A 72,089-nucleotide genomic window follows, 5' to 3' on the forward strand; every position below is an offset into this window, starting at 1 on the left:
ACAAGATTTGTGTATATACATACTATTAATTATTGTTATAATCAGGCATGTTATGTCTAATAATTACAAAAATTATTATTTTACATGTTTCTACAACAAAAGAAATTTTCTTTGGGTATCATCTAAAAAATAAAAGAAAGCTCCAACTTTGTTTCTTAATATAACTTACTAAATTTTCTTTAGCTCTTAAACAGATTAACCCCGTATCTTTACAATCCATTGCCTGATGCACTATCAGTGTCGTGCGTTGTAAAACGTAACGTATAGGGGAGTTTCAGAAGGGTGATTGGCTCCCCTGAGAACAGTAGCATTTGCGTTATGTCATGAACCGGCCTCCGACCAAATTGATTGCAGCGCTCTAAATCATAGAGGCAGTTAGCCAACGTCGCAGCTATTCCAGACCAAGCCCTATGAGAGCGCAAGAGAATTCTCGTCCTAGTCACTTTTTACCTTGCATTACGAGTGTTTCCAAAAGCGTTAAGCAGTGTCAGAAACAAATATTCAGAATATTATTGGTCTAGTTTCTACAGCGACAGACAAAAGTGGCGGAATTTAAAATGAGAATTACTTTAGAAGCTAAAAAAAAATATCTTTAACTCAAGGAAAATACTAAGGCCTTTTAATAAATAAAATTGTTTAACTGATCATTAAAAAAAGAATAATATAATATAAAAACTCTTAAAATATTCGATTTAGGTGTACATAAAAGATGATTAAATTCACCATGAAATTAGAGTCTTCCCAATCAATCAATTTTCTCGATCTCACTTTTACCAGATTAAATGGCCACTTCGACTTCAGTATCTATAGAAAACTCACAAAGACCGACCATGTCATTCCGTCATCTTCTAACCCACCCTATGTCACAAAAACTTACATACACCGTCTTGAAACCATCCTCTTCTCACAATCCAACTACAAGAAAGAATTAAATATACTTCGTCAAATAGCTTTCAATGACGGTTACGATTCACACATCATGAGCAAGCTCATTTTTTCATATAATATATAACGTTTTCTATTGATAAATATAAATACAAACTGCTATTTTTCACAATCATAAACTTGTCAGGATGACACGTTTCACAATTAAAATCACGTTCCACAATTAAACCTTCCGCTGTTCTAGTGTTCCCATACATCAAATTTGTCCGACTAGACACCATTAACAAATTGTCTGCTTGCTATCAATAAACTTTTTTTTTGATGCGCGGGATCCAAGCCTAATATACGTATTGATTGATTTTTTCTTACATTTTAATCTTTTGATTTTAAACCACAACCTTACATTTTTCTATATTAGTTGGCATTTCATAAAGTATTTTAAAATTTAATTAACAGGAATAAACAACTTAAATAATAATGTTTCATCTTCTCATCAGTACTTGCAAATTATGCTACTTTCACGTTTATTCAGATTTTAATTTTAAACCATAATGTTATATGCACAGAAGCTTAAACTATTGACACACATTATTAAAATTGCATATTCAGTGTTTGTTTTACTATATTTTATTTGCATGTATATTACAAAGTCAACAACTAATATCGACAAATAAACTGAATAACATGAAACCGTTTTTTGCTTCAAATTTGTGTTTATTGGTTAATGCTGGTTGTTTATAATGCTTATTACGGTTTAAAACTGAATTAAATTACATATTAAAATATAGGTATCGTATTAAGAGAATTTACACCGGAATAATTTTACCCGTTTAACTAGAATATTTATCACCTTTTTATCAGAACTTGACTCACAAATGAGTATAATTTCGATATTTCCAACTTTTGCCAAATACCCATTCAATAACCATAGGCTATTGATTATGTTCAAAATAAGAGAGCTAAAAGGGACTACAACGTTAATGGGATTTTATTTTCTCATATGGTCAATGGACCTCTAAATTAGAAAAAACCGTGGAGTGCTACCATTTAAATAGGTGCGTTTTTGAGAAAGAGGTGAGTTGGTCCCTAGGCTCAGGGTGAATTAGGGTGAGTTCTATGCAATTTTGGTACAAATACGTCTACAGAGAAATTGTTCCAAGTTAAATTTACTATCGAAATATCACATTCTAGAGTAAAAAATATTTTTTTTTACAAAAATATATTCAAAAGAAAAGCAAGAAAAAAACACCAAAGAAAGCAATTTTGTTTTTTGCCCTATAACCTTTTTCTTCATGGATATAAGTATAGGTATTGCTTCACAGAAAAATAACTCCAGTCCTTTCTCTTTAAAATGACGTTCAGTAGAAGTAACCAGGATTTATATTTTCCGAAATAGGATTTTTCAAATGTTCGTCGCTCACAGCATTTTTAGGGCTATTTTCCCCATTATTTCGCAAACATTGCTCTGTAACTTTTTTCTACGCATTTATAGGTATATGAAATGATACATTTAGTAAAAATATAAGTCAATTACCTTTCAAATGGTCTATTGTATAAGGTTGTGCGACTATTTTTAAGCAAGTTAGGCTTTTTCAAGGTTTTATACTTTTAATGATTTTGATATTTTTTATGATTATTGTTTAAATTTCTTATTATGACTTTCTTTCTTGTACATTTAGATATACACATTATGCAATAAAAAAAGCTTATTTTCTTTACTTTAAAATGGTGTATTGCAAAAAATTCTAGGACTATTTTTAAACAAAATTCATGTAGGATATCTAAGGGTATCCGTAATTGGAGAAAAATTTTAAAATCTTTTATTTTTTTCAATTAGAAGAATATAGTTGCATATTATAACATAATTTTTAATTTCAAATAACTTTTCTTAACAACACTTTTCGATACTGTGAAATATAAAGGTACTTCACTCTTGAGCGAAATTCATATTTTTTAATATACCTCATACACTATTGATAAAATTTTATATCTGATGATTGCATCTCAGGTTTTAGATTATGCAGAGCATTTTATAAAGAATATTTTTTTTTCATAAAGTTAATAATAAAAAAGTTTCCATATTTATGGTTCCAGCTTAAAGGGACCTGTGGCATGTGTATATGTCACATTTTGAGAACGAATATCTCGTTTAAAAATAGTCCTGGATTTTTGTACAATACACCATTTTAAAGTAAAGAAAACAGTCTTTCTTTTCTATTGCACCAAGTATATACCTAAATATACAATAAAAAAAGTTATAATGAGAAATTTAAAAATAATAGAAAAATATATCAAAAACCAATAAATGTCTACCATTTTCAAAAACCATATCTTGCTTAAAAATAGTCATACAGCCTTCTAGAATGGACCATTTTAAAGGTAATTGACCTTTCTTCCTACTGAGTTTACCATTGCATATACCTAAAGCTGCGTAGAAAAAAAGTTACAGAACAATGTTTGCGAAGTAACAAGGAAAATGGGTCAAAATCGCTGTGAGTAGCGAAGATTGAAAAATCATATTTTGGAAACTATAAATTAAATATACTTCCACTTAACACCATTCTAAAGAGGAAAGATGGAAGTTTTTTTTCAATGCAGCAATGTCTATACCTATAACCCCATAGGAAAAAGTTGTGGGGAAAAAACAAAATTGCTATCTTTCGTGTTGATTTCTTGCTTTACTTTTGAATATATTTTTGCAAAACAAAATATTTTTCGCTTTGAAATGTGATATTTCAATAGTAAATTTAACCTGGAACAATTTTCATGTAGACGTGTCTGTACCAAAAGTGCATAGAACTCACCCTAATTCGCCCTGTGCCTAACGACTAATTATTCACCCCTTTCTCAAAAACGCACCCCTATAAATGCTAGCACTCCGCGGTTTTTTCATATTTAGAGGACAATTGACTATATTAAACAATAAAACCCCATTAACGTTGTAGTTCCTTTCTATAATACATAATCAATAGCCTACCATAGTGAAAATAACTTCTTTAATTTAGTTTTAAAATTATCTTTAAATTACATTAAGAACAAGCAGAATTTTTCTGAAAATATCAATTATGGGACCTCAAACAATCCCGAAGGGGGTGGGGCGGAACGAATTGATTTACCAAAAACCTGTACGCCGTAGAAGAATTGTATCAAACAAGAAATATAGCTGACATTCTTCTTCTACTTGTTTCTATGGACCATGTTTTTAAAAATTCACCCAGATATGTAAATATGAGTTGTAGCTGAAATCATTTAAACAAGATCCATAAGGAGAAATTTCCTGTAGCTGGCTGTATACCATTAATTACAAAAATTGAAGAAAAAAAATCTTCTGTGTAAAAGGTATATTTATTTAAACCCCAATAAAGGGCTACAATAAAACAGAACGTTTTCGCTCTAAAGAGAGCATCATCAGTATTTCAAGCAAGCTCTACATGCTAAGCCACCAAAAATACATGGGTTAAAACCCTTAAAATATCGACCAAAAGTCTTATATTGGCGTGTTATACAGGGTGTCCCGAAAAGATGTCATAAATTCTACCACACATTCTGGGGCCAAAAATAGTTCGATTGAACCTAACTTACCTTAGTACAAATGTGCTCATAAAAAAAGTTACAGCCCTTTGAAGTTACAAAATGAAAATCGATTTTTTTCAATATATCGAAAACTATTAGAGATATTTTATTGAAAATAGACGTGTATCATTCTTATGGCAGGAGCATCTTAAAACCAAATTATATTGAAATTTCTCCACCCCATAAAAATTTTATGGGGGTTTTGTTCCCTTAGACCCCCCCAAACTTTTGTGTACGTTCCAATTGATTCATTATTGTGATACCATTAGTTAAACACAACGTTTTTAAAACTTTTTTGCCTCTTAGTATTTTTTCGATTAGCTAGTTTTTATCGAGATGCACCTTCTCTTTTAATATGTTTACATAAAAATTTTATGGGGGTTTTGTTTCTTTAAACCCCCCAAATATTTGTGTACGCTCCAATTAAACTAATATTACGGTACGATTAGTTAAACACAGTGTTTTTAAAACTTTTTTGCCTCTTAGTCTTTTTTGATAAGTCACCTTTTATCGAGATGTGGCGTCTTTTTCAAAATACACCTTAAAATATAAATTATAAATAAATTTTCAGATTATTAACATGTTTCTATAATCGTACTTAACCATATACAAATATATGGTGGATTCGAAAAATATTCAGAATATTTCGATAAACACTAGCTTATCGAAAAATTACTAAGAGGCAAAAAAGTTTTAAAAACATTGTGTTTAACTAATGGTGCCACAATAATAACTTAATTGGAACGTACACAAAAGTTTGGGGGGGTTTAAGGGAACAAAACACCCATAAAATTTTTATGGGGTGGAAAAATTTCACTATAATTTCGTTTTAAGATGTTCCTACCATAAGAATGATACATGTCCAGTTTCAATAAAATATCTCTAATAGTTTTCGATATATTGAAAAAAATCGATTTTCATTTTGTAACTTCAAAGGGCTGTAACTTTTTTTGTGTGCACTATTGTATATAGGTAAGTTAGGTTCAATCAACCTATTTTTGACCACAGAATCTGTGGTATAATTTATGACCATTCTTTTCGGGACACCCTGTATATTAAACCCTGGCGATGGGTGAAATTTAAACAAGATATACCTCAAAGCATCATACGACTATACCACGAGTATGTGGGTTGTTGAGTTGATTTCTCTGTCTTTACAAAGAGAAAGGTGAAAGCCAACAGTTGGCTGACAGTACACCAAGATGATGAAAATCAAAAAAGAAGCAGGAATTAACAACCAAGATCTAAAAATAATTAGAAACCTTTTCTGGAATCAGACTGCAAACCTCAGAGTTAAAGGTGATGACACCGAATACGTGAAAATCATGCGTGGTGTGAGGCAAGGCTGTATTTTTCCCCTCTTATTTTCAATCTCTACTCTGAAAGGATATATATCGAAGCTTTACAAGAAACTGCAAAAGGTAGTGGACCACTCTACGTCAACCAAACCTTTTCAGAAACACTTGCATGTTCATCTTGTACCTACTTCATTTTTGAATATCTGCGCACCTCGGCCCCTTACAGCTTTTCCCTTTTTTGGGACAGTGTAATTCATAAAGAATACACAAAAAGAATATTTTAAGAGGTGTCTCTGTAAAGATAATGTAACGATATAAGTAAATAGCGATTTATATCTAGGGCAAAGATTAGGTACTTGAAAGGAAACCTTGCAAAACAAGACCATGATGCAAGTTTATAGCAAACGAATAATCAAAGACATACATTGTATCAGGATTTTATTACCTTGTTAATAATACACATGTGAAAGATGATTTAGTTCATTCGAGCTTATTTTGTACTAACTCTGGTGCGTTTGTTGTATGAAAAATTATCTCCATATCCTCTTATCTTGGGCTTGGTTTTAGTAGGTGCTTCGCTAGTGAAAAATTTCCAATTATTCTTTTTACAAAAATTAATACCTTCTTTTTTATTTGAAAATTGTAGCACTAAATTTGAAATTGGATCACCAGACGAGCAATACCCTATACAAGGATTTTCCCATCGTTCTTTATTATCAAACATTAGACGCCATTGATTCAAATTGAATTTACCACTCTGCATACAATTTTTGCTTCGTTTAGATATTCTGGCTATGCGTTCCCTTAGATCGTCAAATTCGGGTCTTAGCAACTGTATATCAAGTTCTTCAGGGACTGCAAAAAGTATATAATTTATTAAATATTAAATTTATTCTACTACTACTAATACTGTAACCAGAATCTTTAGCAGATTATATGGAAAAAATTTGAAAATTCTAATAGACAATTAGTGTTGCCCAAAATCAGTCTTGGTCTTGCAGTCTTGGTCTTGTTCTTGCGTTTTCGCAAGACCAAGACCAAGACCAAGACCACCTAATTTGAGCAAGACCAAGACCAAGACTTACCGTGCAAGATTTGAGCAAGAACAAGACTAAGCCTGCAAGACTCTTGCGTCTTGCAATTAGAACTGAGGGTCTTTTATGAAGTATATTAGTTCGGGTATATTCTTAGGTAGGTACTCTATGAAAAGCAAAAAAATTTGTAAAATTGGACTTATGCGCCTTACGAACAATACCATAAAGCATAAACAAACATACATTTTTCGCTCTGAAATTAATTGTCCAGGTTTTGAGAATAGCCGCCCTCCATTCATAAATTAATAGGTCTGGATCTCGTGTATGAAAAAAAGTTGATTAATAGCAAGCTGAAAATTTGTTAATAGCTTAAGGGTGTCTAGTCGGATAAACTTTGATATATGGGAACACTGGAACAGGGGAAGTTTTAATTGTGGAACAGGTTAAAAATTTTTAACGGTCAGAACACGAAAACGGCACATGCATTTTGTCCGACAGAACAGACTTAAACTCTCCGAACAGAGATTAAACTCTCATGCAAAAATCAGACGGCTATTTATCACCAAATGGGCGTTTTAATGAGTGGAACATGTAGAATATGTCAAATGACAGGAATTATGATAGGTGATAAATAGCAGTCTGATTTTTGCATGAGAGTTTAATCTCTGTTCGGAGAGTTTAAGTCTATTCTGTCGGACAAAATAAATGTGCCGTTTTCGTGGTCTGACCGTTCCAAATTTTTAACCTGTTCCACAATTAAAACTGCCCCTGTTCCAGTGTTCCCATATATCAAAGTTTATCCGACTAGACACCGTTAAGCTATTAACAAATTTTCAGCTTGCTATTAATCATTTTTTTCCATACGCGGGATCCAGACCTATAAAATATCGAAACTTTTTAAAAATATGTCATATGCTGATAAAAAATATACCTACAATAAGTAGTTAATTTTTTTCCTTAATTAGTTTTGTAGGAATTTAAACACATAAAAATCATATCGATATATTATATAAAGACTATTATGTATATTTTTTCTGCTGTGTGTGATTACGATAGGAGACAGACTATAACAGATAATGCCGTGCCGTCTATACCGTGTAACCAAATACATACCCAAATATTTAGTCTACGAGGCATTCAACAAAGAAATATTTACAGTGAAATACATGGAAAACAAAAGGACATTTATAGCAGTTTTTTCTGTAGGTAGTTAAATTAAACTGGTCATTTGTTTTATCAATCGACTCACTGTTCTTTTGTTATGCTCTTTGGTTGCTATATACTATTCCAAGAAACGGGTCATTTTTGGTCTCTCGAATTTCCTAAACTTGTTCGATTTATGTGGTTGATAATTTGATTTTTTATTTATTTGATTTTAATGTTTGATAATAATATAGCCTTGTTCTGTATAAATATCGCTGTAATAATATTGTTTCTAGACAGGTAAATTTGTCATTGCACACCGGGTGTACCAATAAAACTGTATTTTTTTTCTCAAAGTTCGCATCACCCTGTGAAATATTCTAGCATTTTTAAAATATTGAAATTAAAACCCAACTATAGCCTCATATTTTCTTAACATTTTGTTTTTTTGATTCATTCGCTTATGTTGGATAATAAAAAGTTAGGTACTTTTTTAACTAGCGATGTTTTTCATCAATACAGGGTGTTTTTAAATAAGTATGGCAAACTTTAAGGGGTAATTCTGCCCGAAAAATAATTTGACAGTTTGCTTTATAAGTGTATGTTCGCAAATGCTTCGTTTCCGAAATAGGGGGTGTTAAAATTTTTCTTACAAACTGACGATTTATTGCTCTAAAACCGGTTGAGATATGCAAATGAAATTTGGTGGGTTTTAAGAGGTAGTTATTACGTATTTTTGACATACAATTAAGAATTTCATATTCACCATTGGCGCGCATACGGGTAACATGACCCGTTTGTTTAGAATTACCCCTTAAAATTTACCATACTTATTTAAAAACACCCTGTGTTGATAAAAAAACATGGCTAGTTGTTAAAATACCTAACTTTATTGTTATCCAACATACCAACATAAGCGAATGAAAAAACAAAATGTTAAAAAAATATCAGACTGTAATTGGGTCTTAATTTCAGTATTTTATAAATGCTAGAATATTCCACAGGATGATGCTTACTTTGAGAAAAAAACACAGTTTGATTGGTACACTCATTAGTACCGATAATTTATCGGGTACCTATACAACGACAATTTAACTTCTAGCAACAATATTATTACAGCGATTTGTTAACGAATAAGGCTATATAATATTAAAAAATCACTTAAATCAGACAACAGGTTTAGGAAATTCGAGACATCAAAAATGACCCATTCCATTTTTAAGGAGGTGCCTTAATTTCTTGGAGAAGTGTATTATTCTCGGTTTGATATTCGGTACCAAAATGAGAACTGGCGTTAACATATGAAGGGCCAGGGGAAAGAACGATGAATGTCTATCTGCAAGCATTTTCGGTAAAATGAGAAATAAAGTTACATATTCATTGTTTTTACCCCTTGCGTCCAATCTTGTGACGTGATTTTAAGACGATTATCATATCTATGTCCCCTTGTCCATTCACAGGTTGATAGTACTCTTTCTAAGCTAACAGATTGCACAACAATCTCAAAATGACCAAAAATTTACATTCATCCTTTTTCCCTCTGACCCTTCATATTGTGCACATCTGTCACTGAATTGAATTCTTTTCAAATCACACACTGTCAATGGCAAATACTCGAAAAAATACGTAAGTTCCTAATAAACTTTGGTTAGTTGGAATATAGACACGGATCGCTTAGATCGTAGGTTCAAACCCCACCCGGTGTCAGTTGTTTAGATATTTATTAATTTGGTTGGTCTTTACTACGGCTGTGATATTAAAGCTTAAAATTGACCTACTCTGTTACGTTGTTCTATTTTTAAGATATGTAATAGGCTAATGGGCAACTGCGAGACTTGCAAGACTCTTGCTGCAAGACCAAGACCAAAACCAAGACCTGGAGCGCAATACCAAGACCAAGACCAAGACCAGGTGTACTGTCGCAAGACCAAGACCAAGACTCTCTAAGTCTCGTCTTGGTCTTGCACTTGGGCAACACTATAGACAATGAATATGCACCTTTAGAGCTCAAACAACAAGCAGGATTTCGAGCAAGAAGATCCTGCATCGACCATATCTTCACGATGAACCAACTCAACGAAAAAAAATGGCCAGATATAGAGAAATACATCTACTATTCGTCGATCTAACTAAGGCATATGATACCGTACCACTTTGTAAGTTATGGCAAGTCCTGGAAAATCCCCTATTAATACAACTTTAATAAAAGCAGTGCAAGAATTCTATAACAACATACAAGTAAACATAAAAATCAACAACAGATTATCCGATAGCTTCATGGTGAATAAGGGACTGCAGCTTATCGCTAACACTCTTTAAAATCTACATAAATGAGGTCTTGAATAAATGACGAAAATTCATGTTCTGGCATGGGTATACAGCTAAACGACGACTCAACAATATACACACTACATTTTTCTGACGATCAGGTGGTGACTACCCAAGATAAAGATGATCTATATTCTTTATGGCAAACCAGATGTTTCGATAATGCAAAAAATGGGACCTATACGTCAATATAGAGAAAACCAAATATATAGGCGTAACCAGGATGATCCTAAGGGGGAGCGTTACAACTACCCGAATGAGGGGAGGTTACAACTACTGGAAGCTCTCTGAGGGCTATGGTGTTAAGCGTGTAGAGCTAAAAGTACACCCCAATGGGGGAGGTTACAACCCCCAAAACCCCCTGGTTACGCCTATGACCAAATATATGTGTATAGGAGAAGGCAAAAATGATTTATAGTTAGAGGATGATATATGGTCATCGAACACAGCTCTGATTATGTATACCTTGGAACGAGAATCCAACAAAGTTGAAGGACATAATTCGAAATAGAGGAAAGAATTATGAAAGGAAAGAAAGTAATAGGAGCTTTGAACTCACTACTTTGGTCAAATATCATGTCAAAAGAAAAGAAAACAGAGCTATATAATAGCATCTTTAAAATCGTGGTACTGTATGAATGTGAAACCTGGCCGCTGAAAAGCGAACAGAACAGAAATTGCTCTCACTGGAAATAGACTTCTGGCGAAGATCGGTCTGCATCTCTAGAATCTCACACATAACGAATTAACGAGTACTACTGGTCCAAGAGCTGTGTGACATTTTTGAGTAGGTATTTTAGGCAACCTGAAAATTTTTCAGGTGACTCTTCCATGATATCCTAATACAAAAATGCCGGTCTGGCTGGAGGGTAGCGGTAATTTTCCTCAAAAATCCCCCCCAGAATTAAACAAAAGGGTAACAATTCTTATTACAAAAAATATCATTGACGTGACTTTAAAGTAAATTAAAATATTCAAATATAAAGAAAATAAACAGGCCAGGCGATTTGAGGGCGATTTTAACTCTGCAAGTTACTTGCATGGGCGCTCCAGGATTATTTTTAGGGGGTGCTTCTGAACTTCAGAAGATTTCATCTGAATCTGTACATACTATTAACGAGTGTAAAATATATAACTATACATGCATAGCTATGTACATTCCTTCCGGACAGGGAGGTGCAATTGTTGTTTTGACAGGGTATTTTTTAATATTAAAAATAAATATTCTAAAAAAGACAGGTTTATTTTTGTGAAATTTTCCAACTGTCAGGTGATCAAACAAATTTTGCGTGCATATAAATGAAAAGCGCTATAGGTAAGCAGCAGTGTGAGAAAGAAATACCGATAGCTATTTGAGTGCTCTGTTGTAACTGAGCGAGTCCGTCCGCTGGAGAAAAATCACGTGAACTGGCTATATCCATGTTGTTGTTCCTCGAAACGTTAGAGTAATTATTATATATTATAGTTTTTTAACTAACTTTTCCTTAATTAGAGAAAAAGAATACGTACTATACAATAGATTTTGCAAATATGATAGAAAAAGACAAATTTATTACTATAAATATATAGGTAGAAAAGTATAATACTATAAACTAAGTTAATTCTGTGTCCGAATCTTGTACTTCTTCAAACTCCTCATCTGAGCTTAAATATTCATTCTCGTCTTCTTCGTCAGATTCCCCTCGAGACTCAGATTCCTCTTCTACATGATCTGTAAATAGTTGTAATATGTATTTAGAATTAATTAAAAATTAATTAGTGATTAATTAGTTAAGTTACTACGTATTCTCCGTCCTTTTATACGGAGTCGAATCCTGGACAATCACGGGCGCATCTGAAGAAAGACTTGCCGTTATTGAGATGTGGTGTTATCGAATAATGTTAAATATATCATACACACAACACGCAATCACCATCAAATAATGAAAAACGCAAAAGAAAGACTCAACACTATGAAGGGAAGAAACACGAGCTACTTTGGTCATATACTAAGAAATAAAAAACGTGATGTGATTGGTTATATAAGGAAAAGTATTAAGCATTGGTTATATAAGTAAGAATACGTAGCAACTCAATAAATTAATCACTAAAATTATTCTTTCATTAATTCTAAATACATACTACAACTATTTACAGATCAGGGATAAGAATCTGAGTCTCGAGGGGAGTCTGACGAAGAAAAGGAGAATGAATATTTATTTTAGCTCATATTTCTTTCCTTCTTAGTGTTGAGTATTTCTTTTTCCTTTTTCATCTTTCTTAATGTTTCCTTGTTTGTTACGTGTTGTGTCCATGATATTTTTTACATTATTCGATAACACCGCATCTCAACAATGGCAAGTCTTTCTTCAGATACACCCGTGATTGACCAGGCTTCGACTCCGTATAAAAGGACAGAGAATACGTAGCAACTCAATTAATTAATTACTGATTAATTTTTAATTAATTCTAAATATATATTACAACTATTTACAGATCATGTAGAAGAGGAATCTGAGTTTCGAGGGGAGTCTGACGAAGAAGAAGATAATGAACATTTAAGCTCAGATGAGGAGTTTGAAGAAGAAGTACAAGATTCGGACACAGAATTAATTTATTTTATAGTTTTATACTTTTCTACCTATATAATTATAATAATAAATTTGTCTTTTTCTATCATATTTGCAAAGTCTATTGTACAGTAAGTACATATTATTTTCCTTTAATTAAGAAAAATTACTTAAAAAACTACTATGTATATAATGGTAGGGGAGCCAAAGCGGGGATTTTTGCAGTTACTCGAGCGCGTCAGATTATCACATGGGAAGAAACCTGGTACCCTGTAGATGCACCTCTACCATATATTGGCTCTTAACACAGGGGAGTTCGTTAGGGGAGGCCCGAAAAAAAAAATCTATCCTTAAAAAAACTCGAAATTGTCAGATTAAGATAAGGTAATTTAAGTACATGCAAAAGAGTGTATATTTTAAAAATCTGACGATTTGAGACGGGCGTAAGGAAATGGGCGAGTCCCAAAGTTTCACAAGGAAAAAGCGAATATTTCGCTAAGTGAATGACAGATCGAAAAACTAAAAAATGTGTGCTTAATATTTTTTAAAAATTTATCGAATGATACCAAACACGAATTCCCACGGAGAGGGGGGGGGGGTAAATTTAATATTTTAAATACGAATCCCACGATATTTCGCGAAATGAACATCAGATCGAAAAACTGTAAAACACACTTATTCGATATTTTTAAAAAATCTATCGAATGGCACCAAACACGACCCCCACGGAGGTGGGGTGGGGGGTTACTTTAAAATCTTAAATGGGAACCCTCATTTTTTATTGCAGATTTGGATTCCTTACGTAAAAATAAGTAACTTTTATTCGAAATATTTTTTCGAATTATGGACAGATGGCGTTATAATCTGAAAAAACGATTGTTGGAAATGGAAAATTAAATTAAAAAATGGCAAGCGCCCACTAAAATGTAAAAGACTAAGTTTTCACTCTAATGGCATATAACATATCCCACCAGAATGAAAACAATGGGAACCTTCTCTGGTTACACCTCCGAGGCTTCTACAATTTGCAAGCCATACGGATGCTGAGACTAAGAAAGATGAGGGAATTCTACAATTTACAATTCACGTCACATCTGCTCAGCGCGGTAAAGTTCCAACGAGACTGGTTCCCTTCATACTCCACACAGAGTAAATGTAAATGAAAAATGAATAACCATTTTCAATTTCGTTGCAAAACGAAAATACAGCCGAACCATATTCCAGTCCAATCAGAGAGTGCTGCAAGCACCTCTACCGGTTTCGAAACTTATTAGTCTCTCATCAGGAGGCACATATGCTGCTCTCCCTGATCCAACCAAAACAAACCCCAGCGTGCAGTCCCGAATTGCAACGAACGAAATGGCATAGATGCCCTAGCGGCAACTGCTAGCAAAAGACTAAGTTTTCACTCTAATGGCATATAACATATCCCACCAGAATGAAAACAATGGGAACCTTCTCTGGTTACACCTCCGAGGCTTCTACAATTTGCAAGCCATACGGATGCTGAGACTAAGGAAGATGAGGGAATTCTACAATTTACAATTCACGTCACATCTGCTCAGCGCGGTAAAGTTCCAACGAGACTGGTTCCCTTCATACTCCACACAGAGTAAATGTAAATGAAAAATGAATAACCATTTTCAATTTCGTTGCAAAACGAAAATACAGCCGAACCATATTCCAGTCCAATCAGAGAGTGCTGCAAGCACCTCTACCGGTTTCGAAACTTATTAGTCTCTCATCAGGAGGCACATATGCTGCTCTCCCTGATCCAACCAAAACAAACCCCAGCGTGCAGTCCCGAATTGCAACGAACGAAATGGCATAGATGCCCTAGCGGCAACTGCTAGCAAAAGACTAAGTTTTCACTCTAATGGCATATAACATATCCCACCAGAATGAAAACAATGGGAACCTTCTCTGGTTACACCTCCGAGGCTTCTACAATTTGCAAGCCATACGGATGCTGAGACTAAGGAAGATGAGGGAATTCTACAATTTACAATTCACGTCACATCTGCTCAGCGCGGTAAAGTTCCAACGAGACTGGTTCCCTTCATACTCCACACAGAGTAAATGTAAATGAAAAATGAATAACCATTTTCAATTTCAATTTTTTTAAAATGTAAAACTTTACTTAACTGTTTTTGGTTTTAGGACCTACTCTTCACAACCCAATTGGTCCCCAAAACGCTCGAGTGACTGCCCGTTTAGCATACTTTGCTCACCTACCATAATAATTACTCTAACGTTTCGAGGCACAACAACATGGATATCGCCAGGTCACGCGATTTTCTAGAGGACGCAAACAGCTATCGGTATACCGTAAAATGGGGGTGACTTTGACCGATTTTGTACTTTAATCCTATAAAAATCAGATTTTAAATTTTGCTACATTCTTCTATATTCAAATATGTTATGGGTTTAGGCGTCTACTTTCAGTAGCTTAGATTAAAATTATAAGAAAATAATCATGACTTAGAAAAAAAAATAAAAAATGCCTTTGGGTTCACCCCATCTGGGGGGAAGTTTACCGTCTATGCATTTTGCCTGTAAAATTATTTTTCTTGTAAGTGTGGTTAATTTGACCGTTTTTAAACCATTTTTTCTTAATTCGTTATATTGGTGGATTTAACAACCCTTGGAATATTAATTCTTTTTTTTTAATTAAAAATGAATTCTTAGATATTTATTAATTTGAATCGTTAAAAATAATTTTAAAAGTATATCACAATAGATATTTTCCTATGTTTTCGGTCAAATTCACCCCAGCGGTCAAAGTAACCCAATTTTACGGTACTCTACTTTCTCTCACTGCTGCTTACCTATAGCGGTTTTCATTTATATGCACGCGTAATTTGTTTGATCACATGGCAGTTGGAAAATTATACCAAAAAAAACCTCTCTTTAGAATATTTATTTTTAAATTTAAAAAATACCCTGTCAAAATAACAATTGCACCTCCCTGTCCGGAAGGAATATATATAGTTATGCATGTATATTATTTTATACTCGTTAATAGCGTTAATAGTATGTACACTGTACAGATTCAGACGAAATCTTCTGAAGTTCAGATGCACCCCCTAAAAATAATCCTAGGGCGGCCATGCAAGTACCTTGCAGAGTTAAATTCGCCCTCAGATCGCCTGGTCTGTTTATTTTCTTTATATTTGAATATTTAAATTTACTTTAAAGTCATATCAATGATATTTTTAGTAATAACAATTTTTACTCTTTTTTTAAATTTGGGGAGAATTTTTGGGGAAAATAACCGCTACCCTCCAGCCTGACCGGCATTTTTGTATTAGGCTATCATGGAAGAGTCACCTGAAAAATTTTCAGGTTGCCTAAAATACCTACTCAAAAATGTCTCACAGCTCTTATGCTATACATTATGAATAGGAAAACAAACGTAGTAGAAGAAATCCAAGAAGAACAACTTTGTTTGTATGACCGTATGGAAAGAATGAATGTACATCGACTCCCAAAGCTGATAATGGAATGGAAACCCCGGAAAGAAGGAAAAGAGGCAGACCGAAAACTATCTGGATAATTCAAATCCAGAACCAATGTCTGAGAGATATGTATTACCAAGAGATTGCACAGATCGACGCGGATGGAAAATAGGAACAGAAAGGCACAGGACGCTAATAAATCGGTGTTATACAGGGTGTCCCGAAAAGACTGGTCATAAATTATACCACAGATTTTGGGGTCAAAAATAGGTTGATTGAACCTCACTTAGCTATATACAATAGTGCACACAAAAAAAGTTACAGCCCTTTGAAGTTACAAAATGAAAATCGATTTTTTTTCATATATCGAAAACTCTTAAAGATTTTTTATTGAAAATGGACATGTGGCATTTTTATGGCAGCAACATCTTAAAAAAAAATTAAAGTGAAATTTGTGCACCCCATAAAAATTTTATGGGGGTTTTGTTCCCTTAAACCCGCCCAAACTTTTGTGTACGTTCGAATTAAATTAATATTGCATTGCCATTAGTTACAAACAATGTTTTTAAAACTTTTTTGTCTCTTAGTACTTTTTCGATAAGCTAGTATTTATCGAGATATTTTGAATATTTGTCGAATCCACCACATATTTGTATATGGTTAAGTAAGATTATAGAGACCTGTTAATAATCTGAAAATTTATTTATAATTTACATTTTTATGTATATTTTGAAAAAGAAGCCACATCTCGATAAAAGGTGACTTATCAAAAAAAAACTAAGAGACAAAAAAGTTTTAAAAACACTGTGTTTACCTAATGGTACCACAATAATAGTTTAATTGGAACGTACACAAACATTTGGGGGGTTTAAAGGAGCAAAACCCACAGAAAATGTTTATGTAAATATATTAAAAAAGAAGCCGCATCTCGATAAAAACTGGCTTATCGAAAAAATATTAAGAGACAAAAAAGTTTTAAAAACGTTGTGTTTAACTAATGGTACCACAATAATGAATTAATTGGCACGTACACAAAAGTTTGGGGCGGTTTAAAGGAACAAAACCCCCATAAAATTTTTATGGGGTGGACAAATTTCACTATAATTTTGTTTTAAGATGTTTCTGACATAAGAATCATACATATCCGTTTTAAATAAAAAATCTCTAATAGTTTTCGATATATTGAAAAAAATCGATTTTCATTTTGTAACTTCAAAGGGCTGTAACTTTTTTTATGAACACATTTGTACTAAGGTAAGTTAGGTTAAATCGAACTATTTTTGACCCCAGAATGTGCGGTATAATTTATGACCAATCTTTTCGGGACACCCTGTATACAGCGGCGGCTCGTGGGTCAATCTTCAGGGGGGTCATTTTGGTTTGAAAACTTCAAACTGTTGATTTTTTAAAGTATTTAAAAGATCTTTTAGCATTTATATTTTAGATAAAAAATACAGACTTAGATAAAACTCAATACTATTTACCCTAGTTTTCCGAAAATTAAATTTGTCTTTTTTTAGAGTAAATCTTTTAAAAAATATAGGAAAAATGGTATGAACAGGTTATTGACTGATATATAGATAGGAATATTTATAGTATAATAAATTGTAAATTTATTAAAACGAAACTTACTTTAAATATTTTTATATTTTAAGTCAATTCTTCTATCCTTTAGTTCTGCAAAATAGTCTATGACCTTCTCATTGAACAAGCAGACGGTAACTAACTAAACGTGAGGCCGTCGACTCTACTACAGGTATACGACGGAAAGGTCACTCCCACTCTCGCCCACGAAATTGCTATCTGCCGTCTCTTTTCTATTTTACATGCATTTGTCCATAAGCCATAAGAACTGTATGTAGACAATTTAAAATACGGCCCAGCCACGGGCTTGTGTATAGCGCGAGGCGCGACGTTATTATATCTATTATATTTGTTTTGCCAATGCAGACTGCTGAGAGTATTTCAGAGTGAAGTTTTAGATAAAAGATATTTTTAATAAAATTGGTATTTTTATGAGATTATTTTAGGGGGGTCATTGACCAATTGACCCTAAGGAGGAGCCGCGCTTGCCTGTATATACTACTGTTTACTTCCGGTTTTATAAAGCTTTAACGCTTCCACGTTGAAGGACACATCAACAGCTTTTTGGAAAGCAATAAGAATACCAATGTCAATACCCTCAATAACACTATAATATTTATAATTTAATCTATAAAAAAAATCTGGAAGATTTACTTCCAAAGGACATTATTAGAGAGCGGAATATATGCAACACAACATTACCAAAATATGCGCATATACAGCGTGTCTACTTGAGTTGGAAACATATGGGAAACTTTTCAACGAAAACTTTTCGTTTATAAATTTGCAAAAGTCTGTGTGTTATTGCGTCGCCGCTCCTGCAATACTTAAAGCAGGTATATCGATGGATTGTTATGTAGTTTTGTCTTCTGAATCCAAATCTGAAAACGGCATTTCGATATCTCTAACCGTTTTCGAGATAATCGACCTCAAAGTCAAAAATGTGACGTCACAATCCGGTTATCTCCTACAGACGCACTAAACGTCAGTTCAAATGGTTGATTAGGAAGTAGGCTACTTTTCAAAAAGCTAAACATCAAACTCAATAAGTTACGAGTAGACTAGTAATAATTATCTAGTAGTTTTACAAATGTTTGACATTTCTCTTCCAGAATTGAACAAGCGCTGTCGTATTTTTGTGTGACTATAAAAAAATCAATCTACCTTCTTACATCTTATATCTTATAATACATCAAATATCGAATCTTGTGTAAGTAAACCGTTTATTCCTTTAATTTAATTGTAAATTCAGGTTATATAAATATATTGTACGTATATAAATTATTTTTGAAATTAAAAACCATTGAACGTAATGCACAACAAGGTACCTATATTATGTGACGTTTTCTAATTAATGAATTTGAATAATTTTAACAATATTTGGTTATTTTGAATTATTATTTAATCTCGATTTGTTAAGCAAAGCATAATATTAGATTATTTACATTTGAGTTTAACACTTCGTGTCGTGAATGTCAAACTAAATTTTAAATTATTTAGCTATTAATAAAATATAATTATTATATAAATTTAATTATTATATAAAATAATATGTGAAATAAATATATAAAAACACAATTTGAGTATATGTATTTTGAAAGCAATAATACATATTATACTATATTAATAATGAATCAGTAGAAACCTTGTAGAAACGATTATTTAAATTTGGTACGACCACACAACTCAAAACACAAGTACGCAAATACGGTTGCGTGAAGCGTGGCGCAGACCCGTGGAATTTACGAGACTCGTTCGGTCTGTTGATCCAAGTCAAGTTCATCCGTAAAAAGTATCTTTATCATGTACCTATGTATTATTTATTTTACAATATTGGAAAATTGTTATTTAAAATATGGTTTGGAATAAAAAAGTATGTTCTGATATATGAAATTACATCCTTCTAATGGAAAAAAATATTTGACGAATTTTCTCAAATTATGGATACCAACATCATTTTCATTTATAACTCTTGTATTTTTAATTTGACGAAGAAAAGTTATTCTTCATAAAAATCTCTTCTTGGTCTAAGATTTATGATGCAACCATCATGAATCAAACTTTATTAATTTTATACGAGGTATGTAAAAAATACGAATTTCGAGTAAAGTATCTTTATAGTTCACAATATTTAAATTAGAATGATATACTTGCAGATTAAAACATAATTTTTAATTCTAAACAGCTTTTCGTAATAGCAATTTTCTATATTATGAATTTAAATACGTATATAAACAAAGTTTTCGTTATGATAATGCTCGCATTTTCAACTTGTTTATTATTAATTTTACGAAAAAAAGTTATTCTTTATAAAAAGTTCTGCATGCCCCAAAACCTAAGATTCAATTATCAGTTATCAAATTTTCTCAATATTATACGAGGTATGTCAAAAAATATGAATTTCGGCTAAGGGTAAAGTACCTTTATTTCTCTCAATATCGAAAATTCTTATGATAAAAAGTTGTTTGGAATTAAAAACTAAGATGAAATATGCAATTACATGCTTCTTATTGAAAAAAAAATATTTTTCTCAAATTTATGGATACCCAACATCGTTTTAAATTATTACAAATATCATAACTCGTTTATTATTCATTTTACGAAAAAAAGTTATTCTTCATAAAAAACTTTGCATGGTCTAAAATCTAAGACACAACCATGATATATCAACTTTTATTAATTTTATATGAGGTGTGTCAAAAAATATGAAATTCGCTCAATATTATAGCACCTTTATATTTCACAGTATTTCAATTAGAAGGATGTAATTGCATATTGACACATAGTTTTTAATTCTAAACAACTTTTTTAATAACCGTTTTCAATATTGTGAAAAATAAAGGTACTTTACTCTTGAGTGAAATTCATATTTTTTGACATAACTCGTATAAAATTAATAAAATGTCATATCTGTTGGTTGAATCTTCGGTCTTAGGATATACAGAGATTTTTATAAAGAATACCTTTTTTTCGTAAAAGTAATAATAAAAGAGTTATCGTATGTGTAATGAATAAAAACGAAGTTAGTATCAATAAATTTGAGAAAAATTTGGAAAATATTTTTTTCCAATTAGAAGCATGTAATTACATATTTGAGCTTGGTTTTTATCTCCAAACAACTTTTCATAATAAGAATTTTCGATATTGAGAGAAATAAAGGTACTTTACCCTTAGCCGAAATTCATATTTTTTGACATACCTCGTATAATATTGAGAAAATTTGATATCTGATAATTGAATCTTAGGTTTTGGGGCATGCAGAACTTTTTATAAAGAATAACTTTTTTTCGTAAAATTAATAATAAAAAAGTTTCCCATATGTTTCCAACTCAAGTAGACACGCTGTATATGCATTACTTTTACTACAAATATGCAGGTATTTTTTCTAAATTTGTCTAGATATGCAAATGCATATTAAAAATACTCAAAAATAAAACAATATATTAAATATAAACATTTATGTTTAAAAAATTCAACCTACATTTATGTTTTATACATATTTATTTTTCACATAAAAACAAATTAAATGACACACAAAAACTGATATTATAATTAAATTAAGAATCTAAATTATAGTATGAATTTATAATCAAATATTTTTCAAAATTTTCAACTAGCAACTTTTGCCTTGTATCACTAAAAACGTGTTTGGACACAGAAAAAGTTCGTTCTACATCTACTGATGTTATAGGACAATATTTTAATTTAGGCAGTAAACTAATTTGCCAAGTCGTAAGATCTTCAGAAAAGTTGCCTTCAAAAATACGTACAACTTTCCTCAAACAATCGAAGCCCTCATTTTTTTCTAAAACATTTTTTAATTTATTTCTAATTGTAATCCCTGTATTTCCGGTATTTTTTTGACAATGAGCAGGAAAAGTGTTAACAAGATTAACCGAATCACTTAATTGTAAATTCCTTTGTTCTAATGACTTTATTAGATCTGGTAAAAAACTAAAATTAACTTTTATGAACATAAGTTCTTTAGCAATTTGTACGATTGTACGTTACTTAAAAGTTCTTGACTTTCAGTTACATACTGCGAGTCATTTTGAATATCTAACACAACGTCTTTTGTTTGTCAGTTCCTCATTTAAAAAATGAAATGTGAAAATGAATGTAACTTACGATTTTGGAACAGGCCTTGCAAAATACTTTGTCTCCACTTAGCTTTAACTCGGGAAAACACTTTATCCAAGCACTTTTTTGAATGGTAGACATATTTAAATTTAATATATACCAATCACTTCAAAAACACTAAATACGATACAACGTTTACTTTAAACAAATGTTGGCCGGAAACTTACAAAATAAATATTAGACCCTTAAAAGCAGGTAGGTACCTACGACTTGCTACGCTAATAAAATAATATTTTTCTGGGAACACCCATAATTGTTAAATTCAGGTAGTAATGGAAAAGTCCAGATAGATAATAATGAGCGATAGATAGATAAATAACGAGCTCCTTCATATCGAAGTTATAAAATTCCAACTAAGAGAGGAAAATTTTAAACTTTTTTATAATTTATTTTTAAAATAAACAAAATAAATCGTGTTTAGCTTAAATATGCAATGTTGCGTTTGTTGTCTGAAAATATGCAATATATGCATCTACATGGACTTTGCATATATATTCCGCTCTCTAGACACCATATAAATAAAGAATAAGTCCCTGAAAACAAGGATTAATGAAAAATTAGAGAAAATGCAAAGGAATAGAAGTAAAGAACACTTTAGAGAAATAAGCAACAGGATACAAAAATCTATTATGAAGAACAACCGAAAGCATAAAAGTTAAAAAAATTAAATCAAATCTAACAAACTATTAAAGACAACAAGAGCCTCAAAGTTCTAAGAAGAAAATTAACAAATGGCAAAAACGAAATAACGAAACTAAAGGACAAAGATGGAAATGTCATCACCAACAGAGATGAATGATTAAAGGTAGTAGAATATTTTTGTACATAATTATACAGAAGTCAACAAAACCATAATAAGCAACTACAGAAAAAGAGTGTGGGTACTTTAGGGTGTTCCGAAAACACCAAAATTGGACCCCGTTATACAACAAGGAGCCAATTGACATTAAATTAGTTTGGAGATATTCAAGAAAAACGTTTTATTTGTTTAAATAAATTATTTGGATATAAAAATAATAATAAACGACATAAAAATAAACACTTTCACTATAATTTATGGGTTTTCATGCAATAATAAAATAAATAACTGAAAAATTAACTCCCATGCTAGAAAAAATCACTTGGTTCTTTGTTGTTAAATATAACATTAACAATCCACGTCTGGGTCGAAATCTATATTTCTGTTTATTCCATCTACAGTGCGTCCATAAAATAACGCATAAATTTATTATTAGCTAAATAAACAACGTTATTAGAAATTCTTGAAACAGGTCGATTTTTATTTTTAAATTACAATTTTTTGGCATATACCTATATCATATTAGTGACGTTATCGATCTGGGCGTGATGACCTAATCAATGATTTTTTAATGAGAATAGTGGTCATGTGATAGCTCATTTGAAGGGGTATTTAATTCTCTATTCACTGATATAAACATTAATATAATTATTTATACAAAGTGAAAAAAAAAATGCTTTTTAACTTAACTTAATTGACACAAAAAGAAAAAGAAGAATGTATGTAATTTATTCAATTCGAAATCCATTTTACTGGTGTCAGAAAACACAAAAAAATTGTGTTTTAAAAATAAATATTGATTTTCGCTTAAATAAAATGTTCAAACTGCAAAGAGGCAGATGGGTGGCAGCTGTAACATTGAAACTAAGCGAAAAACAATAGTTAATATTTGTTAAATAAAACCATTTTTCTCTGACAACACTTAAATAAATTTTGCATTAAATAAATTATATACATTCTTCTTTTTGTCTCAATTAATTTATTTTAAGTTTTTTTTTTGAACACTCGGTATAAATAATTATGTAAATATTTATATTACTGAATAGAGAAATGAAAACCCTTTCAAAGGAGCTATCACAATGATCCCTATTCTCATTTAAGAAAATCATCGATTTCATCCTCACCGCCCAGATGGATGGCCAATGGATATACGAGTATACCGATGCCAAAAAATCGCAATTTAAAAATAAAGATCAACCTGTTTCAGGAATTTCTAATAATGTTGTTTATTTAGCTAAGAATGAATTTGTGCATTCTTTTATGGACGCACTGTATGTTCTCGATTATAGTATTATCTGGTATAAAATGTGTATAAAAATCGTGGTGTCATCAACATTTTTTTCTTCCTAATTCATCTTACTCCAAATGAATTTCCTGTTTTTTAACAATTTCCTCCTATTTTTCACTGTCTTTAATATTCTCTATTTTTGTTTTAAAGGTATAAAGACATTTATTGCGGGTGTCTTTTTTTGTCTTTGTTCTGCAACAAAGAACCAAAGTTACTTGGTTCGAATTGAAAAACTGTATAACCGAACTTATAAATCTGCAATATGGTTCTATCGTCCAGTAGATAGTTATGATGTACCGGAACATTTGGTTCGTTATTGCAGAACGTGAATAGTATTATTTTTACAGTCTGTACGAACCAATAACTCCATATTCGAAAAAATGTTAGTTGGTTCCTTGTTGCATAACGGGGTCCAATTTAAAAATGTTGATCTCTATGGCTGTTTTCTGGGGACAGGTAGCCTATAAACCCTCAGTTTCAAATTTCAGCCCAAAATGTTAACCCCAACCCTTGTCCCAAGCACCGAAAAAAATTTTTTTTGGGTTTTTCAAAGATTTTTAATTATTTTTAATCTATCACTTTTTGAAAGAAAACAATTCGGCCGTTGCCGATTACAAATGAAACAAAATTGGTTTTAAGAAATTGGAGAAAATAATAGCCTTATTGATGCCTCAAAAAAATTGGAGAAAACCGACTTTTAGAGAATATAAAGGAACTGTTCAACGTATATCTGCACCAGAGTAATAGATCTGGATGCCGCGCACCAAAAAAAAGTTGATTAATTACAAGCTGAACTTTTCTGCTAGCGTAACCGTATGGTCACACTAAATGGCCCCTTTTAAATAGACAATATTTAACACATACAGCGATATATGCAACTAGTAATACGACCACGCGGACTAGAGATATTTATGTAACGAATGACATACCCAGTACCTGATCTGTTCGCTGGCAAAGTCGTGTTATAGTTAATGTTTGTTGGTGTTACAACGAAAAAGCATCAAAATGGACGTTACCTTTAAGTAAGCAATATTTTTTAATCTTATTTTTAAAGAAACCAAAAATATTTTTGAACAAATAGGATTTAGAGACATGTGTTTAAGATATGTTTATATAATTTATTACAAAAGTATTGTATCAAATGCGGTAGAGCTTCTAATATTTGTTTGTGACCATAACGTCACACAGGGATAATATGTGATAATTATTAGGTTTTTTTTAGACGTGGTTTTATATTACAAGAAGCATTGACCATGTTATATGATGACGAAAATATAGAAAATGATGAAACATCGGTGTTTATTTGTCCTCCAGATGTTCATGAGGATACGGATGAAGATTCCGGTGACGAAGACGATGGTGGTTTAGTTGATAATTTGTCTCATAGACAGTTATTAGCGCTAGCTGAAATTCGAATAAATCGTAACGAAAATATGAAACAAGGAGAGGAAGACTCTGTGGATGAAATAAAGACAACAAAATCTGATGAACAGGTGAGTCAAATAAACAAGGGAAAAAATAAAAAACGTAGAATTTCTAAAAAAACTGAGATCAAGCAATGGATAGAGGGAGATTTCATACATAATAAAAAATTTAAAAACGAGAATAAATCTGAAAGTTATGAATTTTATGACATGAGTTATGAGTTTGAACATATTTTACAAGAAACAAAAAAATATGCTGCGTTCAAGAATTTTCCAGATCCAAATCTCTCCATTGATGAATTAAAATGTTTTTCGGAATTTTAATTTTATCCGGCTACCATCCCTTACCGGGCAGAACAATTTATGGGGTCAACAGGACGACATGGCAGTACACATGGTGAAAAATTCTATGCGCAGGAATAGATTTGATCAAATCATGAAATGTATACATTTTGCCGATAACAGCAGAATTGGAAGAACTGATAAAATGTGCGTAGTTTCTGGGTTAATGGGTTACGCCCCATTATAGAAAAGGTGTAAATGAAATGTCTTAAGTACTTCAACCAACTCAGCACATGAATTATGATGAATCAATGATCAAGTATTTTGGGAAACATAGCTGTAAACAGTTTATCAAAGGTAAACCAATAGGCTTTGGCTATAAAGCTTGGTGTTTGAATTCTGAAGACAGTTATTTGATTCATTTTCAGTTATATCAAGGTTAACATATTTCAACTGATAACAGTTATGTAGAAAAATTTGGAAGTGCAACAGCTCCTTTATTCAAATGCTTAACGATCTACCAAATAAGATGCCAAATTACCGTATTTATACCGATAATCTATTTACGAGTTTCAATTTGCTTGCAGAATTAAAACTAGGGAGATATGACTGTACTGGAACAATAAGACAAAATAGAGTTCCTAAGTGTTGCCCTTTGCCGAACAACATAGTAATGGCTACTAAAACTTGAGGTTCTGTTGATTATGTTATATCTAAAAATGACGGATTTATATTGGTCAAGTGGATGGATAATGCTGTAGTTACGGATGCATCAACTTGCTACGGCATCAGTCCTCAAAGTTACGTCAAGAGATACTCTAAGCAACAGAAGAAAATTATTAAAGTACAAAGGCCTTTGATTATTGCAAAATATAATATATTCATGGGTGGCACGGATAGAATAGATGAAGATTTGGCACGATATAGAATTTGCATCAGAAGTAAAAAGTGGTATTGGCCTCTTTTGATTTGGCTTGTTGACGTATGCCTACATAACGCGTGGGTGCTTTATAAGAAGTCCTCAAAGGAAAGAAAAAAAAAACACCTAATATAGTTTTCCGGCGAGAAATTGCACAGATGTATATGCGGAAATATGGAGTACCGCCTAGACGTCCTGGTAAGCCTTCAGTCAGCAAGAATAGTCTGTTCATGAATATAGTGTCCGACAATCTACATTATGACAAAATTGACCATATTGTTGTTCCAGTTTCTAACGGCAAAAGACGTAGGTGTGCAGGAGAAGGATGTTCTTCTGTGATACGTACACAATGTAAAAAATGTAATTTAGGACTTTGCATTGAGTGTTTTGAAATTTTTCATACACAGTAGTAAACACATAATGTATATGTATATAGGATAGGTAACCTCCCTGTATGACCATATGGTCACAGCGTTTTTTTCTTAGGTTTATAAAAAAAAATTAATAAAAACATATTTTTACTTTTATTTAGTTTCATTCCATTGTCATCTGCAGTTATATTTATGAAAAAATATATTTATTGATATTATGGTAGAAAATGGGTTAGCAGTGTTTAGTCTGACAAACTTTGATGTATGGGAACACTGGAACAGGGAAGTTTTAATTGTGGAACGTGATTTTAATTGTGGAACGTGTTTGCCTGACAAGTTTATGATTGTAAAAACTAGCAGGTTTATTTTAAGTTTATTCAATAGCAAATTTTTTATAATATATGGAAAATTTTGTGTCCGACAAATATGTTGGGCATTTTATTAGGTCCGACACGTATAACATGTGTAAAATGGAAGGAATTATGTTGGTGGTAAATAGCAGTCTGATTTTTACATGAGAGTTTAATAAAAGGGTAACAAATCAATTGGAAGTTCTGTCCGACAAAATACATGGGATGTTTTCGTGGTCTGATTCGAAACCTGTAACCTGTTCCACAATTAAAACTTCTCCTGTTCCAGTGTTCTAGTACATCAAAATTTGCGCGACTAGATACCGTTAGCTATTAACAAATTTTTGGCTTGCAATAATCAACTTTTTTTTTGATACGCGGGATCCAGGCCTATAATTGGTGCATAAAAAAATAATAATAACACCTTTAATATGGCACAGCACACTTTTCACCATTGTCTTGAAATAAACAAAAGAACTAGAGTCAAAAAATCCGAATATGCTTACATCCCAATATAATTTGTATTTTTATGGGTTAGACAGAATAGAAATGGTATACACCTTCCTTAATATAAACATACCTTGAATAGTCACATCTCTCTCCTCTACCTCATCCAGACTCTTTGGAACCAAATCTCTTTTAATCTTTTTCGCAGGTTCTTCATTAAGGCCACCTTTTGATTGTTTAACACTGAAAAAGTTAACAGGTGGCCGAAAGATGATATATGAAAATTTGAAAGCCATAATATTCATTTTTTGGTAGATCATTTATGAACATATTGAGTTTACAAACATTAACACATTAACAACATGAGGAAAAAAATTATATCTATGTGTTTGACATTTATATTTTAAAATAACTGCCATTTTTGACGTGAAAATCTTCTGATATATTTTATGGCCTCCACCTCTTAGGAACTTGTACAGCTATTTTATATATTTTAATTTTCATTATTCTTTTAGCTTTTTAATAAAATATGGTTAAGTTCGAATACATACTCTTCCGTGACTAACATTGGGTCTGTGAGACCGACCAGTTAGAGTTTTTACGATTATATCCAAATTATTCGTTATGAATCTTCGCCGCCATCAGTAGCTGCCTGATTTAGATGCCTGTTTTTAGTGTTAAAGTTTGAGTCTTCAGTGTCAACTGATTATGCAATTATGAGCAAATCTTTTCTCAGAGACCCATGTTGGACCCATGATCTACTCGATGAAAAAGGTATTTAGATTAACGAAAGAACGTGCAAACAAGTGCTGATAATTTAGTAACCAAATTGCCAGGAGTAAAAAGTGAACCTAGGTACAAGAAAACAGCAATGGAAATATTGAGGTTGTTTTTGACAAATCAGATGTTATGTGATAGTTTTATTTTCTTTGGTACATTGCTAATGAAAAAGAGGTTTAATAATTTAAAAATAGGTATCATTTATGTTTAATTTTACTACTTAAGGGAGTAAACACAATCCTACGCTTGAAAGTTTGTCAATGGAAACATTTTTTATGTCGTTTTCTGAGACCCAATGTTAGCTTTAATGTTCAGACAACCCATGTTAGTTGCGGAAGGATACATAATAAACAGTGAGCGCGTAAAGGTGGAATAAATTCATTTTTTCGTGAATGTAAAATTTTGGAAATAAATCCCGAAACAGGTCGACTTTTATTTTTAAATTATGTTTTTTGGCATATATATCCTACTAGTCACGTCATCCATCTGGGCGGGATGACGTAGTCGATGATTTTTTTAAATGAGAATAGGGGTCGCGTGACAGCTCATTTGAGCGCTTATTAAGTTCTCTATTAAGAAATATAAACATTAAAATAATTATTTATGCAGGGTGTCAAAAAAATTTTTGAATTAAATATTAATTGAGGCAAAAAGAAGAATGTATGTAATTTATTTAATTCAAAATATAATCAATTCAAAACAACTGTCAGAAAACAGGGAAAAAAATGTTTATTTGATAATTAAATACTTAGTGCAGCCGATATGTGAAACAATTGAGCATTTTGCATTTGTGAATTTTGTGCATTTAACGATAGAAGTATATAATTTGGATCACATGTACCACACATATAAAGGTTCAAATTAAGATACGAGGCCATCTCAGATTTTGCATTTTACAAAAATGGCGGATATTCAAATTGGTGACTATACATATGTGACTAATAGCACGATAAATTTTGAACGAGACATTAGATTTCAACCAAATTTGGTATATAGGTACCTTTTTTGATGCACAAGATCGAGACCTTGAACGGTAAGAATGGGTTTACCAAAAGTTGTGTTTTCCTGGTTTGTATATAAAAATATATTGTTTTTTTTTTCAATTCTGTCACTCTGTATGTATTAGTTTTTCTTCAAAAAGTTAATACCGCCGTTGAAAAGAACGGAAAAATATTTTTTAGGAAATATTTTGAACTTTTTAGTTATGTTAATTACCATTTAATAAATGCATAACGTATGTTCACATGTACCTATGGGCGGTAGATTAATTTTGAATGCCCGCCATTTTTGTAAAAGACAAAATATGAGATGACGTTATATTTAAATCTGAATCTTTGTATATGTATTATGTGTGGTCCAAATTATATGCTTCTACCATTAAATGCACAGTAATTCTTATATTATTATTTGCACGAATTTGCCGCGCATATATGTAGGTACCTACATGTGAAGATCCGTTATGCATTTATATGCACAATTCTTAAATTATTGGCAGGAATCTGCAGCACTAACTTAAAGTCAATGTTAAAGCTTTCACACATCACATCTGCCTCTTGGCAGTTTGAACATTTAATTTAAGCGAAAAGCAATGTTTATTCTTCAAATAAACATTTTTTCCTCTTTTCTGCCAGCAGTAAAGTGATATTTTGAATTAAGTAAATTACATACATTCTTTTTTTGTCTCAATTAATATTGAATTCCAAATTTTTTTGAACACCCTGTATAAATAATTAGGTTAATATTTATATTACTGAATAGAGAATTGAATAACCTTTCAAAATAGTCTATCACACGACCCCTATTATTCTCATTTAAAAAAGCATCGATTACGTCATCAGGCCCAGATGGATGACGTCACTATTATGATATATATGCAAAAAATCCTAATTTAAAATTAAAAATCGACCTCTTTCGGAATTTATTTTCAAAGTTGCCCATTCACGAAAAAATGAATAATTTATTCCAACCATTACGTGCTCTCTGTATGTATTGGATCCGAGGTTGCTCATTTAAACTTACGTTTAGAAGAGACTATAAAGAGTCTTAAGTCTTTTAAGTATTTAGGGTCAATGATAAGCCGAGATGGTACATGAATGAAAAATATTAATAATGGAAATAGCACGGGGAAAACCAGCCACGAAAGCTCTTCATTGAGAGATATGGAACAACACTCTAACCAAATAAAAAAAAAAAGGATTTTTCAGAGTATATAGTACTGAATATTATCCTATATTAAGCGGTATGCTTTTATGTTTGGAATTGAAAGATATTCTTTTTAAAGACTTAAAAAAAAGAAGATATTTTTACAATAAATAGGGCAATTGAAAAAAGTTATTTTGATCCTTTCGCTGGCTATATTGCAATAACATAATAGTAAAAGAGCTGTGAGACATTTTTGAGTAGGTATTTTAGGCAACCTGAAAATTTTTCAGGTGACTTTTCCATGATAGCCTAATACAAAAATGCCGGTCTGGCTGGCGGGTAGCGGTTATTTTCCCCAAAAATGCCCCCCAAATTAAAAAAAATGGTAAAAATTATTATTACAAAAAATATCATTGATATGACTTGAAAGTAAATTTAATATTCAAATATAAAGAAAATAAACAGGCCAGACGATTTGATGGCGATTTTAACTCTGCAAGATACTTGCATTGGCGCCCCAGGATTATTTTCAGGGGGTGCATCTTAACTTCAAAAGATTTCATTTTAATCTGTACATACTATTAACGAGTATAAAATATACAACTATACATGCATAGATATGTACATTCCTTCCAGACAGGGAGGTGCAATTGTTATTTGACAGGGTATTTTTTAATTTTAAAAATAAATATTCTAAAAAGGACAGGTTTTTTTGTTGAAATTTTCCAAGTGCCATTTGATCAAACAAATTATGCGTGCATATAAATGAAAAGCGCTATTGCTGCTAGGTAAGCAGCAGTGTGAGAAAGAGCGTATACCGATAGCTGTTTGCGTCCTCTGTTGTAGCTGAGCGAGTCCGTTCGCTCGAGAAAACTCACGTGAGCTGGCGATATCCATGTTGTTGTTCCTCGAAACGTTAGAGTAATTATTATATATTATAGTTTTTAAGTAACTTTTTCTTAATTAAAGAAAAATAGTACGTACTATACAATAGATTTTGCAAATATGATAGAAAAAAAACCTTATATATAGGTAGAAAAAATATATAGGTAGAAAAGTATAAAAGTATAAACTAAATTAATTCTGTGTCCGAATATTGTACTTCTTCTTCAAACTCCTCATCTGAGCTTAAATTTTCATTCTCTTTTTCTTCGTCAGACTCCCCTCGAGACTCAGATTCCTCTTCTACATGATCTGAAAATAGTTGTAATATGTATTTAGAATTAGTTAAAAATTAATCAGTGATTAATTAATTGAGTTGCTACGTATTCTCTGTCCTTTTACACGGAGTCGAAGCCTGGACAATCACGGGCGCATCTGACGAAAGACTTGCCATTGTTGAGATGTGGTGTTATCGAATCATGTAAAAAATATCATGGACAAAACACTTAACAAACACGGAAACATTAAGAAAGATGATAAAGGCAAAAGAAATACTCAACACTATGAAGGAAAGAAAAATGAGCTAAAATGACTCAGATTCTTCTACCATTCTACCTGATCTGTAAATAGTTGTAATATGTATTTAGAATTAATAAAAAATTAAATGGTGATTAACTGATTCAGTTGCTACGTATTCTTAATTATATAACCATTGCTTAATACTTTTCCCTATATAACCAATCACATCACGTTTTTTATTTCGTAGTGTATGACCAAAGTAGCTCATGTTTCTTTCCTTCATAGTGTTGAGTATTTCTTATGCCTTTGTTATCTTTCTTAAAGTTTTCGTGTTTGTTACGTGTGTCCCTGTTATATTTAACATTATTCGATAACTCCACATCTCAACTACTCCACAACTCGACTACCAAAAGGCATTTGATTGTGTAAGCTGGATAAATTTTTAGTCAATTTTAATAGAAATGGGCGCACCAATGCACCTGGTGACACTTATTAAAAATCTGTACCAGTCTAATATAGCGACAGTACGACTAGATCAGAAGTTCAGAAATTCAAGACCGAGAGAGGTGTTAGACAAGGATGCGTGTTGTCACCTGACTTAATTAACATTTATGTTGAACATGTCATGAGGATGGTTTTAGAAGGATGGGCCGGTGGAGTAACAGTAGCTGGTAGGAAAATCTCCAATTTAAGATTTGCTGATGACACTACACTTATAGCAGCAAATGAGCAAGAAATGTTTTGATCTTCTGCGAAGAGTTGAGTACGAAAGCAATAAAGTTGTTCTGAAAATCAATAAAGCTAAGACAAAAATAATGGTGGTCGACAGATTTGACACTATTCAACTGACTAACCTATTACAGGAATATCAGGTAGTAAACACCTTTGTCTATCTCGGGTCTAGTATAACTAACGATGGTAACTGTGAAGCAGAAGTTCGGAGACGTATTGGTATGGCAAAAAATGCGATGAGTCGCTTAACTAAACTTTGGAAATACAGATCTTTCTCTCAAAATATCAAGATGAGACTGGTGAATGCCCTTGTATTCTCAATAATTCTATACGGAGCAGAGACTTGGACTCTTCGCGCATTCGAGCGCCAAAAAATTGATGCCTTTGAGATGTGGTGCTGGAGAAGAATGCTGCGCATACCTTGGACAGCTCATAGGATAAACGTTTCCATTCTAAACCAACTCAATATTAAAAAAAGGCTGTCCACAATATGTCTGCAACACAAATTCTGCAATTCTTTGGTCACGTGGTTCGCAGAGGTGACGACATTTTGGAGAGATTAATTGTTTCTGGAAACGTTCCGGGGAGAAGATCCAGAGGACGATCACCAACTAGATGGTCTGACCAAATAAAGCATTCAGCTGGAAACTTATTCTGCGAAGCTCTTAGAGCAGCTGAAGATAGAGACCAATGGAGAAACATTGTTAGGAATATTGGAAGAAATCACGATCCTCAGTAATGGGGAAACGACAGGAGAGAGACATCTCAAAAACGGCAAGTTTTTCTTGAGATGCGCCCGTGATTGTCCAGGCTTCGACTCCGTATAAAAGGACGGAGAATACGTAGCAACTCAACTTATTAACCACTAATTAATTTTTAATTAATTCTAAATACATATTACAATTATTTACAAATCATGTAGAAGAGGAATCTAAGTCTCGAGGGAAGTCTGACGAAGAATAAGAGAATGAATATTTAAACTCAGATGAGGAGTTTGAAGAAGAAGTACAAGATTCGGACACAGAATTAATTTTGTTTATAGTTTTATAATTTTCTAGCTATATATTTATAATAATAAATTTGTTTTTTTCGATCATATTTGCAAAATGTATTGTGTAGTACGTATTATTTTTCTTCAATTAAGAAAAAGTTACTTAAAAAACTATAATATATAATAATTACTCTAACGTTTCGAGGAACAACACCATGGATATCGCCAGTTCACGTGATTTTTCTCCAGCGGACGGACTCGCTCAGCTACAACAGAGGACGCAAACAGCAATCGGTATACGCTCTTTCTCACACTACTGCTTACCTATAGCGCTTTTCATCTATATGCACGCGTAATTTGTTTGATCACCAGGCAGTTGGAAAATTTCACCAAAAAAAACCTGTCTTTTTAGAATACTTATTTTTAATATTAAAAAATACCCTGTCAAAATAACAATTGCACCTCCCTGTCCGGAAGGAATGTACATAGCTATGCAATGCATGTATAGTTGTATATTTTATACTCGTTAATAGTATGTACAGTGTACAGATTCAGATGAAATCTTCTGAAGTTCAGATGCATCCCCTGAAAATAATCCTGGGGCGCCCATGCAAGTAACTTGCAGAGTTAAAATCGCCCTCAAATCGCCTGGCCTGTTTATTTTCTTTATATTTTCATATTTAAATTTACTTTCAAGTCATATCAATAAAATTTTTTTAATAACAATTTTTACCGTTTTTATAACTTTGGGGGGGGGGGATTTTTGGGGAAAATAACCGCTACCCTCCAGCCAGATTGGCATTTTTGTATTAGGCTATCATGGAAGAGACACCTGAAAAATTTTCAGGTTGCCTAAAATACGTACTCAAAAATGTCTCACAGCTCTTGGACCATAACGTATTAATTTAACGGAATTAAACTTGCCATAGCTCAAATTGTAGGTTTTTTAATTACCTACAATTTTCTAATTGAAAGTTTTTTTCTAAACCGAATATTCTTAGCAGTAATATAAAAATCTCTAAAAACTGCAAATTTTTTAAACTAAAATGTTATAACTAAATAAGCACCCAACATAATTATTTGTTGCATTTTAGTAGGAGTTAATCCTGACATCGTCTACAACGCCTAATAGGTTTCAAAACTTCCTGAATTATAGCATGTTTTTTCACCGTCTGGACTACTAGTGTATTTACCTGCCGAAGATTAGTTTAATAAAAGTACAATTTTGTGAAACACAAAGGGACATATTTACGATTTTCATGATTTTACATTTAATACCAGAGTACACAGTGGTCGAAAGCAAACAAAACACAAAACACAACGTATATAGCGGCTTAACAAACAGCTGCTTGAAACGATATTTGTTTTAAAGATTAGTATTCACAATTTGCGGTGTTCACCGCTAAAAGACTGCATGCAGTGAATTAAAAGGGGGTTCAACCATTTATTATAAAGCACTATATTGTGTTATGTTTTTAACGTAGTACCTTTTTCAATGAGCATATTTTAAAAGTAATATAAAGTGGCTTAATGAATACTGAAGTCGTAAGGAAGTGTATGATGTTGATGGTAAAATAAACATTAAGGCAAGCTATGAAGAAGTATTATGGGTTTTATAAACAAATCGTGATATTATTTTATATTTACTAATGTATGAAAAAAAAGAACTAACTGCAATCTAGCATGATTTAAATTAAAAAATAGGCCATAGACTTCAATTTCCTCTATAAATACCAATGAGTAGCGAAGTCGAAGTATCCAAAGGAGCTAAAGATGTTAATTGAAAGAGGCCAAGATCTTGATCATAAACGAACTGAAAAGTGAAGTCTATGCTGATCGAATTTCAATATGTTTTTGCTATTGATAAGAAGGATAAGGGCAAAACAAGCATAGTAACGCATAAAATCAATACCGGAGATGCTCAGCCAATCAGATAACGGCCTAGATGACTTCCGTTTACGAAAAAGATGAAATCGAAAAGATTATCAAGAACATCTACAAAAATGGGGTAATTGAACAGTCAAACAGCCCATTGACATAACCAGTAGTTCCAGTAAAGAGGAAAAATAGTTCAACACATTTTTTTGTTGACTACCGCCAGCTTAATGCGGAAACTAAAAAATATAGTTTTCCTTTGCCCAGAATAGACGATATATTGGATACTTTTTCTAGTTCTCGTTGGTTCTCCACAATTAATTTAAAAAGTGGATATTGGCAAGTAGACATGGAGCCAGCGAATTGGGTGAAAACCGCATTTTCGATAGAATATTAATGCTTTGGCAGTTTACAGTTATGCCTTTTTGTTAAGGTAACGCACCCATGACATTTGAAAGATTAATGGAGGCAGTGTGAAGAGGTTTACCATGGAAAACCTGCCTGGTTTATTTGGATGATATAATTGTGGTTGGAATATTCCTCGATGAACCTGCCGAGAATATAATGGGAGTCTTTAAACGATTGCGGTTAGTGAATTTAAAGTTAAGTCCGAAGAAATGTCACATGTATCGATGATAAGCTAAGTACTTGGGACATATCGAGTGAAGGTGAAACAGCTGATCCTGAAAAGATTGCGGCAATTAAGTACTGGTCAGTAACAAAAGATAAACAGGAGATTAGAAGTTTCCTTGTCCAATGTACAAATTACCGACGATTTTTCAAAGGATTTGCCAATATCTCCTTTTTCTTCTTTCAGTGCCATCTCCACGACGAAGGTTGGCAAGTATAATGACCGTGTTGACCTTTGAGGCAGCCGCTCTGAGCAGTTGCCTTGAGTTGCAACCAAACCATTCTCTCAGGTTCTGCAACCAGGAAAGGCGTCTCCTTCCTACGCTGCTCCTACCTTCTAATTTTCCTTGAATTATTAGCCTCAAGACGTTATATATCTCGCCTCTCATCACATGTCCGAGATCTCCTAGCCCGTACCAAAGTTGACAGAGAAAGGCAAAGAATATTTATGTAGTGAAGAGTGTCAAAATGCTTTCGAACAACTACAGATGGCTCTGATCAGCGCACCCATTGTAAGCTACCCGGGACAGGAAAGAAATTTTATTTTGGATATCGAAGCTAGAAACAGTGCAATAGGAGCTGTTATCTCCTAAATCCAAGATGGACAGGAAAAAGTCATCGCTTATTTTAGAAAAGTCCTGTCGAAACTAGATAGGAACTATTGCGTTACCAGGAGAGAACCGCTGGCGTAAAGGTTTGCGAACATTTCCATAAATACTTATATGGCAGAAAGTCCTTTCTTTGAACGGATCACGCTGCTAGCTCGCTGCCATATAATTTTAGAAATGTTGTTTCCTTTTTAAGAGATTACATTTCTTCCCCTAGTCTCCCAATGTCTTCTATGTCTTCTGAAAAATTAATAGACATATTCTATGTCATATCTTTTGTAGAAAAAATTGACTTCAGGGTAGAAATATCTTCCAATAATAGTACACCTGGAGTAGGAATAGACGTGAGTTGTTCGAAAAACAGAGGAATGCAGAAGCAGAATTCATTTGTGGCTTTAATTAACAAAGTTGCTACAAACATATCTTCTTTCGAGCCGAATATCCGACTAGTAGTCCAACTAAGTGGTACATCAAATCGGAACGTGAATGCCCTGCTTTAAACATACCTTATTATTACTACATTTTTTCATTCCAGTAACTGGTAAAACTGTTGTTGTGTGTTTATGCCAGCTTTTAAAAAGTTATGTTTATTTTTGTGTCAGTTACTCCTCAGACACGAGATCCACAGTGCTCTCATCGCTCTCCTTAAAGTTTCATAATTGTTTGCCTTGAAGTAAGATAAACACGAAACATCAAGTGGAAATTTAGGTTGAAATTTATCTACAATATCGTGAACAGGTTACTTGCTATTAAATGCAGTTTAATTCAGTGGTTCCGAAGTAAATTGTATGAAATATTTTTTTATTTTGAATCAATAAAAAAATGTTCAACTAAAATCCAAATATAATAAAATCCAAATATAATCAAAATTATATTATGTTATGTAGATCAGGGCTGATCTGTGAAGAAACGTCTATTTTTGGATGTGCGAGATGGCATTCGGATTTTTGCAGATGAAGTTAGGTGACAACTTCAACAATAATAATTGACTTATTCTCCTTCTCAAATATGCCTGGAACATTAATAAAAAATTTAAGATATTTAAAAATTTCAGAAAACATCGATTTTTTTCTACTTTTTTGCTTATTACATTAAAACTATTCATTTTGGAAAAAAGTCGTAGAAAAATAAAATAAAGATAATTGAATTTTGTATGATGAACGACTGGTTAAAAATGTCTTAAATGATTACCCTTTCTGCAAAATACTAATAAATACAAAATAAGCCTGTTTTTTTTCAATGCTTTTCAACCTCCTTGGTTGCACTTAGAACTATCGTAATTCGCTTAAAAAATTCCTACAACATACTTAAATCGTTCACCAAATTTCATTAAAATCGACCTGATAGATTTTGCAGAATAATTTTGCAGAATAATTTTGTAATCTAAATTTTTTTTGAAAAAGTTAAAATTTTCTAAAATCTTTCTGAAGAAAAACTAGACCATTTAGAAGTTTGCTAATTTTTCTACATATAAAGAGGTTCTCTGCCTATCTAACACACTTTACAGAATTCAAATCGGATTATTTAAGCGTAGTCCAAGTAATGAAGCTTAAAATAGGACAAAACCTCGCAATTTTTACAGAATGGATCGATTTGCTTGAAAATTTGGGAATAAGTAGTGGATACTCCAAGGATCAAAATGTATATAATACCGAAAACGCTTTTACCATGGGGGTGGGTGTCACCCCATCTCGGGGGTGGAAATTTTTTATTATATTTTGACCGCAAAAGTTAGTAAAAACATTCATTCTAAGCAAAAAACGTTCTATACATTTTTTTGATAAAATTAATAGTTTCCGATTTATTCGCTATCGAAGGTGTTAGTTTTATATCGAAAAAATCAATGTTGTTAATAAGTTTTCGGCTAATAACTCCAAAAGTTTTCGTTTTATCAAAACAACTTTACTTAACAAAAATGTACCTTTTGAAACAATAAACAAAACCGTTTCTTTTAGTTTTTTTTTAAGACCAATAGTAATCGAGCTATACATTATTAAATGTTAGCTCTTCTTCGTCAAATGAAAAATACTGTAGTTTCAAAGTCAAAAGACGGGAAAACTATGCATTTTTCGAGGATAACTTGTTCAAACTAATTTAAAGTGCTTAAAAGTATCTATCTCCAGAAATAAGAAAAAAGTGTTTAGCTCAAAAATTAAATGACGTATATCGAAGAGAATGTTAGTCCCTACTTTTTTCAGCGAAAAAGTGATCTGAAGCAACCTCCTAATCACCACCCTAATTAAAATTAGTCATTAACCTTATTTGGTATTCTTTATTTTTATATTATTAATAGGTTCTAGAAGTTTGGCCGGCTTAAAATGATTAGTTTAAAAAAAATGGAGTTAAAAGCGAATAACGAATTTTTGTAGTTTGGAAAAAATGGCATTTCCTTCAGAATAGAAAGATTAGCATCAGAGATACGCAGAAATGTTTAAATATGAAATTGTAGCTTATTTAATTCTCAAGAAACTGGTTTGCAAAAATTTTTAATACAGAAAAAACTGAGTGAGCTATTGATAATTAAAACTTGTAATAACATGCAAAAACCACCTTTACCAACCCTTTTAAAGTCACCTCTTTTTGCGACTGAGGCTTTTAAAAAGAATTAATATTAACATAATTATAGACCTTATAAAAACCTACAAAATTCTTTTTTGCCAAACTTTCTAAGATAAAAAATAGAAAAGTTAAGGTTAAAAAATCAATATATTTTTTTGAAAAAAAAAAAGGAGAAATCAAATTGGAAGCATATTAATGTAAGTTACCGATGTTTTTAGTCATTTAGGCCTTATTCATTCTTCTTTATTTATGTATTAATAATAGATTCTAGAAGTTTGACTGGCTTAGAAAGATTAGTTTGTAAAAAACTGGAGTTAAAAGCGAATAACGTATTTTTGTAGTTTGGTAAAAATGTCGATTTCTTCAGAATAGAAAGATTAGCATCAGAGATACGAAAAAATGTTTTAATATGAAATTGTAGGTTATTTAATTCCCAAGAAACTAGTTTGAGAAAATTTTTTCTACAGCAGAAATTGAGTGAATCGTAAATTAGTATATTATTGAAAAACACTTATTTTTTCGATATAAAACTAACACTTTCGATAGCGAATAAATCGAAAACTATTCATTTTATCAAAAAAATGTATAGAACATTTTTTGCTTAGAATGAATGTTTTTATCAACTTGTGCGGTCAAAATATAATAAAAAATTTCCACCCACGGGATGGGGTGGCAACCACCCCCATGGTAAAAGCGCCTTTCGGAATCATATAGATTTTAATCCTTGGACTATCCACTACTTGTTCTCAAATTTTCAAACAAATCGATCCATTCTGTAAAAATTGCGAGGTGAATAGCTTCAGTTCCTGGACTAGCGGCCTTAGCATTGTTTTAAGTTTATAAACAAATTTTTGGCATATAAACAAATACAGTGAGGACGTCTGAGTTGCATAAATTCATTTTCTCTAGAATAGGCGTCTCTGGAGATAAATCCAGAAATAGGTCGATTTTTATTTTTAAATTTTAATTTTTTGGTATATATATCATACCAGTGACGTCATCCATTTGGGATCTGTTTCGGGATTTATCTCCAGAGTCACCAATTCTCAAGAAAATTAATTTATTCCAACTCCAACGTCCTCACTGTATTTGTTTATAAGCCAAAACATTGCTTATAACTTTAAAACAGTGCTGAGGCCGCTTAAATAATCCGATTTTAATTTTGTAAAGTGTATTAGATAGGTAGAGAACCTCTTTATATGTAAAAAAATTAGCAAATTCTAAATGGTCTACTTTTTCTTTAAAAAGTTTAAAAAAAAATTGAATTTAAAAAAAATTAGATTGCAAAATTATTATGCAAAATCTATTAGTTCGATTTTAATGAAATTTGGTGGACGTTTTAAGTACATTGTAATAATTTTTTAAGCGAATTATGTAGGTTTTAAGTGCAACCAAAGTGGTTGAAAAACATTGAATAAAAACAGTCTTTTTTGCCCCCCTATTTTCTATTTATTGCTATTTTGCAGCAAGGGTAATAATTTAAGAAATTTTTAACCAGTCGCATATTATACAAAATTCAATTTTTTTTTCTTTTCATACAACTATTCCAAAATGAATCGTTTTAAAGTTATAAGCAAAGAAAACATAAAAAATCGATGTTTTTTCGAAATTTTTAAGTATTTTAATTTTTTTATTAATGTTCCGGGCATATTTGAGAAGGAGCATAAGTCAATTATAATTATTGAAGTTGTCATCTAACTTTATCTGCAAAAATCGGAATTCCACCTCTCACATCCACCTCAAAACAGATCCGCCCTGGTCTAATGGGCCATCGAACGAGCTATATTGGGAGTATCTCTGAGAGAACATTATACGAAAAGAGGAGGTGCGAAGCAGGATGAAGGTGGAAGATGTAATTGGAAGAATTGCGCAAATGAAATGGAAGAGGGTAGGACACGTGGCACGGCAAAACAACGACAGGTGGACGTAGTCCAGATAGCCACTGCGCATCCGCTAGGAAAAATATGCTGATTCGGATTTTTTGCACAATCTTACTCAAAAAGGACTCCTTTTAACAAATTTGCATGTTGCCAGGACCAAAAGGTGGTCAAAAAATTTTTAAACGTTTTTTTTTGTTTTTTTTTCCTAAAATAATTTTTTTTGCATGGAAAAAAGTTTTTTTAGGTTTTTTGGATCATTCCAAACAGAAAAGGTTTTTGTTGACTTTTCTCTAAAAATGATAGTTTTTGACATATAAGCCATTAAAAATTGAAAAATTGCGAAATCGGCCATTTTAACCCTAAAAAACTATGTGAAAAACTGAAAATTTGAATGTTACCAAGGCAAGTAGATATTCTTTAAACATCGATTGATGAAATTATGAAGAGTTTTTGCAATACAGTATTCAAAACTCCTTTGTTTTTTAATTGCTAATCAAGCGTGCGCGACACTATTTTCCACCGAAAGTATGGTGAAAATGAAAGGAATAAATTCGTTATTTCGTAAACCGGCGACTTAAAGGAAAAATCCCGAAACAGGTCGATTTTTTTTGAAGTTATGATATTCTGGCATATATGGTATACTAGTGACGTCATCCGTCTGGGCGTGATGACGTAATAAATGATTTTTTTAAATGAGAATAGGGGTCGTGTGGTAGCTCATTTGAAAGGTTCTTTAATTCTCTATTCAGTAATGTAAACATTTAGATCATTATTTATACAGGGTGTCCTTCTACTTCTATTTTTGTCAAATAATTTAATTTAATAAAAATTGTTTAGGCACCCTGTATAAATAATTATGTAAATGTTTATATTAATGAATAGAGAATTGAAGAACCTTTCAAATGAGCTAGCTTCTTCTTCTTTGAGTGCCTCTCCTATCGGAGATTGGATATCATTAGGGCGATTCTAATTTTATTTACTGCTGTTTTCAACAATTCGTTAGTGGTACAGCCAAACCACTCTCTCAAATTTCTCATCCAGGACATTCTTCTACGGCCTGGATTTCTTCGTCCTTGGATTTTTCTTTGCATTATATTTTGTAGGAATGTGTACTTTTGTCCCCTCATCAGGTGGCCTAAGTATTCAAGTTTTCTCTTTTTTATATTCAGTAGAACTTCTGGCTCGTTATTTATTCTGCGTATTACTTCTTCATTTGTAATTTTATCCACCCAACTTATTCTTAGTATACGGCGGTAGCACCACATCTCAAAGCTTTCAAGATTTTTAATATTCCTCTGTTTAAGAGTCCATGACTCAACACCGTAGAGCAAAGTACTGAATACATAGCATTTTAACATTCTAGTTCGTAGATGAATACTAATATCACGATTACAAAATAAGTTTTTCATTTTTATAAAAGTAGACCTGGCAATTTCAATACATCTTTTTATCTCGCGATTTTGGTCACCTGTTTCATTGATAAGGGTTCCCAAGTATTTGTATTCGTTTACTTTTTCAAGTTGGGTACCGTTTATTGTGATACTAGTGTCATTTATTGGATTCTTACTGAAGGTCATATATTTGGTTTTTTTGACGTTCATCCTTATGCCGTAGTTATTACATATCTCATTCATACTTTCAACTAGATGTTGTAGATCTTCCGCTGTTTTTGCCATTATTAAAGTATCGTCAGCATATCGAATGTTATTGGTAATTTCTCCATTGACTATTATCCCTTCGTTTGCATATGAGAGAGCTTCTTGGCATATTTGTTCGCTGTAGATATTAAACAAGAGCGGTGACAATATACAACCCTGTCGTACCCCTCTACGTATTTCTATTTCGTCCGATGTTTGGTCTTCTATTTTTATATTAGCTCGCTGATTCCAGTACAGACTTAATATTATTTGTATGTCTCTGGTGTCAATGTTCTTACTCTCCAGGATTTCTTTGAGCTTACTGTGGCGAACTTTGTCAAAGGCCTTTTCAAAGTCTATAAAGCAGGCGTGTACCTCTTGGTTAACATCTAGGCATCTCTGTGTTAGAACGTTCAAGGCAAAGAGAGCATCCCTTGTACCTAATCCTTTTCTGAATCCCATCTGTGTATCGTTAATATCGATGTCTAGTTTTTGATAGATTCGGTTGTGGATGACTCTAAGAAATATTTTAAGCAGGTGACTCATCAAGGAGATTGTTCGATGATCTGAACATTGCATTTTCCTTAGTTTTCTTCGGTATGGTGACAAACGTAGACAGCAACCATTCTTGCGTTATTATACCAGTACTGTATATTGTATTGAATATATGCAATATTATGGTTACGGATTTATCATTCAAAAGCTTCAGCAGTTCTGTAGGGATTTCATCAGGTCCGTTTGCTTTTCCATTTTTAGCGTTTCTTATTGCGTATTCTACTTCTTCTTTCAATATGTCTGGCCCAGTTGCATTGATTATCTGAGTTAAGTTGTTTCTATCGTCTTCAAATAATTCATTCAGGTATTCTGTCCATCTTTTTATTTTATTCTCTAGATCTACAATAAGATTTCCATCTTTGTCTTTAAGTTTACCTATTTGGCATTTCTTTATGCTTCCTGTTATCTCTTTTACTTTTTTGTGCATATTGAACGCATCGTACTTTTTCTCATAAGTTTCCATTTCTTCACACTGTTCTTTAATCCACGCCTCTTTGGCTTTTTTATTCTCTTTTTTATGTGTTTGTTTATTTCTTTGTATTTGTCTAAGTAACTCTTCATCTTTCTTCTTTGTTCCATCAAGTCTAGTATGTCTTGTGTCCGCTAAATGAGCTAGCACACGACCGCTATTCTTATTTAAAAAAATCATCGATTACGTCATCACGTCTAGATGGATGACGTCACTAATATACCATATATGCCACAATATCAGAACTTAAAATAAAAATCGACCTGTTTCAGAATTTTTCCTTAAGGTCGCCGGTTTACGAAATATCGAGTTTATTCCTTTTATTTGCACCATACTGTCGGTGGAAAATAGTGTCGAGCACGCTTGATTAGCAATTAAAAAACAAAGGAGTTATGAATATTGTATTGCAAAAAACTCTTCGGGATTTCATCAATCGATGTTTAAAGAATATCTACCTGCCTTGGCCACATTCAAATTTTCAGTTTTTCACATAGTTTTTGAGGGTTAAAACTGGCCGATTTCGCAATTTTTCAATTTTTAATCGCTTATATGTCAAAAACTATCATTTTTAGAGAAAAGTCACTAAAGACCTTTTCTGTTTGGAATGATCCAAAAGCCTAACAAAACCTTTTTCTATAAGAAAAAAATTATTTTAGGAAAAAAAAATTTAAAAAATTTTTGACCACCTTTTGGTCCTGGCAACATGCAAATTTCTTAAAAGGGGTCCTTTTTGAGTAAGATTGTGCAAAAAATCCGAATCAGAATATTTTTCCTAGCGGATGCGCAGTGGCTTTGTGGACTAACGAGAAACATTGTACATTGGACACCACGCGAACACAGTCGTAGTAGAGGAACACCACAAAAACCATGTGGGGAGAAACTGGCACGAAATAGCACAAAACAGATAAGAGTGCAGAGTTCATGTGGAGGCCTTTGTCCAGGACTAGATGCAAATAGACTGAAGAAGAAGAAGATATATTATGGGTTGTAAACATAAGAAACAAACGAAAGGAAATAGCAGAATTGAACGAATACAATAATATACCAGCAAACGAATGGGAAAAATACTTGACGGAACTGATTTAAGGAAAGGAAAATAATAATCAACACAATAATGTACCTGAATTAAGACACGAAATAGAAATCAGGTTAAATCTTATATTCTCATTGGTTAAAAAAATAATCTGCGGGAACATCGAAAGTAAACGGTATAGACATTATAACCATTGAGATTGGAAATGCACAATAACCTCGGTATATAAACCTACAAACTAGCCCTTAATATATTTGTACCTAACTTCTAGTCTAACTTCTAGTCTAACTTCTAGTCTAACTTCTAGTCCGCCTAAATCCTAGTCATATCCCAATCAGCTCAAACTGAGAGATTTCACAAGAAAACAGGTACAGTTTATATTACTATACAGGGTGTTTCATTAATAATTGTCCATATAGTAACTGGAGAAACCTTAGCACAAAATACGAAGATTTAACTCAAAACACTTAAATACAATGTGGTTCCTTACTGAGTTACAGGGTGTTTTATCTACAAATTTAAAAACAATTTTTGCTCAGCATTTTAAAACTATTCGACGTATCCTTTTCATACTTGGTAGGAAGTATAGGTACTGTACAAACTACTAAATTATGTTAAACAAACGTTTCTGTCTATTACCAGAGGCGTACGACGGGGGAAAGTGAATGGTTGACCCTTCTCAAATTCTACGCCACTGGTGAAATTACTATCTTAGTGCCATTTTTAGATTGTCCAATACTTTCTACATAAATAATATACTTCGCATTGGTAACGATAAAGTCATTAGTTTTCGAGATATTTGAAGTTAAATTATGAAACAGCACAGTTATTTTCATTAATTTATAATAATATGGTTCATATGATTAAAGTTTAAAAATTATTTGTACCCAGTACTTTAAAACTATTTGGCGTATCCTTATCATACTTGGCAGAAAATGTAGGTACTGTACACCCTACTAAATTAAGATAAATAAACGTTTCTAGCTACTACCAGAGGCGTACGACAGGGGATAGTAGCTGGTTGACCCTTCCCAAATTCTACGCCACTGACGAAATTGCTATTTTAGTGTAATTTTTTAATTTTTCAATACTGTTTATGTAAATAAGATACTTTTCAAAAATGAATAACCATTTTCAATTTCGTTGCAAAACGAAAATACAGCCGAACCATATTCCAGTCCAATCAGAGAGTGCTGCAAGCACCTCTACCGGTTTCGAAACTTATTAGTCTCTCATCAGGAGGCACATATGCTGCTCTCCCTGATCCAACCAAAACAAACCCCAGCGTGCAGTCCCGAATTGCAACGAACGAAATGGCATAGATGCCCTAGCGGCAACTGCTAGCAAAAGACTAAGTTTTCACTCTAATGGCATATAGCATATCCCACCATAATGAAAACAATGGGAACCTTCTCTGGTTACACCTCCGAGGCTTCTACAATTTGCAAGCCATACGGATGCTGAGACTAAGGAAGATGAGGGAATTCTACAATTTACAATTCACGTCCCATCTGCTCAGCGCGGTAAAGTTCCAACGAGACTGGTTCCCTTCATACTCCACACAGAGTAAATGTAAATCAAAAATGAATAACCATTTTCAATTTCGTCTCTCCTGATGAGAGACTAATAAGTTTTGAAACCGGTAGAGGTGCTTGCAGCACTCTCTGATTGGACTGGAATATGGTTCGGCTGTATTTTCGTTTTGCAACGAAATTGAAAATGGTTATTCATTTTTGATTTACATTTACTCTGTGTGGAGTATGAAGGGAACCAGTCTCGTTGGAACTTTACCGCGCTGAGCAGATGGGACGTGAATTGTAAATTGTAGAATTCCCTCATCTTCTTTAGTCTCAGCATCCGTATGGCTTGCAAATTGTAGAAGCTTCGGAGGTGTAACCAGAGAAGGTTCCCATTGTTTTCATTCTGGTGGGATATGCTATATGCCATTAGAGTGAAAACTTAGTCTTTTGCTAGCAGTTGCCGCTAGGGCATCTATGCCATTTCGTTCGTTGCAATTCGGGACTGCACGCTGGGGTTTGTTTTGGTTGGATCAGGGAGAGCAGCATATGTGCCTCCTGATGAGAGACTAATAAGTTTCGAAACCGGTAGAGGTGCTTGCAGCACTCTCTGATTGGACTGAAATATGGTTCGGCTGTATTTTCGTTTTGCAACGAAATTGAAAATGGTTATTCATTTTTGATTTACATTTACTCTGTGTGGAGTATGAAGGGAACCAGTCTCGTTGGAACTTTACCGCGCTGAGCAGATGGGACGTGAATTGTAAATTGTAGAATTCCCTCATCTTCCTTAGTCTCAGCATCCGTATGGCTTGCAAATTGTAGAAGCCTCGGAGGTGTAACCAGAGATGATTCCCATTGTTTTCATTCTGGTGGGATATGCTATATGCCATTAGAGTGAAAACTTAGTCTTTTTTTTTTAATATACTTTTCATTCGTAACGATAGAATGATTAGTTTTCGAGATATTTGAAAATAAAAATGAAGCGACAGAATACATTAATCAAAATAACCGTGTCGTTTCATTTTTAACTTCAAAGATCTCGAAAACTAATGACTTTATCGTTACGAATGAAGAGTATATTATTTTCATAGAAAGTATTGGACAATCCAAAATTTGAACTATAATAGCAATTCCGCCAGTGGCGTAGAATTTGGAAAGAGTTAACCCTTCACTTTCCCCCGTCGTACGCCCCTGGTAATAGACAGAAACTTTTGTTTAACATACTTTAGTAGTTTGTACAGTACCTATACTTCCTGCCAAGTATGAAAAGGATCCGTCGAATAGTTATAAAATCCTGAGCAAAAATATTTTTTAAATTTTTAGATAAAACACCCTGTAACTCAGTAAGGAACCACATTTTATTTAAGTGTTTTAGGTTAAATCTTCGTATTTTGTTATAAGGTTTCTCCAGTTACTATATGGACAATTATTAATGAAACACCCTGTATATTATATTACTCTGAGGCTGCGAAGATTCCGATGCAAACCGAGATGTAGTATATGTTTGGGCTGAAACGAGTCATCATCACCATCATCATCTTGGTGCTAAAGCCCTTAGAGAACATCGACCTTCTCAAGCTCTCTGCACCATTCTGGTCTGTCCCTTATTTGCATTTTTCAGTTGCCGACTCTGATCTTCTCGGCAGCTTGTGTTACTCCGTCCATCCACCTCAACTTTGGTCTACCCCGTCTGCTCATTCCCACAGGTTGCGCTGTTAGAATCTTTTTTATCGGGCTCAAACGAGTGAACATATATTAATCCATGATCCTAAACTTTCACCATCCTTTCAGAGCAAAGTTTGGAAAAGAGGATATAACTTGGACATCTGCTTTTCAAATACTAACCCCGAAGAGTGATGTACGAAAATAGTACATATTATTGCTGCATACCAAAAACTTAGCATTCATCCATCATTGGTAAAATACCATTCTAATCAATTGTCACACTACAAGCTATCATATTTAGAAGGAGATTTAACTTCAAAAAGGCATGCTGGGAAAAGTATGCAGACATGCTAAATTTTGAGCTGAACCAAAATCATAAAATTACGAAAAAATCGTAGAATTAATAAAAAATGTGTCAAGGAAAACTATCCCTAGGACATGTAGACAACAATATGTTCCCGAGATATCATGTGAATCCAGAGGATTCATGAGAACACACAAATCTTTCTCTGCAGCTGACTCTTTTAGCCAAGAAACGGGTGACTGCGGTGCAGCCTTACTCCAGCAGACGAGTCAAGCTAACTAATAACTATGATTTTTTTCATAAAAAGACACTATACCTATCTAATGTACTTTATAGTATTGAAATTGGACTATTTAAGCGGCCTCAGGAATATTTTAAAATTATAAACACTTTTTTGGCTTATAAACATATTAAATATCTCAGGAAATACTAAACTAAATTAAATTATAAAAACGGTATTCGAAAGACAGTGGCAGGGCGCTTCTTTTAAAAGAAAAAACATTTAATTATGATGAGTAGTTCCTGAGATACAACTGGTCAAAGTTGACCAGAATTTACGGCAGAGATATAAACAATAGGATCATAATTTTCAAACCATCACCTTTTTATTTTTGTCCTCTTTCTCCACACCAATTTTAATATTCTTAAAATACTCACAACATATATATTATTATAATAATAACTATCGATAATACGTGTGAAAATTGTCAGAAAATGCCAAAATCCCTACCAAATATTAGGTTGGAGAAAATGTAACCCTCAAAGTTCAAAATCGGTATACGTTAAAAAATGCATTTTCTCGGCTTCTCACGGAGCAATTTCTTTCATTTTTTTTTTGTTCCCAAGTAATTCGAGTAGAGCCCTCGAACTAACGCATCATTAAATGTCAAACTTGCTTTTTTTTTTGTTATAATAAATTTATTTATTTATTATAACAAAATTTTAATTTGTCTAAATAAAAATTTTTTAAATAATTATACAACTTTCAAATGAGAATATTTATGTTTTTAACTTATTTTATTTATGTATTTAACTTATGTGTAAAAGGTACACTTGTAGTAAGTTTATCTAAAAAAAAGCCTAACACTGGAAAAAATATGTAGTTTTCTATTCTTATAAATAAATAAATCTATTATAACAAAACAAAAGCAAGTTTGACATTTAATAATGCGTTAGTTCGATGGCTCTACTCGAGTTATTAGGGAACAAAAAAAGAATGAAGGAAATTGCTCCATGGGAAGCCGAGAAAATGCATTTTTTTAACGTATACCGATTTTGAACTTTGAGGGTTACATTTGCTCCAACCTAATTTTTGATTAGAATTTTGCTATTTTTGGCAATTTTCACACGTACTATCGATAGTTTTTATTATAGTAATATATGTTATCAGTATTTTAAACATATGAAAATTGGTGTGGGGAAAGAGGACAAAAATAAAAAGGTGATGGTTTGAAAATTATGATCCTATTGTTTATATCTTTGCCGTAAATTCCGGTAAATTTTACTGGTTGTATCTCAGGATCCACTCATCATAATTAAACTTTTTTCCTTTTAAAAGAAGCGACCTGCCGCTTTCTTTCGAATGCCGTTTTCAGAATTTAACTTAGTTTAGTATTTCCCGAGATATTCTATTTGTTTATAAGCCAAAAAATTGTTTATAATTTTAAAATATTCCTGAGGCCGCTTAAATAGTCCAATTTTAATTCTGTAAAGTACATTAGATAGGTATAGTGTCTTTTTATGAAATAATCATAGCTATTCTTACGCATCATAATTATTGTCGTTATTATAGCGACCGTAAATTTTTAATTAACAATTCAATTGTTGCTAAACTGTTTATTAAATTTCCATGGGCTTCTGGAATTATAATCTATACGAAAAGGGCTTTTACAGTACCAAGTTATTTAAATATTTTTTAACAATTACTTATCTAAAATTTTAGTTGAAAATTAAAGATTTTGTTGGAAAAACCCGCTTTTCCCGGGGAAAGTTTTCGTCCAACTGAATCGGGAAAAACACGTCTCTGTGTATAATTTAATTGGACAATTCGGTCCATTAATCGGTCAATTTTTATTTGGGTGTTTTTGGTGTAAAGTTAAAATCTTTGGAGTTATAGAGCAAAAATTGAAAAAAACACGATTTTCGGGCGCCATTTTGTTTATAAAAAAAGTAGCACACTATCTGCGGATTTTGCATACCTATATTATTAATACATACAATAATAAGATTCGATTCCAGCAATAAAATTGCTGGTAAATAACTTTTCCTTGTATTTTGCTAATTAGCCCAGAGTATTAGTAATAAATAAGTATGCAAAAGTATCGTAAATATTTCCTTATAAACGTTTTATTTTGTTGTATAAGAAATTATACATATTTATTACAATTTTTTAACAATAATGGTATAGATAAAATTACTTGGTAGTTGTGAACTTAAAACAGGGTAAAAAAGTTAATTTTTTTGGAAAAAGTTATTTAAAAAGTTTATAAAGAAAAATTTACCATACCTTTGCATAATTATTTATTACTAATAAATGCATTTCTTATTCACTATTTTTGAACCCTGTCGAAAATGGGGTTCATGCTCTTTCATTTGACACCTGTGGGATGGTTGTAAGATCAAAAGGTATAATGGTTATAAGGTTCAAAGCTGTACACTTATTTGTACAACAGTTATTGAGGTAATATTTTTTTTTTGCAATTCCGACCTTTTTTCGCAATTTTATTAACAATAAATGAGTAGATCAAACTTTGTAATATGTCATTTTAAAGCTTTTTCCATAGTCTCGAAGATATTTGTACTAAAAAAACATGTTTCACTGTTTTCCGTTGATTTGGAAAAAAAAGGCGAAAATGCCATTTTTGGACAGTCAATTGTTTATAAACAAAAATGGCCGCCAGATCCTACGCAGAAAATAGTTATAATTTGTCCCTATAGGTATTACCTGTCGAAAAAACGCTTCAGTACCCTGGCTGCTGAAGTGTCACGAACAGGGTATATTTTTGTCTTATTACCCTGGCCGATATCTGTGTAATTGGGGCACGCACCGAAAAGTGCAAACTAATCAGAAAAGCTGTTGTTACAATTCACAGTCGTGTTAGTAAAATAAAAGTCATAATAAACAAATGGATATTATGATTTTTATTTTATTTCGGCTTCCCAGTGAGCAATTTTCTTCATTCTTTTTTGTTCCAAAGTAACTCGAGTAGTCTACTCGAGTGTCTACCTAACGCATTATTAAACGTCAAACTTGCTTTTGTTTTGTTATAATAGATTAATTTATTTATAAGGAAAGAAAACTAGATATTTTTTCCAGTTGTAGACTTTTTTAGGTAAACTTACTACAAGTGTACTTTTTAACGTTAAAAACACAAAAATATTCTCACTTGAAAGCTGTATAATTATTTAAACAATCTTTATTTAAACAAATTAAAATTTTTTGTAATCAATAAATTACTTTATTATAACAAAACAAAAGCAAGTTTAAATTTAATAATGCCTTAGTTATATGGCTCTACTCGAGTTAATTGGGAACAAAAAAAGAATGAAGCAAATTGCTCCATGGGAAGCCGAGAAAATGCATTTTTTAACGTATACCGATTTTGAACTTTGAGATTACATTTTCTCCAACCTAATTTTTGATTGGAATTTTGCTATTTTTGGCAATTTTCACTAGTAATATCGATCATAGTTTTTATTATAATAATATAAGTTACGAGTATTTTAAAGATATGAAAATTGGTGCAGAGAAATAGGACAAAAATGAAAAGGTGATGGTTCGAAAATTATGATCTCATTGTTTATATCTTTGCCGTAAATGCCGGTCAAATTTGACCGGTTGTATCACAGGAACCACTCATCACAATTAAACGTTTTTGTTTTAGAAAAAGCTTCCTGCCGCTTTTTGGCAAATACTGTTTTCATTATTTAATTTAATTTAATATTTCCCGAGATATTCTATTTGTTTATAAGCCAAAATATTGTTTATGATTTTAAAACATTCCTGAGGCCGCCTAAATAGTTCAATTTTAATTCTGTTAAGTATATTAGATAGGTAAAGTGTCTTTTTATACAAAAATCCTAGACATTATTATGTATCATAATTATTGTGGGTATTATAGTGACCGTAAATTTTTAATTAACAGTTCAATTGTTGCTAAACTGTTCATTCAATTTCCATCGGCTCTGGAATTATAATCTGTACGAAAGAAGCTTTTATATTACCAAGTTATTTTAATTATTGATAAACAATTACTTATCTAAAATTTTAGTTGAAAATTAAAGATTTTGTTGGAAAAACCTGCATTTTTTGGGGAAATTTTCGTCGAAGTAAATCGAGAAAAACAGGTCTCTATGCAGAATTTAATTACAGTGAATTTGTATTTGGGTGATTTTGGTGTTAAAGTTAAATCTTTGGAGTTACAGAGCAAAAATCGAAAAAATCACAATTTTAGGGCGCCATTTTGTTTAAAAAATAGTAGCACACTATCTGCGGATATTGCATACCTACATTATTAATATATACATATACAATGATAAGATTCGATTCCAGCAATAAAATTGCTGGTAAATAACTTTTCCCAAAAATTTCCTATTCTACGATAATCTGCCCAGACTAATATCATATATTATACCAACTGAGTACTAGTAGTTATTGTTTTAACTGTGAACTAAAGAAATACATATATAGGTACTACCAGTTAATCAACCCCATCACGAGGGTAATGCACTCCATATAATATTGCTATAAGACTAAACCAGGAAACAAACCACCCAGGAACTCCATTTACACTCAAATAACTATACGACGACGATATGAATAGGTTAAAAAACGGGAAAGCTGCGGTTATGGATGATATAGAAAGCGAACATATTTTATAAGGGACCTAGTTCTAGGAGCAAAAAACAAGATCTTGCAACTCTATACCATTTATTGTAAAGCTTGCAAAATTCCAAATTCATGCATAAAATATAAAACAATACCATTGTTTAACCTTCCGATGACCAACCTTTTTTTCTTACACGGATGGCAAAGGGGGGGAAATGACCCCAGTTCAAAAATGTCAAAAATGACAATTAACAAAAAAATGAAGTTTTTTTTTATGGCATGGACTTTATGTCATTCAGCCAGTCACAACATGAGTATTAGTGTCATGTATAGTGTGTATGTTGAGTAAGTGTCTTGTTGCTTTGCAAAGTCGACGTTATTAGCGTAAAACTACTTAGAGTTACACATAATAGACGGTATTTTACTAAACATCAACTGCAGAATATATTTTTTATTCGTAAAATATAGGGAATTTTTTTTATTTCAAAATATGAGGATATCTAGAATGATATTAAAGTCAAATAAAAAAATAATGAGTTAAAAATTGAAAATACTTTTGAATTTATTAAAACAAAAACATACGCTGGGGTCACAATTTCCCCCGCTTGGTCATCCGAAGGTTAAACCAGAAAATGACCCAGAAAATCTTAGTAGCTAGATACCGATTTCTTTGTTGTGTCACTTTTCCAAACTATACGAAAGGATCCGCCAGGCCAGAATAGAAAAAAAATCGACAAGCCCCTCATCACACAACAAAGAGTTATCAATTCCGGCTCAATTCCGCCCAATCCTGCAAGGGGCTGCTTTAAAAGTAGAGTCATGATGTTAAAAAAAATTAAAATAAAACAGATAGAAGATTCAAAAAATTATGTATGGGAAAGATTAAAATAGACATAAGTTACAAAGAGATGCATGAACATATTTACTCTGAAACACGTACTTTGTAGCATAATAATTATTTTTTATTATAGTTTGTGTTAAATTATTTAGAAAGGTCCAAGAACAAAGTTAAGTAGGTAACTAAATAGTCTCGTTATCACATACCTCCCAATGCACAGCTTTTGTTTCGTTTCGTTGTAAGACACAAATAGAAATTTCTTAGTCCTTTAATGTTTATAAACTTTAAAATTGTTTGGATTATGTACACTTAACTTTTTCAATTAAAAACGCACATTTCAGTAATTTCACAAAATGTTTTACTCAAAAATATCATTTTCTAAATCCCAGCATACCATTTGGATACTCGACTTTTATGCACAAAAGTAAACCCAACAAAATATTCTCCACTGTTGCAAAACGTGAGTACTATTCGTAGATTGTGATATAACTCATACAAGGTGAACGTTTATAAATATGATTTTAAATCTTCTTGTATTTATCAGGACAGTAGTAAACAAAATATACTACTTTTAGTCCAGAGCACATCTGTTTTGAGATGGACGTTGAGAGGTGTCTCATATTTTTTTGCAGAAATTGCTTGGAATTAACTCATATAATAATAATTGAGTTATCCTCCCACTCAAAAAGGTCCGGAACGTTGTTTAAATAATCAAATACAGTCGAACCCGCTTATTGGAATAGCCTTCGTGCCAAGCAAAAATATTCTTATAACCGGGATATTCTAATAACCGATCGTTGGTGGCTAGCCGAAATAAATGTACCGAATATAATACGTAATGATAGTACATACTATGTTTAACATGTATAATATGTATATGGTTTTAGGTCTTTTTATGTCAATAATACAGTATTGTAACTATTAGGTACTTATTTGTTAAAAACCAAATTGCATTATAATGTGGATGCATACAGGAATAATATGAAATGTATACAATATATAGATGTGTAAATATTTTCTTATTAAAATACATATACAGTCGGAAAAATGAAAGAATACCCATGAACGAACATATAAAACACGCTGTATTTTCCTGTCACCGTGTCACAAAGAAAATTGTCCAGTGCAAGTACATGTAACAATAATTATTGCATGTACTTGCACTAGCCAATTTTTTGTGTGACACGGTGATAGGAAAATAGAGCGTGTTTTATATGCTCGTTCATGGGTATTCTTTCATTTTTTCTACTGTAAAAAGTTATTACTTATTTTGTCTTGAAAAATAATAGGTAATTGTACTTGTTTTTTTTTTTGTTACATAAACTACTAATCAGTTGTTGCTCTAAATTATAAAATTAGAAAAATTTCCATTGGATTGACCCTCCAGAGAACTTCTTACCTACGAGCGGTTAGGATAGCCGATAAGCTTGTTTCTAAAAATGTTTTTATAACAGGCTAATGGGTGGGCAATATGTAAAGAAATTTGCAGACAAATGAAATTATTTTATGACCTGTGTCGGCGAACGATTGAATTCGTACTCATAACAAAGTAATAAAGTAATAAAGTGTATTACTTGACAAACCCTAAAAATTTAAACAGCACTAATATTATGCCTTCGAGGCCTTTGTCGACAATCCATAATACCAGACATAATTTAAATTTTTGGGAAATTGTAGGTAAAAATTAATTCGTTGACATGAAGAATATTCTATAAAGCGGTACTATCTTACTAAATCATATTCCAATAAACGGATAAATTTAATAATGAGTAAATGGAAAGGTTTCGGGGCCTCGAATGATTATTCCATAAACCGGGATATTCCTATAAGCGGTACTCTAATAAGCGGGTTTGACTGTATCAAAAAATGAAGGAACAATTCGATTTTTTCTTCGTTTTTTGATTATAACTTTAAAGGTATTCACTTCCGAGAAAAGTTGAGCACTGATATAAAAGTTGCGTAATTAAATTTCCTACAACATAAGATTAGTTAGAAATTTTTAAAAATTGTCACCCTTGGTGCAAAATACCAATAATTGCGAAAAAAACTATAAAAGAACAAGCATTCGCATTTTACGTTTTTCAACCATTTGTGCTAGACTTATGACCTTAATATTTTACCCAGAAAAACTTTATGATACAGTAAAACAAAGGAATGGGACGGTTCATCGCCGCCGTTTCGATGCCGCCGGTTCATCGCCAGTCCATTTCATCGCCGTCCGTTTCATCGCCGGCCGTTTCATCAGTTGATTTTGTATTATGGGAGATGACACGACACGATGTTAAATTCAGTTCAAAACTTATGATAAATAAAAAGATAAAAAATATTACTATATTAATTTACTGTTTTATTTCTACTTCCCTAAATTTGATACTAAAAAATATTAAATTTGTATTGTTAAATTATATTTTATATTATAAAAGTTTAAAAGTCTATTAAAAGATTAAATGTGATTAAATTCGGAAATATATCATTTAGCAATTAACTGACTGGCAATGAACTGGCCGGCGATGAATCGGCCGGCGATGAATCGGCCGGCGATGAATCGGCCGGCGATGACCTGGCGGCATCGAAAGGCGATGAACTGGCGGCGATGAAACGTCCTAGACCCGTAAAAGGGTCAACAATGAAAATTTGATTAAGATCGGTTTAATAGCTTTTGCAAAATAAATTTTGCAATCCAGCTTTCACAAAAAAAATCCATTTTTTCAAAATGTGGCAGGACTGAAAAAAAAAGCAGATAGCAAGTTGAAATTGTTTTTACATATAGAACAAGACTGACTGTACCTTTCACGTACAGTTTGCAAAATTAAAATCGGTTCAGTGCCACAGCGTCAAAAATTTTTTTTAATTAATTTTTGGTGCTACGCGCAGGACAGCGGTGTTCAATTCACACAAATTGATTTCTACCAAAATTTCTTCAAATCTTTATCTATTATTTTTTTACTCCATATTTTGTTGTATTTTAATATTTTGATTCAACAAAAATCAAACTAATTTGGTTATTGTTTATGAAATATTGTTTAAACAATTGCATATGTTTAAAAATAATAAACTTTTATTCTCTTAATAAGTTAAAATATACGAACAAAGAAAGTGTTTGCAAAAAAAGTGATATTTCAAAGGACAGAGTATGTGTTTTTATTTTGCCATAAATAAATCTATTTATTTATATCAAAATGTACTAAAACTGAAAATTTATCAATCATTATCAAAGGTCATTGGAATACCCAATCAGAGCTAACGTATCCGCTGTCCTGCGCGTAGCACCAAAAATTAATGTTTATTTAAAAAAAATTCTTGACGCCGCGGTAAGTATAACCTAATTAATAAAAGACACTGTTCTAAAAGTTGACAAAGGTTAAGAATTGACAAAGGCCATACTTATAATAGCATGTATGCGTGAGCCATAAAAAAGTTACGGGTAAAAACCAGAGCCATGTAAAGAGGATAGACTTGGCTAGGGATATGCCACTAAATGCATCGGGGTGTAACGTCGACATAAGGATTGAGTGGTCTAGCCATCTTTGTCAGTCACATGCGCGGGCTCGCTTGGTTAACATAGATAGATAGACCACCGATCGATTGTTTCCATGCTTTTTCCGATTTACGCTTTTTTTGTGACTATGCCGAGTCTAGGCTTAATATGTCGATGGTAAAAACCCTTTAAAAGTTGCAAGATCTTAAATGATACTACATTTAAAATAGAGATGGTTGTTGCAAATATTCCTGGATATTACCCAGGGCAACATAGGACTCTAACCCACGTGGATGTGATATGAAAGGAATGAACCTCACATATTGAAAATTGAGTGTCAATTGAACTGAAACGTGAAAGAACTTTAGAAGTATGTCAGTGACAGATTGTCAATGCGACGTTATGAACTATTTTGTTACTTCAGTCCACTTCAGCCGACGAATTTAAAGTTTGTGTTGATGTTGAAAATAAAACATTATCAAATATCCATATGTTGGTGTTAGAAATATTCGAACCTAAATGTAAAAATTGTGAAATATGTGATGATTAAATATATGAACATGACAAACGATAAATAGGACTAGGAGTTATGCAGTCAGCAACACATTAGGATCTTACAGATGTGGTAATAGACTTAGAATTATTAAAAAGCTTTTTAAGAAACTCGTGTAGGATATCAGAATTTGTTTAATGTGTACGAAGAGATCCAGAGGGTCGACAGATTCACTTATCTCGGAACCACCCTCAACTCACAATGGGACCACGCTCAAGAGATTAGATCCAGAATTGAAATGGCACGGTCTACATTTATCAAGCTGAGATCCTTGCTGTGCTGCAGTGATCTCAGTTTGGGAACCAAGATGCGGATAGTGAGGTGCTACGTTCTTCCGGTGCTACTGTATAGAGTTGAAGCCTGGACACTGACGCAAGCCACTGAAAAGCAGATTGAAGCCTTCGAGATGTGGATCTACAGGGGGATACTAAAAATATCTTATGTGGGCCATGTCACCAACATTGAGGTCCTACAGCGCATGACAAAAGAAAGAGAAGTGCTTAATTTAGTAAAACAACGTAAGCTTGAGTCCCTTGGCAACGTGATGCGGAACGAAGAAAAATATCGAGTTCTTCAACTCGTCATGCAGGGCAAAGTATTTGGCAGGATAAGACCGGGACGCCGTCATATCTCGTGGTTGAAAAACCTCCGACAATGGTTTGGGATAACCTCCGCGGAGCTGTTTCGCAGATCAGTCAACAAAACAATGATAGCCTTGATGATCGCCAACATCCGGACCAGATAAGGCACTGAAGAAGAAGAAGAATTACATAAATGTACAATAATTCTAAGTTATGGATTAATGTGTCAGTTTATTGATGACTGATCATTTGATCTAATTTGTTGAGTACAGATAAACCTGACAAAATTGGAAAGTGATGGTATATTTCGTTTGGCTGAAGAAATTTTGTTGTTATGTGCGAAATTAGAGAAAGAAATTACAATACAATAAATGTATACACCCTGTTAGTTTAAAAAATATACCACCACATTTTTCATATTTTTACTAAAAAACTGCAGATACATTTCTGAGGATCTCTCAGAGAATGTTGATACGATATTATTAGCTTCGTTTGCTCGACACAACAAACTCCAAGCAAACCGTGAAGCTCAAAACTCAGGGAATTGAATGCAAAATATGATTTTACACACATGCTCCTAAAATTGTCGCCTGCAACCAGACTCCTTTTGCAGTTTGTTATGTTCTTTTTCTGCGACGCGTCAAACTGTTTATTTAATTTGAGAAATCACATTTCGGGATGCAGAGCCTGTTAATTAAAAAGTTTATACAATTTGTTTTAATGAAGCATCTGGGGTAAGCGGTTTAGAGAAAAAAAAAAAAGAAAAAAGGGTTCGTAAACGGAATTTTGAGCTCAGTTTAATTGTATTTTATGGTCGCTGAAGTGCAGTAGTTTACCTGCCATTCATTAAAAATGAAAGGTTTTAAATGTAGCTTATGCTCAAATATTAAAATATTTATAATACCAGGGAGTTTTACTCACTTTTTATACGATTTTAAAATTCGTATCACCATTAGTTCATTATTTTCCGTTATTTGTTTAGCCCGAGATTCAGATCTGTTTTGTTTCCCAAAAATATTTCATGAATATAATATGTCTCTTATTTTATTTAGCCGTATTTACTTTACCAATAGATGCCTTTGAGATGTGGTGCTGGAGAAGGATGCTGCGCATACCTTGGACAGCTCATAGGACAAACGATTCCATTCTAAACCAACTCAAGATTAAAAAAAGACTGTTCACAATATATGTCTGCAACGAATACTGCAATTCTTTGGTCACGTGGTTCACAGAGGTGATGATAGTTTGGAGAGATTAATTGTTTCTGAAAACGTTCCTGGGAGAAGATCAAGAGGACGATCACCAACTAGATGGTCCAACCAAATAAAGAATTCAGGTGGAAACTCATTCTACGAAGCTCTTATATCAGCTGAAGATAGAGACCAATGGAGAAACATTGTATTTGTTTAGCCCGAGATTCAGATCTGTTTTGTTTTCCATAAATATTTCATGAATATAACATGTTTCTCTTCTTTTATTTAGCCGTATTTACTTTACCAATAGATGCCTTTGAGATGTGGTTCTGGAGAAGGATACTGCGCATACCTTGGACAGCTCATAGGACAAACGATTCCATTCTAAACCAACTCAAGATTAAAAAAAGGCTTTTCACAATATATATCTGCAACGAATACTGCAATTCTTTGGTCACGTGGTTCACAGAGGTAATGATAGTTTGGAGAGATTATTTATTATTTCTGAAAACGTTCCTGGGAGAAGATCAAGAGGACGATCACCAACTAGATGGTCCAACCAAATAAAGAATTCAGTTGGAAACTCATTCTACGAAGCTCTTATATCAGCTTAAGATAGAGACCAATGGAGAAATATTGTATTTGTTTAGCCCGAGATTCAGATCTGTTTTGTTTTCCAAAAATATTTCATGAATATAATAGGTTTCTCTTCTTTTATTTAACCGTATTTATTTTACCAATAGATGCCTTTGAGATGTGGTGCTGGAGAAGGATGCTGTGCATACCTTGGACAGCTCATAGGACAAACGATTCCATTCTAAACCAACTCAAGATTAAAAAAAGGCTGTTCACAATATATGTCCGCAACGAATACTGCAATTCTTTGGTCACGTGGTTCGCAGAGGTGATGATAGTTTGGAGAGATTAATTGTTTCTGAAAACGTTCCTGGGAGAAGATCAAGAGGACGATCACCAACTAGATGGTCCAACCAAATAAAGAATTCAGGTGGAAACTCATTCTACGAAGCTCTTATATCAGCTGAAGATAGAGACCAATGGAGAAACATTGTATTTGTTTAGCCCGAGATTCAGATCTGTTTTGTTTTCCATAAATATTTCATGAATATAACATGTTTCTCTTCTTTTATTTAGCCGTATTTACTTTACCAATAGATGCCTTTGAGATGTGGTTCTGGAGAAGGATACTGCGCATACCTTGGACAGCTCATAGGACAAACGATTCCATTCTAAACCAACTCAAGATTAAAAAAAGGCTGTTCACAATATATGTCCGCAACGAATACTGCAATTCTTTGGTCACGTGGTTCGCAGAGGTGATGATAGTTTGGAGAGATTAATTGTTTCTGAAAACGTTCCTGGGAGAAGATCAAGACGACGATCACCAACTAGATGGTCCAACCAAATAAAGAATTCAGTTGGAAACTCATTCTACGAAGCTCTTATATCAGCTGAAGATAGAGACCAATGGAGAAACATTGTTAGGAATATTGGAAGAAATCACGATCCTCAGTAATGTGCAAACGACAAGAGAGAGAGAGACTGTACAAATATACTCCTTGCATTGGAAAAATAAGTCAAATGTACACTGTGGGCCAAAATAAAGGAGTATTATACATTATTTTATTTTGTTGAAAATAACATTTTTTGTTTTTTGGGCGATTTAATTTCTTTTTGCAGGGCTAATAGCGTAACATGTCCTTAACATGACTGCAAAAATGAAAGCAAAAATAACGTACAGGGTCGGACTTATAAAAAATTTATGTAACGGTGCATTTGAGCTCGTTGCAAATGAAAACTGTCCTTGTTAAAATTGAACTGATATGCTCTTTTGGTAGCTTAACTATCCAGGACACTTTAGTAAGAAGGAAAATTTTCAAAATTACCGGATTCGTAAAATATCATTTTTTTATTAAATTATGTATTAACCCGGGAGTAGTCACGCTCACTTCTGTATCGTGAATAGTCGCGTGTTAGACTATATCTCAAAATACGAATTTAAATACGAACTTACAACAAATTTTTATTTTATGGTATTTTTATTTACTTGTTTTTTTAGAAATATTATTTTTAAAAATTATTAAAGCTAATTGGATCTCCCCAAAGCCATAAATTCCACAAAAAGAAGAAGAAGAAGAAAAAAAAATTGCTACGCATTACTACACCCTTTCTCGAGGCACTTACGAAATTTTTTTAAAATTGCAAAATTTTTCATCAAGTTTTCGCGAAAAAGGAAAAAATGTGAGATTCTATCTAACGGCGCGAATTCTCGCGGGTTAAACAAGTATAGAGCAGGGCGCATCTGTAAAAATAGTAGTACATTTGGACGTTGGGAGGTGACTCAAATTTTTTTGCAGAAATTGCTTGAAAATACATAACTCAAATAATAATATTCGAGTTATCCTCCCTCTCAAAAAGTCCGGAACATTGTTTAAATAATCAAAATGTCAAAAAATTAAGGAAAAATTCGATTTTTTTCTTCGTTTTTTGATGATAACTAGGGAGCGGATTTTATGGTAAATGCATATTGCTTGCATATTTCGCATATTTGAGAACTTTACCAAATTTTGCATATTTTTAAAGAAACGTGCATATTATGTGCCTATTTAAAAACATTTCTGTCCAAACACATGAATTTAAAAAAAATTTTAATTCGACACAAAGTATTGCCCCCCCCCACGTGCTGTCATATCTTTTCGAGAACTACCTGAAGTCGGCTCATTCACTACCTTTTCGGTTTTTCTTAGAAAACTCCCGATCTTTCCACAATGTGCGTCTAGTACGACGTCATAAAATGATTGTAGGATGATACATACCTACACTATTGTTAAGAGAATATTTTTACACCTCTAAACATCGTTTTACGATTCTCTAACGGGAATTTAAATATGATTTAAATCAGATCTAGTAAACCCAATGCTATTGTTTAGTTTTCGTGTAAAACTACTTTTGTTTGTGAATGGTGCAATATACTGAAGATCTAGCCTGGTTTATTCCCGGATCAGAACCAATCCCCAGCTTCTTTACACCAATGGAAAATTATTCTGCAACGCATGTAGTGATGAGTTTAAGATTGCTTTCTTCGTCTTTTTTCTTTAATAAATTATATTTGGCTGATTACTCAACAATTTAAATTTAAACAGTTTAAAAAGGTATGTGTTTAGAAGTTAAGTTAAGAAAAGACAGTTAAGAAAAGTGTTTCCGATGAAAGTACATTGAGAAAAATTACGTACGTCAAAGTTACAACGATGCCATAAAAAAAATCAAGAAAATAGTGGAAAATCGATGCATTCATTTGATTGTAGATAAATATTTGGTTTCTCAAAATGCGCATTTTTTTAAATTATTTTGCATATCCTGCGCATATTTCGTAATTCGCATATTTCATCAAAATTGCTCGCATATAAATCCGCTCCTTAAATATAACTTTAAAAGTATTCAATTTCGAGAAAAGTTGTATGTACTGACATAAAAGTTGCGTAATTAAATTTGCTACAATATAGAATTGGGTTAAAATTTGAAAAATAGTCACCGTTGTTGCAAAATAGCAATAATTGCGAAATAGCTTTAATTTCAGGTAATAGGTGCTGCAGAATTTGTTCTTGATATGTTTCTGATAAGTTTTACCCCGGCATCAACAAAAATCAGGCGAGATTTTCCCAACATGGATACTGCAACAGAGACCATTACACCTTTTGATAAATCACTTTTTTCAGTTAAAAGATTTCTAGAGGAATTTTCATCTTAAATTGTACGTCATAATACACACTATAATTTTGGGTATTTTTAGGAAGCCGTAAATAAAACATTTTTTCATCTGACAACCATAACTTTCTAATGTCTTCACGAGAGCGGAATTTTCTTCAGTTCTTATTTACAAATACTAAAGCAAATTACATCTTTCCAGTCATTGTTCTCTTACCTTGGCAGTAAGTCTTTGACAGTAAAATTTTTTAAATAATTTAAGATGACAATCTTCTTCACTGTTTCTTCTAGCTGATGTGCAGGACATCCTAGTTTCTTTTGCGATTTTTCTTGTTCCAGCAGATTGGCCAGGTGGCAAATTTCATAAAACAACCCTTACTCTAGCAATATTTTCTTCAGTTCTTGAGCTCCGTTTCCTCTCCCTTCCACTTTTATGTTCAATAAATATCTCCCGTGTGTAACCAGGTCGTTTGTTAATATTTGCTCAGTAGTCTCCAATTCTTCATGGCCCGTAGCAAGTGCCCAGTCCTCTGCATATCCGAACTTCTTTGATGTGGTTTTAGGCATGTCGGCTACATAAAGGCTAAAGAGTAGAGGAATCAGCAACGATCCTTGCGGAAGACCATTGTTCAGTTTCATTTGGATACTGATCTTATCGCCCATGATGACTTGAAAGCTTCTATTGCATAGCATTGTATTAATAACACCAGTAATCTTTCTGCATAGAATTGCTCGAATTAATTTATATATTACACCTTGTCTAAACAAGGTGTCCTATTTAAATTATATTAATCATTTATGAAGAAAATCGTATAAGAGATTCAAAAATAAGTATCTACAAATTGTATGAAAAAGTTTTTCTCGTTATATCAGCCATGTTAAATTGCAGTTGGACTTCACTAAGTATATTTAATTCACAGTGCAAACTCTGGCAACAGATAATACCCCAGAGAACTTCTTTTAAGTTTTAAACTTCGGTCTTTTCCAACGAACTAGTGTTACATTCGTTATGATGTTCGATTTATTGCTCTATTTACTCCACGGACTCCGGAGTAATGGCCGAAGAGGACGTAAATTCGGAAGGGATATTGAAAAATAGTTTAGTTTCTACTTTGGAGTGGTGTGGTGGTAGATAAACGCGAGGGTATTTTATTTGGGGCTGAAAAAAAGGATGCTGGGAGCATGAAATGGTTTAGCTATAAGCTTTTAGGTAGTTAAAATAAATTAGCTGAAATTTTGGCAAAAAATAAAATGAAACCTTGCTTTGTAATTGTCAATGAGACAAGTCAAATGTTTTGGTGGTGTAGTGACATTCTTAGATATCTGAGTTCGAATATCATTAACCCTCGCAGGACCAACCTTTTAGTAGAAACAGCGAGGACCAAGGAGGGTAAATAAATGTCCACATCTAAATTAATCAAAAACGTGCTTCTTTATTTAAACTAATTTAAAAATAAAACTTTTATCTAATAATAAAACACTGAAAACGGTTTGTTTTCTATACTTCCACAGAATTTATTATAACTAAGTGACTACAGCGGTTTCGGCAGAGTGCCTTTCTCAAGTGATATAGTTTACAATGTGTTTGCCTTTTTAAGTCTTCAACTGAAGAGGTTGAGGAGTGGGGAGCTGTTTGTCTCGAGTTGGTCATTCAGAATTATATCTGTATTTTTCAGTTTATTAATTTCCATAGATTCTAAAAAAGATAGCTTAAGGCCTTTATTTTGAATATGCAGAATTTGAAACCCTTCATTGAAAGAATGATTATGATCTAGAAGTTGAAGTGCGTATGTAGAAGTGTCTGTTTTTCTATTGTTGAATGCCCTTTTGTGTTCTGCTATCCGTTTGTTAAAAGTTCTGCCAGTTTGACCGATGTACATTTTCGGAGAGTCACCACACATTAGTTTGTACACACCACTCTGTAGTTGCTTTCTCTTTTGGCTTTTATTGTTCTTAATATATTTGCTTAAGTTGTTGTTAGTTCTGAAAGCTGGTGTTATTCCTTTCTTTTTTATGTATCTTGCTATTTTTGTTGTTATCTTGCCAGTATATGTGAGAGAGCAGAAGGTACTGGGTTCTTTCTGTGGTGGTGGATACACTAATTTTAGGACTTTCTTACGGAGTTTTTGGTTTAAAATTTTGTTAACTGTTTGTTCGTTATAGCCGTTGTTTACTGCTATTTGTTTAATGATGTTTAGTTCTATCTCGAAATTATTTTTTGTCATGGGAATTTCTGTCAGTCTATGTATCATGCTATGGTAGGCTGCTAATTTATGTTGTGTAGGATGGGATGATGAATTGTGTATAGTTGTGTCAGTATGGGTAGGTTTATGATATACGGAGAACTCATGTTTGTTGTGTAGTCTGGAAATCGTTACATCTAGAAAGTTTATGGAGTTATTCTGTTCTGTTTCTATTGTAAACTCGATATTATTATGAAGTGAATTAATATATGATAGAAATTGGTCAAGTTGTCTGTTAGTTCTTGTAAAGCATACTTGTATATCATCCACGTATCTCCGCCAATATAAGAACTGTTTAAATACGGGATGTTTAGAAATTGTTGCTTCAAGTTGGTTCATAAATATATCTGATAGTGATTGGCTTAGAGGATTACCCATAATAAGTCCTGCACTGTTGTTTGTGTATATTTGATTATTGAATTCAAAATAGTCTTCAGTTATGCAAATTTCAAGAAGGTGTAAAATTTCAGATGCAATGATCGGATTTGTAATATTATGGTCTAAAAGATTCTTAACTAAAACAAAAGTTTCTGTAGGAGGAACACTAGGAAAAAGATTTTTTTATTTCCTTAACTATGACGAACAAAAAAACTTGTTAAGTAGCATTTTTTTCTAAATTTCTTCTTGTTAGAATTTGAAAAAAAAAATTAATTTGATAAAAAAAATGTCTTTTTATTTTAATATGAGAGCATTATATTTCTAAAATATTTTATTTGACGGCTGATTTCAAACAAAATTATTTTGTTAGTTTTTAGATTTAAAATGTGATAAATCAGTTTTTTTATTTTGTCACTTAACAAGTTTTACGACCGGACCCTTCATATAATGAAAATGAAAAAAAAAATTCACGAGGAAAAAAATTTTTTCCTATAGTTGGCCGTACACCATTTACTACAAAAAACGATAAAATCCTTTATAAAAGGTATATTTGTTAAAATCCCTATACAGGGCTACATCACAGAACAGAACTAGTTTTCAATCGGTTGACCGATCATCATCAGTGTTTGCCTAAAATGTGTATAACCTGATAAAATTATGCAAAGTATTTAAAATTTTGACTTCGATTTTAAAGTTATAGGTTATACTCACGTGAATCTAACATGCTAACCACCAAAGTAAAAAATATTTGGGTAAAAAGCCTTTACAATTAATCTGTCATAGGAATATAGAAATAAAATGTGAAATTAAACATGGATGTTTAAAATATCCAATGTTTCCTGCTCTAGGTACCATTGAGCTCGAATCTGACTTGTTCACATCATGACTTAATGGTAGCAAGTGGCTCTGATAGCGGAAATTCTGAAGGATGACATGAGAGTAATGACAGTTTCACAGGTTGTTACAATTTTCCTGTTAGTTTTGTAACATTTATTGTAAAGCTTGTTAAATTACGAACAATAAAAACAGTTACTCCCACTGTGGTAAATAACCTGTTAAAATGAAAATAAACTTGATATAATAGTTAGAATGTTTGCAATGAAAGTGATAGGCAAACCACATTACACGTTAGATCGAAAACTTGAGAAACGTTATTAAGCTCTTTTGTGTGAACACCTAGGGTTTAGAAAAGTAATTTCATGTTGATTTTAAGTTTTTGATTTTATTCGAATGGTTAGAAGTTGTAGGAGTATGTGTAAGTTCAATAAAAGATCACAATGGGGGTGACAGAGGTGTAAAATTGTCTCATAATCTGGAAGGAATGTATAAGGCAAGCTCAGACTCAAGCTACTAATCCCCAAGGGCCCTGCAGCCTACTCCGAAAAATTCGACAAAACAAACCGTCATTTGATATAGTTAACCATAGGGGAGAGGGTGAAATGTAAGATATGTAAGATAATGTCAGTTAGTCAGTAACTCTGGTAGCGTGAGGTTGTGTATGTTTTGATTTGCAACACGGCCAACTGCTAATTGTTGTGTTTACGTGTTTGTTTTGATTTGTGGAGTGTTGTAAGTTGCTAGTAGTAAGTCGTTCTACTTTTATTTACTTTCATCGACCTTGTTTATTACTGCAATATAATTTTTGACCATGACATACAGCTGTGAGAATTGTCTTTCACATTTTTCTGATTCGGATAAATTGAATAATTTAAGATGTAATGGAGATTGTCGGAGAACTTTCTGTATGAAGTGTACAGGTCTAAACAAGTCGTTCACAAAAGCCTTATTGGATCAAAAATTTTCCCATCTAAAATTTTTTTGTACACTATGTGATTCACCTAGCTTAAGATATTTAGATGAAAAAATAAATAATCTATCAAGAAATCAAATACCTCTAGAAAACTTTGAGGCCTTAACACAAGTTACTAAAAATCTTACTGATAATTTGCCAGTTTTTATGGAGACTTACGATTTGTTAACAAAGAATGACGACAAACTGGACTATATTATTAAAAAAATTGACGAGATCCATAGACTGAATAACCTGCTGAATCCTGAAAAGGTTTTAAAATCTGTAAGGCAGATGGAACATGATATTTTCAATTTATCGTCAGTTTTTTCGGTGGTTCAGATGAGACTATAAAGGTTCAAATCCAAGACTCAACGTCTACTGAAATTGAGGTAGGATTAAAAAGGATTTCTTCAAATGTCAGTGAAATCTCAAATCAAATGAGCAATATTTCCAAAAATTTACCTACCTTACCAACAAAAAAAGAGGTATTGAACAAAAAAACATTTTATGCCACCACAAGTACCCAAACTGAAGAGCCTCAATGTTGCGAAGTAAGTCCAGAGCAAAAGTCAAAAAACACAGAAGATAAATGTCAGTTTGTAATTATTAGTAACTTAACCCCAATATACACCCCTATACAAGTGGTACACTACATTAAAGAGAAGCTAGGTATCAAAGAATATATTAGATGTTACGCTCTCGTTAAAGATGCCGACACATCAACTGGTTCTTCATTTAAAATAGGCATAAAATCTAGGTCATCGATTAACTTACTATTTAATAAGAAAATTTGGCCACCTGGTGTAATCATTAAATGGTCCATTGAGTTTTAATATTCCGAACCATCCGAGTCACATAAGAATCCGAAGAATATCAGAATCCCTGTTATCCCGGAAAATCCAGTTACCAGTTTATGCAACAACAAAGATGAAGTACAGAACACATATATATGTTCAGACAAGCAGGCCATCGAAATTTGTAAATCTAAGAATCCTTTCCATTCGCAAATTAATTTCGTTAAGAAAGATACTTTAGAACCATCTATAAATCTGGATCCTTTGACTCCACCAAGAGTTAGATTAACTAATAACTCTAATAGTCGGTATCTTCTAGCCAGATTAAGGGAACCGGATATCTTAAAAGCCATTAAACTTCATCTTACTTATTTACACGACCAACCTGCTTCTGTATTTTACGATGGATTTACGAACACAAGCGTTAAACTGTTTTTGGCTTCCGAAGGGCTTTCTACCAACACGGAAGATCTACGAAAAATTCTTCTAGAATTTAACGAAGTCTATGAAATTGGTCCAGATGAGGTGGAAGCTGATCTTGCTGCTTTTAGGTCCTTTCTCGCTTCTGAAAGAATTATCCATTTACAAAAATCAAGGGAATGTCACCAAAATTACTATTCCGCTGTGTCTCCTAAACGAAATTTTTAAACATCACGACGTGTTCTGAGGGACTAGAATCCTCAAATTATTTTAGTGATAACAACTTTAGCATGGTTCTGATTAATATTCGTTCTATAAGATATAAAACTGATGAATTATTTCTATTTCTAAAGGAATTAGGGTTTCCTCTGATAGTTGCGGTTACTGAGCACTGGCTTGAAGTCAACGAGCCTTTTTTTGTAGAAAAATATTCCACTATTGCTAGGTACGATCGTCAAAGTTCAGCGCATGGAGGTACCCTGATTTTTTCTACAAATAATGATTTTTCTCTGGTAACAAAATATGATTTTCTATTAAGCGAAGCATTCTTTGAGTTTTCCTTAGTTTACAGTAAGAACTTTAATCTTTATATTATTTGCATTTATAGATCACCTGACTCTTCCGTGGAACTATTTTTTCAGAACCTGCTTAATTTGTTAGATGACCTGCCCCATAAAAGCAGAAAAATTTTATGTGGGGACTTTAACATTAATTATGCTGCTGCTTGTGCTACACAAATATCCCTAGTCAACATATTTGAATCGTATGGTTTAACAATGCACATTGATTCTCCTACAAGAATTACAAAAACTTCATCTACCATAATTGATTATATTGTCTCAGACTTCTCACCCTGTGATGTCTGCGCTACAACTGTTAATGCGGGACTATCTGATCATGAAGCGGTTTATACGAAGTTTAACATCTTTAGCAAGCACTCTTCGAAAACTCGACGTTTAGGCAGGATTTTTTCCGCTCGGAATTTTCGTAAATTCCAAAATTTATGCTTAACCTCTGAGTGGCCCTTTCCTTCTATGAACGTCGATAATAATTTCAGTGACTTTTTGAATAAGCTTGTCTGTATCTTTAATAAAGCATTTCCTTTAATCACAATTAAGCCAAAACATCACAAACCCTGGACTACCAAAGGTGTCCGCATATCAGCCAAAAATATGCGTTCACTACTGTACATCAAGAAATTTACTACCAACGTCTCTGTTACTGAATATATCACCAAGTACAGGGTAATCTATTTAAAACTTATAAAATCAGCTAAAAAATTGTACTATCAAAATCGTCTGAGAAGCTCTAAAAGTGTTGCAAAAGAAACTTGGTCCATAATAAACGATCTTCGTAATAAAACTCACACAGCTCAAACATTTTCCCTTCCAGACCCAGAAAATCTAAATGAATACTTTGTTAATGTGGGTAAAAATATAACATCAACTATTGTGTCACAACAAGATCCCATTTCCTATCTCCCTAATTCAGGAAAGGTCTCAAATTCATTCTTTATAAGACCGGTTGATAAATCTGAACTGATTCAGACAATCAATAATATCAAAAGCAAATCTTCCTGTAGTACCGACACAAAAATTTTCTCAAATCTCCCAGACAGTGTGTTGGGAGTCCTTATCTCTCTAATTAATGATTCTTTTGAGAAAGGTAAATTTCCAGAGTGCCTAAAGACGGCCATCATTATTCCTCTTCATAAGGGTGGTGAAAAATCAAATGCCTGCAATTATAGACCTATTGCATTACTACCGGTACTCTCCAAAATTATTGAGAGACTCATAAAAGCCCGACTTATGTCCTTTCTCGTTAATAACAATATTTTATCACAAAATCAGTTCGGCTTTTTAAATAATAAATGTACCACAGATGCCATGTTTTCTGTACTACATGAGGTTTATCAAGCATTAAACAATAATCTGCACACTGTCACTGTTTTTTGTGATTATGCCAAAGCTTTTGATTGTGTGAATCACGACATTTTGATAAAAAAATTAGATTTCTACTACGGAATTAGAGGTATTTCTTCGAACTGCTTTCAATCTTAATTGGATAATAGGAAACAACTGGTAAGAGCAAATGATACAGACTCTAGTCTCAAAAATGTTGTATGTGGGGTACCACAAGGTTCAGTATTGGGTCCTCTACTTTTCCTTATCTTTATTAATGACATCACTAGCTTAAGAATCGATGGAAAAGTTTTTCTTTTTGCTGATGATACCAGTATCACTTGGAGCAACTCAAATATCGCAACTCTTCATGCTACTATAACTTCTGATCTACTTACAATAAAATCTTGGTCCGATTCAAATTTACTCTCTTTTAACGTAGATAAAACAGTAGCATTGTCCTATAAAGGAGCTCTTTAACCCTTACCTCTTCATAACAGCCAGATCAGTATCGTTGATTCTGTAAAGTTTCTTGGTATTTTTTTTAGATAGCAATCTGAAATGGTCCCTTCATATTGATGTGTTAAGCAAGAAACTATCCTCAGCTTGCTTTGCAATAAGATCTGTTTCGAAGGAAATGAATTTAGCCTCTTCCAAAATAACATATTTTTCTTTGTTCGAGTCGCATCAAACTGATGTTATTTTTAAATTACA

At 32.6% G+C, this 72,089-nt stretch overlaps 1 protein-coding gene across 1 annotated transcript; it reads right to left on the reverse strand.

Annotated features, from left to right (window-relative positions):
* Positions 1 to 6,181: 6,181 nt before the first annotated feature.
* LOC114325521 (NADH dehydrogenase [ubiquinone] iron-sulfur protein 4, mitochondrial-like) lies at positions 6,182 to 28,262 on the reverse strand. The gene is made up of 2 exons (XM_028273593.2): positions 28,006 to 28,262; positions 6,182 to 6,611 (listed from the first exon to the last, which is right to left on the reverse strand). The coding sequence occupies exons 1-2, from the start codon at positions 28,190 to 28,192 to the stop codon at positions 6,247 to 6,249; spliced, it is 552 nt and encodes a 183-aa protein (XP_028129394.2). The 5' UTR covers positions 28,193 to 28,262; the 3' UTR covers positions 6,182 to 6,246.
* Between the last annotated feature and the right edge of the window lie 43,827 nt (positions 28,263 to 72,089).

The sequence above is a fragment of the Diabrotica virgifera genome, chromosome 8 (genome assembly GCF_917563875.1).
Source record: "Diabrotica virgifera virgifera chromosome 8, PGI_DIABVI_V3a".
Taxonomy (NCBI): Eukaryota; Metazoa; Arthropoda; class Insecta; order Coleoptera; family Chrysomelidae; genus Diabrotica; species Diabrotica virgifera.

Coding starts and splice junctions, on each gene's coding strand:
- LOC114325521 (XM_028273593.2), bottom strand. CDS start 28,192: ATGATCTACCAAAAAATGAATATTATGGCTTTCAAATTTTCATATATC. Junction 6,612..28,005: donor GAGAGATGTGACTATTCAAG/GTATGTTTATAT, acceptor TACTTTTTGCAG/TCCCTGAAGAACTTGATATA.